The 68,925-nt window shown below is 47.9% G+C and overlaps 1 protein-coding gene and 1 non-coding gene across 2 annotated transcripts; both read left to right on the top strand.

The window, feature by feature from the left end:
• The first annotated feature begins 14,241 nt into the window (after positions 1-14,241).
• Positions 14,242-60,277, top strand: Il6r (interleukin 6 receptor). The gene is made up of 10 exons (XM_051198801.1): positions 14,242-14,408; positions 35,758-35,994; positions 36,955-37,078; positions 39,541-39,725; positions 40,070-40,236; positions 40,828-40,969; positions 51,980-52,014; positions 52,938-53,007; positions 53,910-54,009; positions 56,788-60,277. Exons 1-10 carry the CDS (start codon positions 14,324-14,326, stop codon positions 57,017-57,019), a joined length of 1,377 nt encoding a protein of 458 aa, XP_051054758.1. The 5' UTR covers positions 14,242-14,323; the 3' UTR covers positions 57,020-60,277.
• A 4,886-nt stretch (positions 60,278-65,163) lies between these two features.
• LOC127233152 (U6 spliceosomal RNA) lies at positions 65,164-65,268 on the top strand. The gene has a single exon (XR_007835455.1). It is a non-coding gene; the product is annotated as a U6 spliceosomal RNA (small nuclear RNA).
• Positions 65,269-68,925: the final 3,657 nt, after the last annotated feature.

The following is a 68,925-nucleotide window of genomic DNA, read 5'->3' as shown; positions in this document are numbered from 1 at the left end:
TGTGTGTGTGTGTGTGTGTGTGTGTAAGAAAGAGCTGGGTTTGGGGGAGATTGTACATTTGCAGTGTAGTTTGAGCTGGGTCCTAGGTTCCATCTCCAACACCACAAATACCGACAAAAATGTTTGTGGATAGCGGAAAGGGTCCCCTTGGGTTAGGGGTCCTTAAGTTTGCCGGCTGGATATGCTGTAGTCTTTCAGCCTTCCACTGGGGAAGGCTGGAGGCTTAAGCCATCTTGGGAATGATTCCCAGGCCTCAATAGGACAGCTATAACTGGGAAGGGATATGGACCAGGAGGCAGGCAGCTGGTTGTCCACCTGCAGCATGGTGGGAGGGGAGGCTGGAGGAGATAACATCTCCCGTTTGCTTGGGGCAGGGTGTCTCTTTCCATCCTTCGCTGCTTGTTTGTGGCACTGAGGCCCCTGCACAGCCTCAGCCCTGTTCAGAGGTTCCGGTTTCTCTGTAGCCCTCACAAACAGCTGTGCCTGACTCTTACTGTAGCTAGGTCAGCTACAGGCTGCAAAGACTGAGAGTGGGCACAGGCTATTTGGGCACAAAATCTCAGAGTATAGAGCAGCGCCTTGGGCTGGAGAGATGGCTCAGAGGTTAAGAGCACTGGCTGCCCTTCCAGAGGTCCTGAGTTCAATTCCCAGTGACCACAGGGTGGCTCACAACCATCTGTAATGAGATCTGGTGCCCTCTTCTGGCCTGCAGTCATACATGTAGGCAGAACACTGTACACATGATAAAAAACAAAACAAACAAAAAAACCCAGCGCCTTGGGTGGATGCTGGCTGAGGTGTGGGCAGAGATGGGATGCTGTAGCTCCATGCTAGAGTGCTCTTCTTTCTTTGCTCCCCCCAACCCCCCTCACCCCCGATTCTCTCATATATTACAATCCAAAGGACCACCGTTTCCCCTCCCTCCCACCGGTCTTCTACCACACCGCCCCTCTCCCCCAGGTCTACCCGTCTCTGTCCCCCTCAGAAAAGAGTAGGGACATAAACAAGGCATAGCATACTAAATAAGGCCAGGTACATACCATCATATCAAGACTGAACAGGGCAACCCAGTAGGAGGAGAGGGGTCCCCCAGCAGGCAAAAAGTCAAAGACAGCCCCCTTCCACTGTTGGGAGTCCTACAAGAACACTAAGCTACTCAGCCATAACATGAAGAGGACCTGATCTCTGTAAGCCTCCATGAGTCTCAATCAGTTGATTCTGTGGGTCATGTTAGTCTGGTGTCCCTGACCCCTCTGGTTCCTTAAATCTTTCCTCCCCCTCCTCCACAGCACTCCCAAGTTCTGTCAAATGTCTGGCTGTGGGACTCTGCATCTGCTTCTATCAGTTGCTAGATGAAGTCTCTCTGATGAGGATTTTGCTAGGCTCTGGTCCCAGAACACTGCAGACAGGACACACTATAGGCTGAAAGTTTTGTGGCCAGGTTGGTGTCCCAATCATGTCGGGTGGTGGTGGTACACGCCTTTAATTCTAGCACTCAGGAAGTAGAGGCAGGAGGATCTCTTTGAGTTTGAGGCCAGCCTGGTCTACAAAGCTACAAAAAACCAGAGGAGAAGGAGAAGAAGGAGGAGAAGATGAAGGAGGAGGAGGAAACGGAGCTCTTTGCTGGTGGGCACCCACTCTCAAATAACCAGATGGAGACTTCCTGTTAATTACGAAAGCTCAGCTGATAGCTTAGGCTTGTCCTAACAAGTCTTATAACTTAAATTAACCATTTCTTTTCATTTACTTTCTGCCTCATGGTTTTACCACCTCTCATCTCTGTATTGCTTATCCTAGAGACTCTGCCTTCTTTTTTCCAGCATTCTCTCTGCTCCCAAAATCCCAGCTACTGTCTGTTTAGCTTTTTATTAAACCAATCATAGTGACATATCTTCACACAGGGTAAAGGAATATTCCACAACTGAGCAGAATGACACAAGCCTTTAATCTCAGAACCCAGACTGTAGAAGCAGATGGATCTCTGTGTATTCAAGTGTAGACTGGTTTATATAGGGAGTTCCAGGAAAGCCAAGGGTTCGTAGTGAGACTATGCCTCAATAAATGAATAAATAAGCAAGTAAATAAAGAAAGTAAAGATGGACTAGAGAGAAAAGGCAGTAAGTGGAAAAGGCTGGGAATGAGCCTTGGGGTTTGAGTGGCCACATAAAAATTCCCCCAGAGGGGGAGGGATGCCTGACATTTCAAGCTGAATAGGAATTTCCAAAGTCTGAAACTTTTGCAGTAGCTTTCTGTTCCCACTTCCATTTCTGGCTGCCTTGGCCAAGGTTCTGCAGAGAAGCTTATCACCCTCTCTCTCCTCACCCCCGCCCCACACACACAAGTCCACAATGAATTGGCTTGTCCTATTTTGGAGGCCAAGCCCAGATATCTTTAGGGTGAATCAGCATACACAACACATGTATGTCATGGGAGGTGTCATCCCTGGCAGGCCCAGAGGCCTGAGCCATGAGAACAGACAGTCCCTCTTCAGTCTTAGGACCAGCAGGCTTGATACCCTAAAAGTGCTCATGGTCATTTCAAGGCAGCCATGGGTGAAGGAAGACTATCTCAGCTCTGAGGGGTATGGGCAAGAGCAATTCCTTCCTCCTTGGGAGAGGTGCAGCTTCCTGCCTTTCTGAGACCTTCCGTGGGTTGATGAGATACTTCCACAGCAGGGAGACCTGTCTCACTCTGTCTGTTGACTCACATGCACATCGCAGGCATACCATAGAAGCACTCAGAATAATGCCCAACCTACAACCTGGGAACCCTAGGACCCACTCAGATAGACACGAGGATCAAAGCATCACAGCCCTTTCTTGCTTGTGCTTAGCAGGAATTGGGAGCCTGTGTGCAACTTTGCCTGTTCCTTTCCAGCTGGTTTCCATCAGTGAAGTGCCATCAGGGGGAAGACTGGATGGAAAGCAAGAGGAAGAAGACAAGCTTTCCTCTTCTCTTCACTTGTGGTATTCTTGTGCTGGTGGTGCTGGTGGCAGGCAAGTGTGTCCTCAGCACAGGTTCCTCAGTGGCAATGACAGCATCACAGTGACTGTCTGGGGTCCAGGCCTGAAGGAATTATCCAAAAACCAGGTGTTTTGGGCCCTGCATTCCTGCTACAAGAGCAGGAATAAAGGCTCCTGATACTCCCATGACTTCATCAGAACTAACAACCGTGGAGGCTCCAGCAGCTTCGGTGGAGGGAGCATCATTGACCTGGGCTAGCACTGTTTCCTCTTCATCCTATGGTCTTTATGGTAACACTGGGACTTCATTACAGTTGTATCCCTTAAGTTGTCCCCCAGCAGATGCTAAAGACTCAATGCGTTTTTCTCTACATGGATACTCATGATACAGTTTAACAAGGGAAACCAAAGTAGGAACTCAAGGCAAGAACCTAGAGGTAGGTATTGAAGCAGAGAGCTGCTTACTGGCTTGTTTCCCATGGCTTCCTCAGCTGCCTCTCTGCGTAAAAATGGTAAGAAATCAACAGTGGTGGCAATGAAATAAACCTATTACAACAGCAGAGTGTAATAGAAGGAATGAAAGTGGCTTCTCATCCTTAAACCATGTATGTATGTATGTATGTATGTATGTATGTATGTATGTATGTGTGCATGCATTTAAGCATGTGTGCCTTTGCAGATCAGAGAACAACTAGTATTTTCCTTCTATCTAATGGGATCCAGTGATAGAACTCAGCCATCTGATAGGCCCAATGTGACTTCTCCTTGTACAACTGTCTCATGCCACTGTACTTACTCATCTTCTTGTGACTCCATCCCTACATGAGGAGACAAAGTGCCTGGAGAGACAGTGCCCCAAGGATGTTGCCTAAGCTTTGAACACTGGGCTTTCTGAGCATTAATAGTGCACAGTCAGGATACATTAGACATTAGGATGATTCTTGTTCAGGATGGGTATCAAGGGATGGAGAGATTCATATTATTTAAAATTTAAATATGGTGGTGGCGGTGGCGGCGGCAGCTCAAAGGAGGTCCTCTGAGTTCAAGGCCAGCCTGGTGTACAGAGTGAGTTCCAGGACAGCCAGGGCTATGCAGGAAACCCTGTGTCAAAAAACAAACAAAAAAGAATTATTTATTCTTGGAATTTCCCATTTAGTGTTTTTGAGCGAAGGCTAACTTCAGGCCACAGAAGTAAAGCTGTGAATGGTGGGTAGGGAAGTAGGACTTTTTTTTTTTTTTTTTTTTTTTTTTTTGGTGCTAGGGGATCAAACCAGACCCTCATATACACTAAACAAGCACTCTATCATTTTATTGTGCTCACAGTCTAGATTTCTTTCTTTCTTTTTTTTTAGGGTGGGGTAAGCAGAGCATCTTACAATTTGAGGAAATCTTGCTTTTGCCTCCCAATATGAGGATTACAGGTGGAAGCCGCTATACACATCTGGATTACCCTTTTGATTTTTTAAAAAAATGTATTCTTATTTTATGTATATGAATGTTTTGCATGGAGTTTTGGATGGTTGTAGCCACCAAGTGGGTGCTGAGAATTGAACCTGGGACCTCTGCAAGAGCAACAAGTGCTCTTAACCACTGAGTCATCTCTCTAGTCCCAAGGATTATTATTTTCTTGCTCATATTTCTTGACTTATGAAAATTAGATTTATCGGGCTAGCGAGATAACTCAGTTGGTAAGGACACTTGAGCCAAGCCAAACAAGTTGACTTTGATTCCCTAGCATTTACATGATAGAGGAGGGAGCCAACTTTTACAAGTTTCCCTCTTGCTTCCACACATAAGCCATTGTAGTAGAGTAATCTTTTTGTACACTGTGAAGATGTGTCTTTGTCAAGGCACCTTCTGGTTGGTTAATAAAGAGCTAAATGGCCAATAACTGGGCAGAAAGAGGTTAGGAGAGACTTCCAGGCAGAGAGAGAAGAAGAGGAGATGAATCCAGTTGCGAGAGAGACCAGAAGACACAGAGAGAAGACAGAAGTACAAGATGGAAGAGAGGTAAAAGGCCATGAGGCAAAATGTAGATTAATATAAACAGGTTAATTTAAGTTTTAAGAGCTAGTGGGACAAGCCCAAGTTATAGGTCAAGCTATCATAATTAGTAATAAGTCTCCTTGTCATTTTTTTTTAAAAGAGCTCTGGTGGTTTTATTAAAGGAAGGCTTTTCTGGTTTACTACTTCTCACCAGTCTAATAATATCAGAGCCACCTGGGTCATGATAGCCAGTGTGCATACTCTGTAGTATTTTCCACATGCTGTGCCCAATTCAAAGTTATTGGCACTGTAGTGATGGACATCGGTTTTAGCCAACATGGCATAGTATTCTATTTCAGATTTCCTCAAAGCCAGGCAATTGTTGGCCAGCATAACCAACTTGCTTTGCCCTGTCTAATTATCTTGAGAGTCTGTTTGTATCCCAGCACATACTTCCCACTTTTCATAACAAGCTGGAGCCCAGAGTTGATCAACTGGGGGGACTTTTTCATCTTCTTTGCAGCCACCATCTTCCTGCCTTAGGTGCGGGACAGCCCCCAACCAAGAGCAGCTGCCAAGATGGCTGGGGAGCGAGAAAGGCCTCCTTGGCATTTTTTTGTGAGCTGGTGGCCCAAAGAAAAATCTGTCTACAAGCCATGGCATGGTACAGATACACAATTACACCCCCCCCCCACACACACACAGAGAGAGAGAGAGAGAGAGAGAGATGGAGAGAAGGAAGGAGGGAGGGAGAAGGAGAGGGAACAGGAGAGCTATGTATAGGTTATATACAAATACTGCATCATTTTGGTATTACTGGGAATGGAACCTAGGGCCTCTCAAGGTGAGACAAATGCTTCACTGAGCAGAAACCCTGGCCCTTAAACTGCATGGCCCTTACACCCCTGGCTTTTACACCTCATGGCCCTTACACCCTGGTCCTGGGCCCAACACCTGGCTCCAGCACGCTGGCAGAATGAGAGTATTATTACATACCTAAAAAGAAAATTATCAGCACAGAGTTCTAGAAACACTGGAAGGGAAAAGGGAATGAAGATTTTTATTTATTGTGTGGGGTACATGTTGGGTAGGAGGATATACACCTCAGCATGTTATAATGAGGTCAAAGGACAACCTGTGGGAGTTGGTTCTTTCCTTCCACCATGTGGATCAAACTCAGGTCATCAGGTTTGGCAGCAAGTACCTTTATCCACCTCCTTGGTCCAAAAATAAGTATATTAAGCTAGGGGTGACATCCTTTCATAATCCCAGCACTTAAAAGACTAAGGCAAGAGGAATGCAGTAAGTTGGAGCCAACCTCAGCTATATAGTAAAATTGTCTCCAAAAACAAAAGGGAAAAAATAAAACAAATAATACTTTAATTATTTGTGAAAAGAAATTGTTCATTGAATGCAGTGGCCTGGCAATGCCAAAAAAAAAAAAAAAAAAAAAAAAAAAAAGAAAGAAAGAAAGAAAGAAAGAAAAAGAAAAGAAAAGAAAAAAGAAAAAAGCACCCTCCCACCCTCCTTTACTTCTTGTATTTTTGCTTGTAAACCTAGGCTTTAAGAGCTCAACCATCTCTCCTTTACTTATGTCTATTATCTGATACCTAAAATTGGTTATAACTCAGACTCATGATGTACTTAGAAGTACATTTGGACAGGGATTGACACAGGGTTTCTTTGTGTAGTCCTGGCTGTCTTGGAACTTGTTCTGTAGATCAAGGCCAGCCTTGAACACAGATCCACCTGCCTCTGCCTCTTGAGTGTTGGGATTAAAGGCATGTGCCACCATCACCCAGATCTAACTACATTCTTTTTTAACATAATATTTTTATTGGTTATTTGGAAATTTCAAATCATCACCCCAATCACTCATTTCCTGGTCCTCTCAGTTCCTCCCCTTGCCCTTGTGATTTCCTCCCAAAAACAAGGAGAAGAAAAAGTAAAGAAGAAGATGGAGAAGGAGGAGGAGAAGAGGAGAAGGAAGAAGAAGAAACTCCATAAGTCCAAATTGTGTTGCCCATGTGCTTGTAGAGAAGGAGGAGGAGAAGGAAGAGGAGGAAACAACTCCCTAAGTCCAAATTGTGTTGTCCATATATTCACTGGCACATAGTCAAACCCTTAAAAACTGAGTCTTTCTCCACTGAGACCCCTGCCGGAAGCACTCAATTATGGAGAGCTACATGTTAGTATCCTATCACAATGTTTAAGAGTTTTCTTCAATGGTTTCCTGTCTAGACTGTTACTTTTAGAAGGTGGGGTGAGGGTTGTCACAGAAGCCTCCTATGTTATGGAATATTACTTTAACTAGGCAAAAATGTGTTACATTTGTTTATGCTACATTTGTTTTAACTATGTAAAGATGTGTTACATTTGTTTTTGCTGCATTTGTTTAACTATGTAAGGATAAGCTGTTTCACCTTGCCTGCCTAAGGTACCTCATTGATCTAATAAAAAGCTGAACCACCAATAGCTAGACAGTAGAGGGATAGGTGGAGCTGGCAGGCAGAGAGAATAAGTAGGACGAAGATTCTAGGCTGGAGGAGAGAGAGAAGAGAACGAGGGAGAAAAAGAGAGAGACGCTTGGGGCCAGCCAGCCAGGCAGCCGGACAGAAAAAGCAGGAAAAGTAGGACACACAGAATGAAAGAAAGGTAAAAAGGCCCAGGGCAAAACACAGATGAAGAGAAACAGCTTAAATTAAGTTATAAGAGCTATCAAGAAATGAGCCTAAGCTAAGGCCGAGCATTCATAACTAATAATAAATCTCCATGTCATGATTTGGGAGCTGGTTGGTGTCCCAAAAGAAAGCCTGTTACACTTCAATGTCCTGCTTTCTCAACTGCGAGCCTGCAGTCATGGAAGCTACCCCAAAAGTAGCATCCCTGCTGGGTGGTGGCACAAACCTTTAATCCCAGGAAGAGATAGGTGGATCTCTGAGTTGGAGTCCAGCCTGGTCAATTCCAGGATGGCCAAGGCTGCACAGAGAAACTCTGTCTTGAAAAACAAAACAAAACAAACAACAACAACCAACAGAAGTCAGAAGAGATAAACTGACAGGCTCTGTCCAGCCTGCACTTGGCCTACATCCCATTTCTACCTGGAGACCAGAGATGGAGAGAGGAGGCCCAAGAGACAGCTCCCAACAGTGTATGTACTGTTGTGGCTATCTGGGGACAGAATCTCTTGTGAGCCTAGATTCCTCCCATATATTCTTACTGCTCTCCAGCCCTGCCTATCCTCTACTGCCCAACTACTGGTCATTCAGCTTTTTTACTAGACCAATCAGGTGTCTTAGGCAGGCAAGGCAACACATCTTTACATAAACAAATGTATCACATCTTCACATAGTGAAAGTAATATTTCACAAAAGACACAATGATTGTATCTTACAAGTCTGGACAGATTCCTCTGTCTGAAAGAGCAGGTTTGGAAAGTTTACTCATTTTCAGTTAATGAACACCTAGGGATTAACACTCAAGGACATTATCAGCATTTTGTATTCAGTGAGGTCTTTTTTAAGATTTATTTTTTATCATTTTTAGTGTGTGGGGGTGTATGTACATGAATAACTTCAGGTCCATATAGTCCAGAGGAGTCAGAGTCCCCTGGTAGGGTTACAGATGTCAGATACATGACATGGGTACTGAGAATAGAGCCCTGGCCCTCTGGAAGATCAACCACTGAGAATCATTTTTGTTTGTTTGTTTGTTTTTGTTTTTCCAAGACAGAGTTTCTCTGTGAAGCCCTGGCTGTCCTGGACCCTCTGTAGGCTAGGATGATCTCAAACTCAGAGATCTGCCTGCCTCTGCCTACCCAGTGCCAGGATTAAAGTTATACACCAAGGGCTGGAAAGATGACTCAGTGGTTAAGAGTACTGGCTGTTCTTCTAGATGACCTGGGTTCAATTCCTAGCATCCACATGGCAAATCATATCTGCTTGATTCTCCAGTTTCAGGAAATCTAACACCCTCACACAGACATACACAGGCAAAACACCAATGCACATAAGACAAAATAAAAAAAAAAAAAAAAAAAAAAACCACGGCTACCTTTTAAAACCATTTTTATTTTGAGGCAGGATCTCCCTGTGTAGTCCTGGCTTGCCTCACATATGATTTTATTTTTCTTTGATGTATTTGCCTGAACATATATCTACATACCACTTGCATGTCCAGTGCCCTCAGAACCCTATTCCTTTGGAGGTAGTTGGGTCCAGCAGTTACCAGCAGTTGTGTGACAACACCCCAAATGAATGCTGGACCAAACTCCTGGTTCCTCTTCAAGATCTCTACATGCTCTTAACTGCTCACTCGTCTGTCTAGTCCTTATTTTTTGAGACAGCATCTCTCACTGAATCTGAAGCACAGTGACTAATAGACCAGTGAGCTGTAGGAACCCTCTTGTTCCTTCTCTTCAGGGCTAGGGTTACAGGTGTGAGAACCATGTCTGGTGGTTTTTTTTTTTTTTAATTGTTTTTTAAGACAGAGTCTCACTGTGTAGCCAGACTATTTGGCACTTTACTTTTTTAAAATATTATTTATTTATTTATGGGCATTGGTATTTTGCTTGCATGTCTGTGTGAGGGTATCAGATCCCTTGTAACTAAAGTAACTAAAGTGAGGTAACGTGGTTGCTGGGAATTGAACCCTGGTCCTCTGGAAGAGCAGCCAGTGCTTTAACCACTGGGCCATCTCTCCAGCCCCCTATTTGGCACTTTATGAGGTTGGGACATCTAAATGCAAGTCTTCCTCCTTGAGCACAACTGAGCCAACTCCCCAGTCCATCTGTGTTTAATTTTAGTTGTGAAGCTTTTCTGCAGTTATAAAAACTTAATAGTCCAGGTCATTCAGCTACATGGTGAGACCCTATCTCAAACAAACAAACAAACAAACAAACAAACACAATAATAAAAATATCACACTCTGTAAGTATTATAGGAAGACCTTTATAACAACATAACCTTCTATAAGTACTATTGGGGGGCTTATAACTTCTTTTTGAGAAGCCCCATCCCTAGGGGTGACTTCAGATGACAATGGGACAACATGGGTCATGATTGCTGAGGATCCTGCAAGCCTCCATTGTGAGCTTGGGTCTCCTAGGTAGGCACTTGGAGCTCTGCTGGTCATGGGGTACAGCCCCAATGTTTGTCCACATTGTTCACAGAAGCTGTACCTCCTGTGCAGGAGAGGCTGGAGTGTCAGATGCAGGGGACAGATCTGTCAGCTAGCCTAACTTTACCACCTTCCTCAGAACCATCTGGTCCCCTCCACAGACCACAGGTGAACAGAGGATACAGAGTGAGTGTCACTACTTACTGGGATCAGGCCTGGAGGTCAGTGTGTGCTCTTACCAGAGCTAATACCAGTTCTGGAGGCAGCATTGAGAGATTTATTTTAAAAACAAAAAAGCTGGTGGGGTAGGGTGTGGCGATGCATACCTCTAAGGCCAGCACTAGGGAAGTAGAGGCAGGAGGATTGGGAAAAGCTCAAGGCCAGCCTCGGCTACATGAGAACCTGTTGCAAAATAAACAAATCAAAAACAACAAAACTAAAAACAAAACAACAACAACAAAACACTCAAGACAGCACACCCACCTCCAAAAGGTGGGCTCTCATATCTGTTGTCCATACTGTACCCCTTTGCCATCTTTAGCAAACAGTTCACCTTTGGGGGCCTCAGTTTCCTTGTTTAGAAAGCAAGAGAAGCAGAGTTCAGGACTACAAAAGGAGCTAATTTTAGCCAGGCCTGGGGTGAGCAACCTGAAATCCCACCACTGATTTGGTGGCGGCAGTAGGATTGCAAGTTTGAGCCTGCCCGGGCTACGTGATCAGGTTCTGCGGCTAAGAAGCTGGTTAACCTATTCAGGTCAAAGGTAAGAGAGGGCTTGCTTGCTGGTTGAGTCAGCCCAGACCTTCTCCCTCTAGGGGACATGGAAGGTAACTGCAGGGACGATATACAAGGGGCACTGAGTTTGGGGACTGGAAGAATTTACAAGTATTCCTAAAGCAGGTTCCCATGCCACTCTTTCCTCCCAGCCTGTGCAGTACCTTAGTGCCTACTGTGACAGGGTAGACAAGTGTCCCAAAGTTAGTCCTGGGTCTACTGAGACCTCCCTCAATGAGAGTCTTGGGCCAGACCTCTGGCTACAGTTGAAAGAGGTGAAATTACTTCACCTCTCTGAGCCTATTTGGCATGCAAGGATACTTCCTTGCCCTCAGGGCTGAGAATTTGAAAGGCAGTTGTGCTCTTGAGAAAATGTCCCAAGAGAGGTGCCCTGGCTCCAGTGTGAGGCTCTCTGCTCCTGTGCTGCAGGCACAGTGGCTTGTCTGAGTGCCCTGTACTCCAACCTCATCTGCCATTCCTTTTCTCTGCTTCCTGGCGGCCAGGTTTCTCCACGTCCAAGTTGGGACTTAGCTTGATGTTTCACTACACCAACAGGGACTCTCCTTGGGGTTGGCAGCCATGCAGGAGGAGCTGGGGTCGGAGGTTGGGAGATTGTTGGGGTTGTCAGCAAGACTGACACACACAAGATTTGTTTTCATCCCTCCTTACCAGTGTTTGTCCTAACAACCTGGAATGTTGGCTCACTAACTGAACTTCACTAAGTGTGGAGTTCACGTAGCTTTAGCGGAGGTAAGATCTGCTCAGAGCCCGGAGGAATCTCTTTTCTCATGTAAGACAAAGATCTCCAGTGTGTGGTGGGCCCTGCTCATCGAAAGGGTGCAGAGATGAGTTCTTCAGGGAGGCAGGGTGGTAAGTAAAGTCACATGGGGTTTGGGAGGGGCTCGGGGACTTGACATCTAGTTTAGCCCAGGGAAGAGACCATTTAATTTTCTAGAGAAAACAGCCAAGTCCAGGCTTGCCTCTTTTTTATTTTTATTTTTGTTCTTTTACTTGCTATGTAGCTCAGGTTGGCCTGGAACTTGGGACGATCCTCCCCCGACCCCACCCCAACACTGGAGATACATGTGTTCACAGCCATGCTTGGCTTTTTTTTTTTTTTTTTTTAATAGGGTCTTATCCAGCTTGGTCTTGACCTTGCCTAGTTTCCCCCTCGGCCTCTTGAATGCTAGGATTACAAGAATCCACCACCATGTCTGTCCAACATGTGTGTTAAGGCTGAGTAGGGTATAGGACAAAGGACAGGAGGGCCTGGCTAAAGGACACCTTGAACAAGGCAGGGAGATGAAAAACCATGAACATCGTTGTAGGAACTTAAGTACATGCATGGCTTTGGTGCAGGAAAGACGGTGGGGACGTGAAGGTGGTCTCACTATGTACCCCTGGATGACCTGGAACTCACCTCATAGACCAGACTGGCCTCAAACTTCCAGAGATCTGCCTGCCTCTGCCTCCCAAGTGTTGGGATTAAAGGCAGGAGCCATCATGCCTGGCCTTGAAGCACAGCACTAATGATTTGTATATTGTAAAATTTAATTTTACAAATCAGTAAATAAGGCTCAAAAAGATTCATGATCTGTGACTGTAGAATAGAGCCCCCTCTGCTCTACTCCCTACTCTCTCCCAGGGTCAAAACGGGGGTGGGGGGGAGCCTCTTGGGCACAGATGCCAGGCCATTCCTGAGATGCCTGCTTTTGCCTTCAACATTCTTTTATTACACTCTCCTATCTGAGCTGGCAGCCTTCCTGTTTCAGGCCAGCAACTTGTTGTCTCTCAGCAATTATTTTCAGGTCTCCATGTACCACAGAAAGGAAGAGGCCACCACAACGGGAGCCTGCTGGAAATTAATTTTATTTTTTTGAGATAGGGCGAGTCTCACTAGGCTTGCCTTGAACTCTGGATCTCCCTGCTTCAGTCTCCAGAGCGTTGTTGGGATTCCAGGCAGGTGTGTGCCACCACACCCACCTGCAACCCCATTTTAAGTAGCGGGAGAAAAGGATTGGTTGTTTTGTTTAAGACAGGGTCTCTCTGTGTAGACTGCTGCTCTGGCATTTGTTGTGTAGCCCAGGCTGGCCTCGAACTCACAGATAACCACTTGCCTCTGCTTCTCAAGTTCCTGGACCACCACAGGGAGGGGGCACCAAACCAGTCCCTTCGTCCTGGTCAGATTTGGTTCTGCCATTACTTAAGGGTGGTTCACGCGGGCAGTGATGGACACGTGGGTCTGACTGAGGCCTGCATGTTGGATGTTGTCCTGCCAGGTCATGTCTTATTTAGGGGTTCAGCCGAGACACAGCCGTTCCAGTTGCCCCATGAACTCTAACCAGTCTGAAGCCAAAATTGAAAGCACACATTATAATAGGCGGGTGCAGGGCCAGGGCCTCCCGTCTAAATCTTATTTCAGTGTTTTCTTTCCCTCATTTGCATGTGAAGCTGCCCCTATCTTCAAGCTCTGTGGGGAAGCTTGGTGGGTCCTGGTAAAAAACAGTTCCTTTCTATCCAGCCAAGTCACGAGGTAGCCAAGGCCCTCCTCGAGTACCCAAGCACTCCTCATTGAGTACTTGGGGTCCAGGTACTTAGACGGTGTCTCCAGGAATCTTCATCATGGGCTTAAAAAGCAACCAACCAACCAACCAAACAAACCCTCTATCTTCATAGGCTTAAAATACGAAAATCCAAAACCCCTCAACTCTAACAGGTTAGAAAACTGCGACGCCCGGATTCGGAATTGTAATCTTGAGGACGGCAGCCCAAGTCTCTCTGTTTCAGACCCCAAAGCACACACTGGCTGCTCCTGCAGCAGCCTTCAAAGGGAAACCTTTCTCTCAGATAGGTTTTGGATGCCTAAATCTTCTCTCAGACCAATTAAATAACAGCCTCTGGGGTCGATGCACACAGCGGGGTCTTTCCGAACTCCCGGGTTGATTCCTGTAAGCCCGGGTGTGTGTGTGTGGGTGCTGCCCTGTCCTCTACTTTAATGGCCAGAGACACTTAACCTCTTCCAAAATCGTGTTCAGGAAAGAAAAACCTGGGGCACGCACGGGGCGGAGGTGGGAACGCGCTAATTCCCCTTTGCACAGAGTCACAACCTGGGGAGGGGCCCTGGTGGGGGTCCCTCGCGGCTCAGGTGTGGCTTGGTTGCAGGAAGTTACCCCCTCCAGGGCCCGGAGCGCCGGGCGATTGCGCCATCCAACCCGACTTTCGTAACAGCGAGCCGGGGGCTGCCAAAAGGAGCTTCTGCACCGGTTCCTCAAATGTTTCGCTGTTGCCAGGACGGCCCGCTGCTCCGCGTCACGTGCAAGTGGGAAGTCGCGCTGACACTGAGCTGAGCCGCACTGGGGTGAGCACTCGCTCGCAGTCGGGAGCCGAGTGCGGAGCTGCTGAGCTCTGGGCTCCGGCGTTCCGTCTCCTCCAGGCCCCCGGCCCCGGCTGCGGAGCTGCCCCTCCGCCCAGCGCAGAAGGAAGCATGCTGGCCGTCGGCTGCGTGCTGCTGGCTGCCCTGCTGGCCGCGCCCGCGGTCGCGCTGGTCCTCGGGAGCTGCCGCGCGCTGGGTAAGAGGACTTGGAACGGGCAGGGGGATGTGACACTGGCTAGTTCTGTGGGCAGCGTTAGTCTCCGCGGGTACCAGAGTACCCGCCGGGGCTGACCCACCTGTGTCGACGCGGTGGTGGTTCGCGCGCCCCCTGCTGCGGCTAGCACCTTTGGCTGCCGGCTCCTGTTTGTCTGGGCAGTTGCCTAAAGTCTGAGTACAGGACTGTGTGTTTTCCCGAAACCTGACTCTGGTGTCTGGTTCCCAGTGATGTGTCTCACTCAATTGCATCCCGGGTCACTTTGAAGGAAGATACCCAGAGGGCGCGCCCTAGCGGAGTAGTAGTGCCCTCTGGAGAGACCTTTATGCCACTGGCTTCTTCTGCTTTAGCTGTGGCACCTCGCTTTGCTTTCCACAGTTCCACTGGGTGTCGTGTCGTGTCGTGTGCGATGGTAGTGACCTGATTGTGAGGATCTGACATCATGGGCTCTGAGTCACGGGTACTCCCGCCTCACATACTTTAGCCAGTACTAGCCCTGGCACGCAGAGTGCCAACACCCACCCCCACCCCAGTCCTTTGAGCCTGACAGTAAGGGATGTGGGACCTTTTAGAACTGTGCCTCCACCCCCACCCCACCCTGCCCCATCCCTTCCCGATAATTGGGTGGACCAGGCACCCGATTCTGTGCTTGCCTTCCATGCACTCTGCCTAGAGGGTCTAAGCCTCTCTGTGGGTTCTGGCTGCTGGTGTCTTCTGGAAGAACTGGGCAACTGCTTCTCTACTTGTCATTTTAGGGGCTGAGGACTTTGTGAGGGCAAGGAGAGTTAAGGAGAACTGGGGAGGTTTCCGCAATCCTGGTTGTAGAGGAGGCAGTGGCTGGAGAACACAGCGCTCTCGATCTCCGGCCTCCATCTCCTGAGTGCTGGGATTTGGGGCATTAGCCACTACCTTGCATTCTACACATTTGTTTGTTTTGTTTTTGAGTACTGTTATTTAAAGGCTGTGACACTGCCGCCGGGTTCTACATGTATTTAATCCTCTCCTGGATTTGAGAGGTCCAGAGAGGTGCGATGGGAAGCTGTCAGGCCCAGCTGTTGGATCCCCAGCCCTTCTACGTCTCAGCGTTCCCTACATCCCTGATACTTCTCATTGTTGAACTAGACCGGTGGTAGAGCTGAGGGCATTTGGGGCAAGCTGAGCATCACTCTCACCTGGTAGAATTCTGGGGCAGAGGGCACCGATGAAAGAGAAGCCACTTGGCTTCTCCTAAGTATCAGCGGGACTGAGGCCATCTCTTGTTGGGAGAGCAGGAGTGGGCCTCTCTGACTGTCTCAGCACCGCACCACCCACCCAGCACCGCACCACCATTTGCCTTTTGTTCCTAAGGAGTTGCAAGGCACTTTGGGGGAGTTCTGTTTTCCTGTGGTTCAGAAAGGACTCCCAAGGGTGGGGGTGTCTTCTGACCTGAACAGCCTTTAGAAGGCAGAACTGGAAGTCTGGGGAGGAAGTGAAAGCCCTTCCAGCTCAGAAGGAAAATGCAGAGAAGTACAAGTCCCCAGCCCATCTCCCACACCCACACTTGCACAGCCACAAACTAGAGAGTGGCAGAGAGTGACAATCAAGAAGCAAGCATCAAACAGGAAGTGTGGAGCAAATGACTGTGAGATGTTTGGCTTCAGAGAAGAGAGGCCAGCTGGAGCAGGCTCACAGGGGAAACCCATCAGTGGTATTCTTAAAGTCTGCTCTGCCAGGGCTTGCTAGGACTCCTCTGGTGTCCTTGCCACCTAGGTAAGGTCCTGGACCAGCTGGGATTGAGACTTCTGCTAGGTCAAACATTCTAGGTGCTGCTGGCTGAGGACAGCCTGGATATGGGTGGGTTCAGTTCCCCTTTCCTTCTGCAAGGCAGGAAAATACACACAGCAGCATAGAGGCCAAAGTATTTAAATCTGCACTCCACTTCTGAATTCTCTTTGGGGCAACCTCTTTCTGTCCATCAAACCCACCTGCATTCCTAGTCTCATCTTGAATTAGTGTTTTTTCTGAAGGATACTTTTTTGCCTAGTAACAGACTTTGGCTAGGAAGGATGTCATTTTTATAAAAGTGACTTTTTTTTTTTTTTTTTTTTTTTTTTGGTATTTTGAGACAGGGTTTCTTTGTACAACCCTGGCTGTCCTGGAACTCACTCTGTAGATCAGGCTAGCCCTGAATTCAGATATCCACCTGCCTTTGTCCCTGCTTCTTGGGTGTTGGGATCAAAGTCATCCCAACCAAAAAGGACAATTCTTGACCCCTGACCATTCATTGAACTTGTATGAGAGTATCAGAGAGAAAGTTCTAGACTTTTAAAAATCAAATTGTTATTTGTGACTCTTGGGCACTGCCAGGGTTGAGGACATTTGCCTAAATGGTGAAGAACTGAGTAAAAGCCCTCCCTTCCTCCCCCATCAGGCTCCCTGTTACCAGAAGCCTCTCCCCTCTTGGGCTCTCCCCCTTGTTTATTCATTGCAACACACATTTATGGATTCCCTGTAAAGCCCTTGGGGACTGTGTGAGATCAGTCATGCAGACTCCACCCTAAAAAGATCCTGACCATGGCCAAGAGCAAATCCTAAAGAGAGAGATGCTTCAGTCTCTTTGACTTGAACACTGGGTACCAACTCTCCAGGAGGCAACTAGACAGAGGAACCATCTCAGATGAGGACCTGAAGGCAGCCTGTCTGTTCTCTACCTCATCCGACCTTCATCAGACTGTGTAGGCGCGAGTGTGTGTCGGGGGCTTGCTGGGTTACATAAACAGAGTAACCTCAGAGCTCCTGGCTGTAAATACATGTTCCCTCCCTCTGCAAGCCTTTCATTTGTCCCTGCAGGCCTGAGGGTCACAAATCCAGTCACGCCATTGAATCAAGGGCTAAAGCTGTGTCAGATGAGCCATTGGTAACTATTAAAATTTATACTAATAGAACAAGTAAAATGGGCAGGTAAGAATGCTCAGTAGGTAAAGAAGAGTGCTCCCAGCATCCACGTGGTGGTTCATATTTATCTGTAACTCCAGTTCCAAGTGATCCAATGCCCTATTCTGATCTTCTGGAGGTACCAGGAATGTACATGGTGTGAATACATACACATGGGCAAAACATCATACATGTAAAATAAATCTTAAAAACAATGAAAAAAAAATGACTTGGAAGGTTGGGTGTGTTGTGGTGAATGCAGAGGCTAGGCCAGCGTGGTCTACACGGTGAGACCCTGTCTCAAAATGGCTTACAAACTTGGCCTGCAGGTTCTGCATCCTAACAACCCATATTGAAGGAACATGAGAGGAAAAAAAAAAAAAAAAAAAAACCAAAAAAACCAAAAAAACAAAACAAAAAAACTGTCCGGGATATGCACAGACTTTTTTCTCTCATTCTTTAAAGAGTATATGATGCCAACTGTTGCCCTGACATTCTGACATTTACCTTTATTTGGCAACGTGAGTGCTCAAGAGATGGTGGGAAGGTAAGAGGATGTGCCAGGCTATCCACAATGACTGCATCATTTTGACTGGGGTCGGGAGCATCCTCATGCTTTGGTACTCTAGGGGGTTCCTGAAACCAGTGGCAGTCCTGAGGGTACACGCTGCATCACGGGTGGCTGTGAGGATTAAATGGGCTAAGTAAAGTTCTAGACAGAGTGACCAGAATAGTCTCTGGTGCAGAGTGAGTGCTCAGATGTGTGTGGCTAAGGATCCATTTAGTCTTAAATCATAGCTTGAATTCCTACTGTGTTGCAGGAACCATGATAAGAAGTGAGATGTAGCAGTGAACAAAACTGGTTTACTGAAGCAGCCTTCTAGCAGAGTGACAATGGGATAAAAGTGTGGCAGTGACTAATGTGGAGGGTAGAAGTGCAGGGCGACTCTGGTGCTGTGCGGGCATGCTAGGTAGGTATAGGGTGGAATTCAGAACTGGTGCTCTAGGGAGGGAGGGTCTCCCCAAGAACCTATCTGAGTGAATATCTAAAGGAAGTAGGAAGATACTTAGAGACTGCATGCCCTCCCCCCACAGCCCCAGAAACCAAGATCTGGGGTCTTGAGTCCAGCCTTGATTTTTATTTTATTCATGTATTTATTTTGCCTGCATGTATGTCCTGTGTTCCACTTGCATGCATGCTGTTCAAAGAGGACAGAAGGGAGCACTGGAGCTTCTGGAACTGGAGTTGCAGATGGTTGTAGGAGCCACCATGTGGTCCTGGGGATAAAATCCCGGTTGCTCTGGAAGAACTGGCTCTTTTTTTTTTTTTTTTTTTTTTTTTTTTTAGGTTTTTCGAGACAAGGTTTCTCTTTGTAACAGCCTTGGCTGTCCTTGAATTCATTTTGTAGACCAGGCTAGCCTCAAACTCACAGAAATCCTCCTGCCTCTGCCTCTCAAGTGCTAGGGCTAAAGCTGTGGACTTGGGAGGAACTCTTAGCCAGCTTTGATGTTTTAGCTAACTCCAGCAGCTCTACTTGCTGTCCCTTGCCAGCTCTGCCTGGTGACTTTTAGCTACTGTGCTCCTGAGGTCCCGAATCCAGGCTGTCTCTTGTACCTGTTCTCTCCTTACCTTCTTCCAGAAAAATCATTACTTGGTCTTCCCTTTCTGTGGTGGTTACTGTGGCACTGAGTGTCAACTTCATTCAAACCTTGCGTAACAGTGCCACTTTAGATGAGTGAGGCACCAGCCAGCTCCTGCTGTTGGGTGAGTGATCACAGTCACTCTGGGGCACATAGACCCTGGGATGTCTATAGGTCAGCCAGGAAAGGATGCTGAACCAGGTCTGGTTGTACACATTTGCCATCACAGTACTCAGGAGATAGAGGCAGAAGTTCAAGGCTGGTGTAGGCTACATGGGACCCCAGGAGGTGGGTTGGGGGTGAGGTGATTGGGATCTAGAGAATGACTATGAATCCTGAGAAGGAGTCAGCAACATGGGAATGAAACCTGAACTTGAGGGTCACCTACAGGCAGATACCCTCACCCCCTTTCTTCCTGAAACATGGTCTGTCTGTGTATCCCCCTCAAACTGTTCTCAAACTCACAGAGATATGCCTCTGCCTCCTGAGTGCCGAGATTACATGTGGCCAGATTTTATTCTAAATTTTTAGAATTGCCCAGCTCAGCCTGAATGACGATGGAAAGAAAATGCCCCAGGAGTCTGGGCTGGAGGGCAAGGCTAGGGAAGCCTGAGCACATGAGGCCCCTGAACAGGACAGTAACAAGAAGGGTTGGTGTCCTGGGAACCCGGGACAGTGTGCCAATGAGCAGAGTACTCATTGTCCAATACTCCTGAAAAGCTATCCAGGCTCAACAGTGGATTTAACAGCATGTAGAAGGACACTGGTGGTGACTTTGGCCTGTGGAGCTTGTAGGAATGGTGGGAGCCAAAGACTAGCAAAGACACAGCAGGGCCAGTTCCCAGATAACCACTCAGAGGCTCAATATGACTTATAAATGCTTGGCTGATGGCTCAGGCTTATTATTATTTAGTTCTTACACTTAAATTAACCCTTAATTTTTATCTATGCTTTGCCATGTGGTTCATAGCTTATTACCTTATTTTTTACATGTCTTGCTTCCTCGGTGGCTGGCTGACATCTGTCTCTTTTGACTCTGCCCTCCTCCTCCCTGTATTTCCACTTGGATTTCTCTCCCAGCCTTATTCTGCCTGGCTGTAGGTCAAATCAACTTTATTTATCAACCAGTGAAAGCAACACATATTCACAGCATACAGAAAGAGCATCCCACAGCAGGTTACAGATGTGTGCCACCTAAACAGTTTATTTACCTATTATCCTTGAATATTTCATTTTATGAAAATAGCCACTTTATTTGCCCATCTCCTTGCTCATTTAGGGCAAACATTCTACCAATTGAGCTACATCCCCATACTCATTCTCTTTTGGTGGAGACTTTACCACATCCCACCTTGCTGTTGCAGACAGAGCTGTGGGGATAACTTTGACATCCCTACTACTGCAGGATAAAGTCCTCCAGGGGGACTGATGGGTCAAATGCCATGAGCTTTGTAATTTGAGAGAGGAGAAATGACAATTTATACTCCAGCAAAATATGAGCATGTCTATGTCTGCACACCTACCAGCACACTATTAAAGTGGCCCCAGCCAGGAATGGTGGCAAACACCTTTAAACCCAGTGCTCAGGAAGCAGAGGCAGGTGGATCTCTGTAATTTTGAGGTCAGCCTGGTCCACAGAGTGAATTCTAAGCCAGCAGGACTATATAGAGGTCCTATCTCAACAAAACAAAACAACATCAACAAAACAAAATAAACAAACCAAAAAAAATGGTCTCTGCAAAGAACAGTATATCTGTGTGGAGTTAATTTGCATACTTCTCTGAATGAGGCTGGATGGGTGTTTCTCTATGCGACAGGCATTTCATAATTCATTTGTATAACCTGCCTGTTTATACTGTTCATTTTTCACTGGGCTGTCAATTTTTCTTGTATTGTTTACGGAAGTTCTTACTATAAAAAAGAAGTAGGTCTCATACAAGAGGTAAATAGTTTTCTAGTTTGTCTTTCACTGTTTTGATAGCAAAGGTCCTCCCCGCCCCCATATTTGTTTTGCTTTGTTTCATTTTGTTTTTGAGACAGGTCTTGCTATGTAGCTCAGGCTGGCTTCAAACCCCCAAACCTCCTAGCTCAGCCTCCCGTGTACTGGAATTATAGGAATGGCCACCATTCTCAGCAATATTTCCTTTTTTTAAGCTACAGCTGAATTTGTATGACCTCTGACTTTTGTGTGATATTTAGTGAGGTTTTTATGCCAATGTCATTTTAAAAGATCCTTCTTTTTCCTTTTAATTTTATGAGTTTAAAATTTAAAAAAGCCGGGCAGTGGAGGCGTGAGCACTGGGGAGGCAGAGACAGGTGGATCTCAATTGGAAAATAAAAAATGACATCTATGCTTTTAGCACTTGGGAAACAGTATCATTGGGAGTTCAAAGCCAGTCAAGTTACAGTGTGAGGCCCACCCTCCAAACCTAGCTAATGTATATATTTTGAAGGGACTGGAGAGATGGCTCAGTGGCCATCTCTCAGCTAAGAGAACATAATGCTCTTTCAGAGGACCCATGATGGATGGCTCACAGATGCCTGTAGTGCCAACTCCAGGGGATCTGACCAATGTCCTCTTCTTGAGTCTGTGGGCACCTGCACTCATGAGCACACATGTACACACACACACACACACACACACACACACACACACACACAAATAAGCAATTTAAAAAAAAATCTTTTAAAAAAATTTAGAGCTGTTGAGATGGTTCAGTGGGTAAAGGTGCCAGAGACACAGCCTGGGGACTTGAGTTTGATCCCAGTGCCCATATAAAGGTGGAAGGAGAGAACCAGTTTCACAAAGTTGACCTCTGACCTCCACACATGTGCTACAGCATTCACACACCCCATGGTAGGTATCTCTCACACATATAATAAATAAGTACATTTAAAAATAATTTGCATGTTTGGCCAGGTATGGTGACACACACCTTTAATCCCAGCACTCAGGAGGCTGGGTGAGCTATATAGTGAATTCTCCACAGCCAGGGCTGTATAGAGAGACTGTCTCAAAACAAAACAAAATTTATAAATATTGGATTCATTTTTAATTAATCAAGGAATGAGATATGAGGTTTGCCCTTTTTTCCAGTTGCAACCTGATATTCCTTTATTGTTTATTGATTATGCCATTTTCCTCCATGGATTTTAATTAGTTAATTGCAGTACAGGGGATTCAGCTTTGTGAATGCCAGGCAAGTGCTCTCTCTACACTGAGATACATTTCTCCTCTCCATCCCTCCCTCCCTCCCTCCCTCTTTGCCTACCTGTCTCTATTCCTCCCTCTCCGTCCCTCCCTGTCTGCCTCCCTCCCTGCCTCTCTCCCTACAGCCCTACCTGCCTCCATCCTTCCCTCTCCCTCCCTCCCTCCCTGTCTGCCTCCCTCCCTCCCTGCCTCCCTCCTTGCCTCTCTCTCTCTCTCTCTCTCTCTCTCTCTTTCTCTCTTTCTCTCTCACTCTCTCTCACTCTCTTAAGACAGGCTCTCATGTAGTAGCCCAGGCTGACCTGGAATTCAATGTGTGCCTTTAACCACTTTCACAGTATGCCATTCAGTAGTGCATAGTAACACACCCCCCTCCCTGCTGGCATTTGAACCCAGAGATTTGAACATCTGGAGCTTGCTGGGCAAGCGATCTACAATTGAGCTATATCTTCAGTCCTAGCTTTTATTTCTATGCTTCCTAGTCACTTCCATAGCTTAGGTCTCTATTCACGTGACACTACCACACTATTTTAATTATTAAACCTCTATAATGTGCTATAAATTCGGCAGGACTAATCTTACTCTCATTTTTTTTTCTTTTTTAAAATTTTCCTGGCTTTCCTTACTTGTTTACTTTTCCATTTGAACTTTAGAATCAATTTGCCCATTTAACTACCTACCTCTACCTACCCCCACAAGGTCTCATGTAGCCCTAGCTGGCCACAAACTGTAGAGCCAAGTACGGGGGACACATGACTATGATCTCAACACTCAGGAGATGAGGACAGAGGATCGGGGCTTTAAGGTCATCTTTAGCTGCATAACAAGGCCAACCATGAAATCTTATCTCAGAAAAACAGAAGTCTAAACAGACAGAAAGAACTTACTTTGTAGACCAGGCTATCTGTGTTCTTTTGTTTGTACCTTTGCTGGGTTTACAGAATATGTGTCACCACATTCCATTTTTTTATTAGTATAAACTTTAGAGATCAAGGAGCATTGCTGTTCCGTAATTCGATGTTCTTGTTTTGCAAGAGCCACTTGGGTTTATTCATAAAGAGGCTGAGCTGGGGCCCCAGAGCTGAACACCTGGATTCCACCAAGAACAGATGTCCCACCGACCTGAACTGCTTCCTTTCTGGTGATAGGGAGTGGGCGTGTGCACATAAACAAACTCATGGCACAGAGAGTGAGGGACAGCATGCAGTGGGGACGTGGAAATCTTATGCAGCTCTGTGGTGGCAGTGTATTAGGTCCCTGGAAGAGTGCAGGCAGCAGAAATCTAACTTCCCCTTGGATCTTCACAAACACAGTGTACACACAGAACTGGTGAGAAACCAGATACAACTGTAGGGGGAGGCACACTTTTTTTTAGGACAGGAACTCACACTGTATTCCATGCTGGTCTGGAACTCACTGCAATCCTCCTGCTTCAGTCTCCCAAGTGCTGCAATTGTAAGAAGGAGCCACTGCCCCTTTATTGTTGTTTAGGTGTGTGTGTTACTGTGTGTGCACATGTGTAGGCAGAGATATATACAGTTGTGCCTGTGAAAGATAGAATGCTGTGTGTCTTTCCTTGATGATTTTGCACGTTGTTATTATTATTTTTAATTATTTTGGTTTTTTGAGACAGTATTTCTCTATGTAGCCCTGGCTGTCCTGTAGACCAGGTTGGCCTCGAATTCAGAGATCCGCTTGCCTCTGCCTTCCAAGTGCTGGGATTAAAGGTGTGCCCATCTTGCTGGCTTTTTGTGTAGGTTCTAGAGATCCAAACTCATGTCCTTATGCCAGCATTTTACTGACTGAGTGATCTTCCTGACCCTAAGGCTTTTTCTTGTGACACGATCCTCCTCTCCTACATACCAATACTGTTCTTTATTGAAGACCTACAGCTGGGTGGCCTTTTGTTTCCTTGTCTTTTCATGAAATGGCAGCAAGAGAGGAATCAGCTCAGAGGTGACTGTGGAGTTGGGCACTGAGCTGTGCCTCCTCCATCCCTCTAGCATCTTGGGGAAACAACAACAGGCTCTAAGTCAGCAGACAAAAGGAGCTGGGCAGGAAGAAGATATCTTCAGATCAAGGGAGGTCACGGTTAGCAGCACCCTTCTGCCAGTCACCACGCTCCAAAACAGGGATAACTCCCATGTTTGGAGGCTGGTTGATGGAGCTCAACTGGGCCTACAGAGGCAGGGTAGAAGAGGGGCCAGGGAGGGATGGTGATTTGTTGCACTTCCTTTTGGGGCCTCCAGTTCCCAAATAATGATATAGAGACTTCATATTAATTATAAAAGCTTGCCTTATCTTAGACTCATTCTCAATTAAATTCATTTATAACTTCAATTAACCTGTCTCTATTAATCTGTATTCTGCCATGTGGCTTGTTAACTCTTCTCCATAATGTACATCCATCTTCTTATGGGTCTTGCTAGAGAATCCACCTCTTTTCATCCCAGAGTTCCTGTCTCCCCGGACATCCTACCTATCTAGTCTCTCCTGCTTAGCTATTGATTGTTGCAGTTCTTTATTAAAACAATCCAGTGCCTTAGGCAGGCAAGGTAAAATAGCAACACATCTTCATACAACATGGTGAGGATATTTTATCTGTGACTTTGCCTGTATTTCTTCCCAAATAGGCTCCATCTGGCAGCCCACTAGAGTCTCTGGAAAGCCCTCTAGCAGGTTCTCATCCTTGATGCCCCCAACTGTCCCCAGCATAGTGTGTGGTGCTCAGTGTCTACCTTAGCTATCACCACCTTCTTTTTTTTAAAAAAAATATTTTTATTTTCTGTATATGAGTATTCTGCATGTATCCCTGCAGGCCAGAAAAGGGTATCAGATCCTGTTATGCATGGCTATGAGCCACCATGTGGTTGCTGGGAATGGAACTCAGGACCTTTGGAGGAGCAGCCAGTGCTCTTAACCTCCATCACCACCTTCTGCTTTTGCTTGACCATTATCCTTCCTAACCTTGGGCCCAGGGTCTTTCAGAGCCTCACAGAAATCCACAGTCTCTGTGTCTCACTCTTGTAACTCTATCCTGTATGTTACAAGTTTTTTGTTTTTTGACAGCCCCATGCTGTGTATAATCTGAACTGGACTGAGTGTTAGTGTCAGGACTGCTGTGTGTTGTCCATGGGGCCCTGGAGGTGAGGGGAGCCTCCTGACTCCCAGGGAGCTTCTTGGAGATGATGGGAGTCAAGAAGCCCTTCAGAAGAAATTGCCCCATGAACAGAGAGATGGTTCCCCTTCAAGGGCACGCCTATCTCTTTCTGACCTCTCAGCTCTAGAGCTTGACTTCCTCCTAGCTAAAGGGATGGGTGTGGGAGCTGGGGGAGGGAAGGGTTGGTAGATTTACCTTGAGACAGCTTTAGGGAGATACATAAGGTTCCTCCTTACCCCTCTCTCCCCACCTTCCAGATATATGAAAACCCTTCCTGGTCAGGCCCTAAAACCAAATTGTCAGAATGGAAAGAACTATTTTTATGTTTTACTGCTAAGAAGGGTGATAATGTGGGGTTGGACACGTACCCAGAGCTGGGAGCCGTGTCCAAGCTGTGAAACTATAGTTTTAGCCACACTGGGATTTCTGGGTGTGGTTCTCTCTGGGCAAGCATCGGGAGTGAATCCCAAGAACGTCCTTAGGTTTTTGAGCAGCTCCTGTTCAGCACCTCCTCACAGTGGCTTTCTAGACCAGAGGGGAATCAGTGCCAGGGCCTCCTGGCCTCTAATTTCTTCATCCCTTAATACGGGAAGGATTGCTCTACTCAGTTATCTTTCCTCTAATTAGCTCATAATCTTGGAGAGATAACCTGCCAGACCTTCCTGGCCTGGGGCCTTGCGACTTTCTCTGGGGAAGCCAGGGAGGAGCTGGTGCTTTTGTTTTGGAGCTGGTCACACCATGGGTCTCTGAATCAGTACCCAGAGTTACTTTTCTGTGGGACCACAGAAGCTTCTGGAGATCACAGGCCTTTCTCCCATGGGTGTACGGTCCACTGGGTAGGTGGGGGGAAGCCTAGCCAAGGTAAATACTGACTCTGCCAAATACAAGGCAAATACAAGCAGGTACAAGGAGTACAGGCCCATTAGTGGGCTGCAGGCTGGGACCCTGCCAGGAACAATGCATTCATTTGAGAAGCATTTGGGAGCTGGCTCAGAACAGGGGGCTGGCGAGAGCTATGACACAGAGCCTGAAGTATTATCTGGCTGTGACCTGTAGGTCATAAGGGGCCTATCATAGCATGTCACAGAGAAGTAAAGAGGCCCAGGTGTGGGACAAATAGGGAGGGTGGGAGGTCCAGAGGTAGAAGGGGAAGCATTGTACAATCGATGTTAGGACAGGGCAGAGAAAGAGAACCCCCAGGATCCACTAGGTGTGGTGCACTGAAGAGAAAGCTCCTCCCGGTCACCTGTCTTCTTCAGAACTCAGGCCTCCACAGACTCTGAAGCTGGTAAGGTGTGAGAGCTGGCAGGGGAGAGGAAATTAGATCAAGGAAACAGGCGTGTGTGTGTGTGTGTGTGTGTGTGTGTGTGTGTGTGTGTGTGTGTGTGTCTTAAGTACCAGCACACCAGAAGATGGGTGGTGGGTTCTAGCCCTTATGTGAAAAATGCAAGGATAGACTGAGAACACTGGGGTTGCCTAACCTCATGGGACCCAAGTTTGCATTTGCTTCTGCTTGAACTTAAGTTGGCCACAGACTCTTGGCATCCCTCCACACCTACTAAGCCTCCACACCTACTAAGCCTCCACACCTACCTCCTTTTTTTTTCTGTTGTGCTGACTCTTTTGCTTTTTTTGTTTTTATTGAAAAAAATGTTTTCCTACAATATATTCTGATCATGCTTTTCCTCTTTCCTAGCCAACCACTTTCAGATCCTCCCTACCCACCCAACTCCCTTTCTTTCTCTCCCTCCTTAAAAAACAACCAAAACAAAACATAACCCCACACACTCAAAATCTCAAAAACATAAAACCAAACCAAAAATCGCAAACAAAACTACATGAGGCAGAAAGTCTACAGGAATACGTGGAGCCCATCTTGTGTAGCGTCTACAGTTGGCTGTGGGCCTATTGGGAAGTGAGGCTAGTATACCCAATGGGACTCCTGGAGGAGACTAATTTTTCCTTTGCAAGAGGCTACCAATTGCAGCTAGGTCTTGGTGAGAGGTGGGAGCCCTGTCCACTTTCCCCTGTCAGCACTGGGAGCCCTCAGGCTTGACCTCGAAGTCTCTGTGCCTGCTGCCCCTGTTGTGTGAGTTCACACGTGCATCAGTCTGGTTGTATCCGGACTGTGCCGTTTCCTTGGAGTTATCTTTCACCTTTGGCTTTTACGATCTCTTCACTTCCTTTTCCACATAGCTCTCCCGAGCCCCGAGGGGGAGGGGTTTCATGAAGACATACCGTTTAGGACTAAGTGCTCCCAAGCCTCTGGCTGTCTGCACTGTCCAGTTGCACACCTGCCTCCTTTCAGATGGAGGCTTTAGTGCCTGCAGAAGACTTTCAGTGTTGTGCCCCACGACCCAACAGGCTGGAGGCCCCTCTGGGCTGCCTGGAGTGGGCCAGTGGGATGGGATTAGCAGACACACGTTAAGCCTGTGTTCTCCATGACAGGCCAGCAGTTGGTTCACCGCTTACATAAACTGGGCCAGGAAGCTGAACTTGTTTTTGTTGGCAAGAGCAGCAGTAGCTTCGGCAGAAGTTGAGAAATATGTCAGCTTGTGCATACTTCTCTCTGGCTATTGACATTTGCAAGTTTACATGAGGAGGGAAGGGGAGCAGGGGCATCAGCAACAGCAGAACTCTAGCTTTCTGGAACCAGACGTTAGGTCATAATGGAGGACAGCTGCAAAGTCCTCAGTAGAGAGGGGTCTGGGTGGTGGTAAGGCTAGTGCCTCAGAGAGTGAGCTAATGGAGGCCACACAGGAAGAGAAGCAAGGAAAGGAGGGGGAATTTCCCTCCCTTAGAGCTGTCCAGGGAAAGGAAAAGAATAATTCTGAGGTCCCTTAGGATGGCCTGGCCATCAACCATCTCCCCACCCATAACCATCCACACAAAAAGTGTATGTTTCAAGTTGGGCATTGCCCATGGGAACAGAGCTGCTTCCTGGCCTCTAGACTTCAGGAGGGGCTCTTGGGGACCTCTAAACCACAGTCTGAACTCTCATTGCTCAGACAAGGTAACTGGGTCCTGCTGAGGGTACCGACCCTGCCTCATGATGGGTATTCATGGGTAAGGCCAGGCGCTCATGCTTATAACTTCAGCCTCTTGAAGCCTGAGGCAGGAGGATCACTATCACTTTGAGAGCAGCAGCTTAGTTTTTATAATGAATACTAGGTCAGCCAGAGCCACATAACAAGAACCTGTTTCAAAAATGAACAAGGCCATGCAAGGCACGATGGAAGCCTGACCCCAATCAGCCAACCAGCAATTAAGCTTATGGTTAGATCAGATACTAAGTGTGCCCGAGAAGCAAGGACACACTTGGGAGATTGGCAGGGCAGTCTGCCTTCTTTTCTGATTCTAGTCCCAATTTCTGGGAGCCTGGGATGAAGAATCCTTTTCTGCATGTAACACGCCTGGAAGGACCAGGAAGATTTACAATCTTTGGTTGTCCTTCCTTTCTCCTGCCTGTGATGCTTATGATGCACTAGGGTATGGGGAGCTGGTTTCTTCTCAAGCCTCTGCCTCCTAAATGCTGGGATTAAAGGCCTGTGTATCACTGTGGGGCACTTGCCTGGCTAAGGCTCTCACTTTTTTTTTTTTTTTTCTCGAGACAGGGTTTCTCTGTAGCTTTCGAGGCTGTCCTGGAACTTTCTCTGTAGACCTGGCTGGCCTCGAACTCACAGAGATCCACCTGCACTTCTTAAATGTGCTGTTCCTTTTCTTACGAACTGGTCCTCTGCAGTCTGCCTGTTAAACCCCCAGTGATTTCTCAAGGCCTTCCAAGTTTCTCTTTGCCCTTTAGAACAAACAACTTCTCTGTCCTCTGCTCCGGGCATCAGGAACATTTTATTTCAGGGTGGCCAGGATTCTGGGTAGATAGTGGGGTGAACATAGGTCGGAGCAGATGTTCGGTAGCTGTCAGTGCGCTCTCCGAAGGGAACCTGTGGCCTTGCTTCTTATGCTGCACAGGATTTTTTGAATTCTTCAGGAGGAGACAGGAACGAGCTTGCTGCATGACTCCCGAGCTGAGCCATTGCTCAAGGGCAGAAATGTGCTCTTTGCTGAATTTCATTCTATGTAGCAGCGGCCACACCCCATGCTGCCTGCTGGGTTTGGGGGGGGCAATCTCGCAGGAAGGGTGTTTCCTGAGTACCTACCTACCCACCTGATTCCCTGCTGTGCTTCCTCCAGTGGGGCCTACTGAGGCGGAATCCTGGCTACCTTCACAGGATGAGATGTCCAGAGGGAGAAAATAGAGGCCGAACCCAAAGATGGTTCCTTGTTTTCCTTTGGGAATCAAACCTGCTGGGAAGGGTGGGCTTGGGGTGCACCCTGACAAAGAGCTACAAGGAGCACTGATTCAGCTGGGTCAGGAGGCAGAGCAGTGTGGGTGGGGGTCAGGCTACCCCTTTGGACTGGCATGAGGCTCTTTTGCTTTGGTCTTTCAGTGAGAGCGTCTTTTGATCATTAGGCATGACATGCTTCTGAGAGCAAAGGTAACGGAATTTTGCACGGTCCCAGAAGAGATTCGTTTTGAAGCAGGGTTGACTGTCACCACTGACAAATGCATTTTTGAATTAATTATTCCTGACTTAAGAAAAGCAAAAGCCATCAACTCAGTTTTAACGATCTAGAAGACCATTGGCCAAGTTCCTCCGCAGAGGAAGTGGCCATTGTGTTGCTCCTTACAGCTCTGCTTTTGTGGAAGAGAAAGTAAAGATTGGGGGGTGGGGAGGAATGGGAGGGTGTTTCCCAAGTTGCCTGACTATATTAGCCATTGTTTGCAAGTGCAGTAAGTGAACAGTCCTCACCATTATTCGGGCTGGTCACCAAATGTGCAAAGGTTTCTATTGGGAGGGAAAGGGATAGGGAAATGGCCAAAGGCACATTTTTCCTGGAACTGACAAGGGCAGAAACAGAAGAGAGCTCCCTCTCTTCATACTCATTTTGGGGCTGCAGCACTTCCTGGCTGGTCCCCAGTACAGGGCCTGCCCACTGTGCCTCAGGGATTCCCCTTGGACCACTGGGTCATCCACCATTGGTCCTTCTGGGAGTGCGGTGTGGACACCCTGTCGGTGAGAGTCCTGTCTCAGACAAGCATGTAGCAAGCACCTGTTGTGTTCACTGGACCTCACAGTCTTGTAGCTATGCTGTGTGGTGGTGACCTGTGCATGCTATTAGGAACACTTGCTAAGGGGGACGTGTTCTGAGAAATGATGGTTTTGTTGATGGGCAGATACAGTAGAATTGCCCAATCCTAGATATTATACATCAATCATTTGACATAGCCTCTTGATATTATCAAGAGATGCAGTAAGTAGATGTGTATCCTGCCAGCATAACGTGGCATACTGTTTTACAGTGAAGTTTTATTGTATTAAAATGTGTGCATACATTTGTGTGCATATGCTTGTGGGGGGTCAAAGGGTAGCATCGGGTGTCTTCTTTAGTCATGTTCCACCTTATTTATTTATTTTTCAACTAAAAAAAAAAAAAATCACATCTAAAGCTGTGCAGTGATGGCGCACACCTTTAATCCCAGCACCCTGGGGGCAGAGGCAGCCAGGTCTCTGTGAGTTCAAGGCCAGCCTGGTCTACAGAGTGAGTTCCAGGACAGCCAGTCTCAAAAAATATAACAACAACAACAACAAAATCATGTCTGTTATTTAGTGTGGGGTGCACATATTCCATGGCATGAACATGGAGGTCAGAGGACAACTTTCAGGAGTTGGTTCTCTCCCTCTGCCACGTGGAGAGGGATTCTGGGGATCAAACTCAGGTTTTCAACCTTTCCCAGCAGAGGCATCTCATTGGCTTTCATTACCTTATTTTTTGAGACAGGGTGTCTCACTGAATCTGGAGCTTGCCAATTCAGCCCCAGCTCGTTTGTGTGTGTGTGTGTGTGTGTGTGTGTGTGTGTGTGTGTGTGAGAGAGAGAGAGAGAGAGAGAGAGAGACAGAGAGAGAGAGAGAGAGTCCTATCCTGCCATCTTGGATCCAGGGATTAAACTCAGGTTTTCAGGACACTGTGCAAGCCTTTCTACCCACTGAGCCCTCACAGTGGCCTGCTGTTTCTGTTTTATTGAGATAGCATGGCCTCCTTCAGCAGTATCCATGGGAGAGCAGGATCTGGAACTCCTGAGCCCCCTACCTCTACCTGTAAGACACTTGGATTACAGATGCTGTGGAGTTTGAATGAGAATGACTCCATAGGCTCATGTGTTTGAGTACACACACAGTCTTCAATTAGTGGCACTGTTTGTGAAGGATTGGGTCACACACACACACACACACACACACACACACACACACACACACTCCTACAGTTTGACCTCGTTGAAGGAGGTGTGGCTTTGTTAGAGGAAACATGTCACTGGGGCTTTGAGGTTTCAAAAGCCCACACCCGGTACAGTCCCACCTCCGCCCCAATCAGGATGTGAAGCTCCCAGCCACCACTCCAGAGCTCTGCCTGTCTGCTTTCCCATATGATGGTAATGGTTTAACTCTCTGAAACTGTAAGCAAGTCCCCAATTAAATGCCTTGGTCATGGCATCTCTTCACAGCAATAGAGCAGTGAATAGAACAAGACAGAAAGAAGTGTAGCTCTGTCTATGGCTAAAACTTAAAAAAGGAAAGCGCACTTAGCCAGGAGGTGGTGGTGCATGTCTTTAATCCCAGCACTGTGTGTGTGTGTGTGTGTGTGTGTGTGTGTGTGTGTGTGTGTGCTGGGGGTGAACAGGAGGGGGATCTCTGTGAATTCAAGGCCAACCTGGCCTACAGAGCAAATTCCAGGACAGGTTCTAAAGCTACACAGAGAAACCCTGTGTCAAAAAAATGCTTTCTTTAGGAGCTGGGGAGGTGAGTCAGTGGTTAAGAGCACTGGCTATTCTTCCAGAGGACCTGAGTTCAATTCCCAGCAACCACATGACAGCTCACAACTGTCTGTAACTCCAGTTCCAGGGATTCGACACCCTCATACAGACATACATGCATGCAAAAACACCAATGCACATGAAATAGAAATAATAAGATTAAAAGCATAAAGTAAACACGCATAACCCTGTCACTCAGGGTTATGCGCTCCCCTTGTCTGCCTCGGTGGGTAGGGTCACACACAACACTGCAAACTTGTGCACATCCTGCTGTGGTATGACCTCAGGATGGCTGCATGCTGGCCGTGGACTGCACTAATTCTCCCATGGAGCCTCACTCTCTATGTGCCCAAGACTAGTTCAGGACAGTAGCATGCGAAAACGCCAAAGACAGCACGAGCTGCCCATGGTTGCTGGACTTTGGTGAGAACTTCCGGGCCTTGTAAGGCTGCCCTGTGAATTCTGATATTGGCTTTTCAGCTGGCAGAGAGGGCCGTTGCCAGGGTTGCAATGGAGTCACCTGCCAACAGAGTTTTCGTTCGTCAGCATTTTTATCTAAGCGCCTACATTTTCAAAATAAATGCTAGTTTACCCTTGTGTCTGCTTTGCCCAGTGGAAAATTGCTGTGGGCGCTGTGAGAACTACCCCACAGAGGCTGCACTTCCCACAGGTGGAGCTGGTTCCCAGGCATGCCCCTCCCCACACCCAATGCTAGAACTTTGGGTGCTGGTTGCCAGAGGGAAGGCTTTCTTACTCACTGTGAACTAGAGAAGTCTAGGGACCCTCCTCAAACTCATCAGACTACAAGGCGACAAGCTGCTATTTTCTTTAAATCTAGTCTAACTTTATCTTACTGAGACAAGCTCTGAGGCTTTGAAACCCAGGCTGTCCTGGAACTCACAGAGACCACTTTGCGTCTACTAAGATTAAAGGTTAAGCCGGGTGGTATGGCCCAGGCCTTTAATCCCAGCACTCTGGAGACAGAGGCAGGTGGATCTCTGAGTCCCAGGACAGCCAGGGAAACAAAGAGAAAAACCCTGTCTCAAAAGCCAGAAGAAGGGAGGGAGGAGGAGGAAGAAGAAAATTATTACTAATATTAAAGGTGTTCTCCACACCTATTTCTTTAAAATAATTTATTTTATCTTTATTTATACGGAAATGTCTATATAAGCGTGCGCATGTGTATGGGGGAGGGAGGGGTTCCTCTGAGACCACTTAGACTTGTGGGCAGTTCTGAGCTGCCCCTTGTGGGTGCTGGGAGAACTTGGGCCCTCACAAGAGCAGTAATCACTCTTAACCACTGAGCCACATCTCCAGCCCCTGCCATTTAAAACCCCGTTACACAAAGACCAAGAGTCTGGAGGTAAAGAGAAAAAAACTGAGTGACCACCATTCTGGCTATTCTGGTGCTGTACCTACCGCGCCATCCTCCAGGTGTTAAGTGGGAAGGAGGCGTGAAGGACATCTGTGTAGGCAGGCAGAAGGCCTGCTTCTCTGATGCAGGGAAACTGAGCATGCCCAGTGGCTGCTGGGGACGGTAGGTTCCCCTGGCTTGGCAGTCACTGTCTATTTGTGTGTCTTTGAGGGCCACTGAGGGTGGGTGGGAGAAAGAACAGGCCAGGAAAGAAATCTTTGGAGGTCAAAGAAAGAAGCCTGAGTTTATCCTCAGGATCAGGAACGCATGTGGGGACATGAGGTCAGGCGCTCGCGCAGCAGCCGGCTTTTCTGAATCCTTGGCCAGACAGATGTACTGCTGCCCCGTGCTGATGTGAAGTTAGATGTTTGATTTGAAGAGTCACATTGCCTACCTGAAAAGGCCCGGCTCCCTAAACTCTGCTTCTCTAGCCAGTGGGGTTAATTTATACAAGGCAGCTGGCCCGTTTTTACCTTAGATTGCGTGAGTCCTGTGAGAGATGAGGGGACTGAGACTCCTGGGCTGGCCTTAAACTTTTGGTGGCCTTCCTGCCACAGGCTCCCAAATGTGGGGTTTGCAGACATGAATCAGTGCCTGCCTCACTCAGTGTTCTTGAATCTTAAATCCCTTTTTTCCTTGAGGGTAGCCCATGACTTTTATTTTTTTCAGGGGATGAAGAATATGTTGTTAGTTTTTACTTCCCAACTTGGTTCCTAGAATAAAAACAGCTGTGCCCAGATGCTTACAAGAAGGTGGGTGTTTGGAGTCCTGGTTGGAGCAGGGAGAGTCTAAAGCCTTGGCTCTTTTCTCCTTGCTGATTGTAATTCTCTATGCTGGTCACCACCTATAAAATGGGCCCGTGTGCACCCTGTGACACGGACACTTACTTGTGCATGCTGGGTTCCTCCTTGACAACATGGCATTCATCCCTAGGTGAATTCATTTGTTCACTTGTGCATTTTGCCAATTGCAAAAGGGTCACTGCCGTGTGCCAGACACCATTCTAGACACTGAGATAAAGTAGGGTGCTTGTTTTTGTGGTGCCTGAAATCCCCCCTTTTTTTAAGTTAGGGAGTGGTTTTTATTTATTTATTGTGTGTGTGGGGTTTCTTTCTTTGTTTGTTTGTTTTGGAGACAGGATTTCGCTGTGTAGTCCTGGCTGACCTGTCGTTATGCCAGGCTGGCCTTGAACTCAGAGATCTGCCTCCCTCTGCCTCTTGAGTGCTAGGATTAAAAGCAGGCAACTCTGCTGCTTGACTTATGTTTATTTAATAATAAAAGATAAATAATAATGTTATTCTCTGTGTGTGTGTGTCTGTGTGTGCCATAGCACACTTGTGCTCAGAAACAACTCTTGGGAGTTGGTTCTCTTTGTCCAACTCAGGTCCTCGAGCTTTCATGGGAAGCATTTTTACCTGTGAGCTGTCTTGTTGGCTGTGTGGTAAAGTCTTTCAGTAAAGACAGATTTAGACTTGGTTGTGTGACTCTGTGTGTTGGTGACATAATAGGGAAGTTGACACAAATGTAGGCCTAGATCCAGCTTTGGATAGGGTGTGGAGGCTGAGGCCTGCTGTGGGGATGACATGAGGGAAGGAAAGGGGAATATCAGGACCCAGGCAGATCATAACAGACAGAGGGAGGCTCTGAACCTCCCCAGGGTCCAGGAACAGGTGGATGGCACCCTGGGCCTATGGAACATCCCGATCTTCATTCTGTGGCCAGAGTCAGGTCCTTGTTGGTTTGTTTTCTTTCTTTTTTAAGGCAATGTGGCTTTGGCAGACTCAGAACTTGCTATGTAGACCAATTTGACCTCAGCCTTGAACTCACAGAGATCTGCCTGCCTCTATCTCTCAAGTGGTGGGATCAAAGGCATGAGCTGCCACACTCTCCTTAAAGGGTTTTCTAATCAAGGGAGCTAGGTGGCTGGATCATGGCTTGAGAAGGTGCACTCTAGCAGACAGCTGGTTTGGTCTGGGAGGCTTCTGGAGGCCAGGCAGATACGATGTAGGCTGGACTAAAGGAGGACTCCAGAGGTGTTACCATGGAGGCCTTTGACTTCTCCAAATCACAAGCAAAGTCCCATTTTCAGGCTGCTGTGGCTCACTCTGTGATTTTCTTCTCCAGAGGTGGCAAATGATACGGTGACTAGCCTGCCCGGGGCCACCGTCACCCTGATCTGTCCTGGGAAGGAAGCAGAAGGCAATGTCACCATTCAGTGGGTGTACTCGGGCTCGCAACAAAGACGGTGGATTACCACGGGGAACACACTGCTTCTGCCGGCTGTGCAGTTCAACGACACCGGGAACTATTTATGCTTCCTGGATAACCACCTGGTTGGGACTGTGCCCTTGCTGGTGGATGGTGAGTTGTGTCCTCAGTGTCCTTGGGATTGGCTCCTAGGGCAGCTCCTATGTCCTTAAACATGTCCCTGCATGCCAGAGCAGTTCCCCCAATTTATCCTTTAAGTTTGTTGGGTTTTGGCTCAAGAGTTCTGCCAGTGAGAGGAGGCCATGTCGCTGGTGGTAGAAGCTGTCTGGCTGAGCGGCAGATTTAACAGCACCGAACTTACAGTCAGGTATCCTGGCATAACTCGGGCCACATCCCTCAGATTCCTCTGGCAGAGTGAAGTGAACTTTATCGTGTTTGTGTAGAGTGCTGCAAAGATTGTCTGAGCGTGAAAGAAACTCTCAGATGCCATACCCCAAGGGTTATCAGGTTAAGGGGTCCCTCAGCTCCAATGAAGACTGCAGGGACCATGCTTTGTGTGTAAGCCCTACTCTCAGCTGCGTTCTTCCTTGCACCTCATGGAGTCCTTCCCGTGCTCCTGTTATGTCAAAATCAGTTAATTTCAGTGAGCAAACAGAAGAGAGGAGGACCGAGTCTGTGTGAGGACACCAAGGGAGCTTAGTTTTGCATCATCTTTTCAACCCTTTAGAGCTGCGGTTCTCAACCTCCCTAATGCTGTGGCCCTTTAACACACGACCCTTGTGTTGCGGTGACCCCCAGCCATAAGATTACTCCGTTGCTACTTCATAACTGTAGTTTTGTTACTGTTATGAGTTGTAATGTACATATTTTTGGAAGAGGATTGTCAGAGGGGGTCACAACCCACTGCTTTAGACAGAAGCTAAAGAGGTGTTGATGCCTCTCTTCCCTTGCTGGGGATCTGCTGGCCAGCTGTGTCATTCCACCTGCGGCTCCATGCTCCATGCTGAACCAAGTAGTCCCCTCAGTCCCCTCTGCTGAGAAGAGTGATGTACGTAGCACATGTGCCCAGGGAGCCTTGCACGCACCCCTCCATCTTGATGAACTCTCTTGCAGTTCCTCCAGAGGAGCCTAAGCTCTCCTGCTTCCGGAAGAACCCTCTTGTAAGTGCTACTTGTGAGTGGCATCCGAGCAGCACCCCCTCTCCAACCACCAAGGCTGTGCTGTTTGTGAAGAAAATGTAAGTGATGGGCAGCGCTGAGTGTTCAGGGTTAGTCGATGCTCATTGAGGCCCCAGAACTGGGGGGCAGGGTTGGAGGTCTGGACGGGGCCATTTTTTTCCTTTTTATGTTTACTTTACTTTGTGCATATGAATGCCTTGCCTATGTGCATGTATGTGTACCACACGCATGCCTATCAGATCCCTTGTAACTGGGGTTATGGATGGTTGTGAGCCACCATGTGGGAGCTAGGAGTTGAATCCAGGGTCCCCTGGAAGAGCAACAAGTGCCTTTAACCACTGATCCCTCTCTCCAACCCCAGGATCAATGTTTTATCAGTAGAAAGTTTTTCCAAGTCTGTCACATGACCTGTGTAAGGCCTTTTCTTTGATCCACAGTTACTCCAAATATTTAAAAAATAAATAAGTAAAAAGAGTTTCTTTGGCATAAAGGAACTGAGCCCTATGCTGGACTTGGTGCTAATTCAGTTTAAACTCAACAGCTGTGGGAAATGGGTGCTGGGGTTCAATGAAATTAATTTGCTTAGGGTCATCTAGCTAGTTAGTGGTTCTAGGTGGTCAGGAAGAGAACCTAATCCCAGGATGGGCCCAATTTCCATCAAGGTCCAAAGGTCTGGGGTGTTTCCCTAAAGAAAGTGCAAATGGCCCAGGGTGGGGTGGTGGGCTGGAAGGATCTTATCAAAGCCTTGACTCTGTGAGCATTGTTAAGGCAGGAAACAGGGAGTGCTCATGGGTGGTGGTGGTGAGGTACTACCCATCCAGGAATGAAGTGGGGACTGGGGTGGCTTCAGCCAGGGAGGTGGAGGAAGTGGAGCAAACTGTAGTCTCCATCCCCGAGCCAAGTGTATTAAGCCCAGATATTTGTAATTAAGTTTGAGTGGTCAGAGTATGGTGGTCCTCCTTGTTGGTTCTTTTTGTGGGCTCAGTTACCATCGGTCAACCACAGCCCCAGAATATTAAGTGGAGAATTCCAGAAGCAAACACACACATGTTTTAAGTTGTGTCACTCTCAGCATCCTTATGAAATCCCACGCTGTCCTTCCTGCCCAGGCTACTTGTGCTATTGCACGGAACTCTTAGTCACCTGGTGGTCCGTGCTCGCAAGCCTGGCTCCAGCAAGGGCAGAAAACATGAAAAGCGCAGGTTCATCCGGCAGTGAGGTACTACCGCTGGGCGTTAGAAGCACACGGTGTACCAGGGTATGGCCTGGTACTCTGAGGTCTCAGGTGTCTTGCTGAAGGGTCTGGTAAACACCCCCTGCACATGTGGGAGAATTTCCATATTGCAAAGCCAGTGTGGTGGTCAGCAAGGGTTAAGCTCAAGGTTCAACCTGAGTCTGAAGTTGGTTACTTGTTTTCCAGTGGCAGGGAAAGTGGAAGTGGGAAGGGTCTCAGGCTTCCAGGTCAGGCGGGATGGTATCTGATTTCCCTTGACCATCTTCAACCTTCAGAATCCTTTCCTATTTTACCCTCACCTTTCTATTCCTCCTTATATTCGAGCTTTGGTAATGTGTGAACATATCCAAAGCCTGCTGTATCACCTGAGGGCTGGTCTTTTGAGTGCTACGACAGGGAAGGACTTTTCTTATTCATTTCTGCATCCTTTATAGTGTGAAGGACAAGACCCAGGAAGGAATTCAGAGGTCATGACACACTGACAAGAGAGAGACCAGAGGGGCCTTCTCCTCTGCTCCTCCTGCGTTGGCTGGGGTCTAGACCCTGTCAGATAGATAGGTATTAATGGCATTAGCATCTCCATTTTCTAGGGAGAAAAACAAACACTGGGTTGAGAAACTTGCTTAGAAATTAATAGGACTGGACATCAGCTGATTTGAAGCCTGGAAGCTAGACATCAATTCCCAAGCTTTCAATCCCTAGGCCACACTTACTTCTCTTGAAAAAACAGAAATTGCCGAGCGTTGGTGGCACACACTTTTAGTCCCAGCACTCCGGGAGGCAGAGGCAGAACTCTCTGTGAGTTCAAGGCCAGCCTGGTCTACAGAGCTAGTTCCAGGACAGGCTCCAAAGCAATACAGAGAAACCCTGTCTTTTAAAACAAACAAACAACAACAAAAAAGAATTAGGAATATTCTGCTAGGGGGACCGAGGTGGATTCCATGGTGGGAGAGCGACAAACTTGCTAGGCAGACAGAGCTTAAGTGAGAAGCTTTATTAGAAAGGGAAGGGAGAAGGGAGAGAGGAGGGGAAAGAGAAGAGGGAGGTAGGAAAAGTCCTATCCGGCCCCTCAGAGGAGCAGCAGGGAAAGAGATTGGAAGTAGGTGGAGTTTTTCTTTTAAAGGGTCCTTTCCTTTGCATTTGGTGCAGACTCCTAGTGACATAGCAGCCGTAGGACCCTGGGCTGACCAGGGTACTGCCTGAGTGCATTCTGTCAGGTACCAGGGGCCAGGCGGCATAATGCCCAAATCCTTACAGTGTGTTCCCTTCTTCTGTTGTGTCGCACAGCAACAAAAGCAACAAGAAGAGTAACTTCCAGTCGCCCTGCCAGTATTCTCAGAAACTCAAAAGCTTCTCCTGCCAGGTGGAAATCCTAGAGGGTGACAGAACTTATTACGTAGTGTCACTGTGTGTCTCCAACAGCGTGGGAAGCAAGTCCAGCAGCAACGTTGCGTTTCAGAGTTTGAACGTGGGTAAGCAAGTCCCAGCCCACTGCTGCTTCTGTCTCTTGCCGGCATGCTCCTGGTTTACCCCTGGGAGAGGCAGGAATATGTGCGGATGGGTCTTTTGAGGCATTGCTGACAAGTGGATGGGGGTCTTCTCAAGATGAACATGGATAGGGGTGCTGAGGGGTGATCCAGTGAATGAGTTCTCGCCTAGCAGCTGCAAGGCCCTGAGTTCCATTCCTACTAACTAGATGAGATTTAAACATTTCTGGGGCGTGGCGTGTGCCTGAGGGTGGGGGTCTGCAGAGCCTTGGAGGGTCACTTCTATACCATGCTTGGTGCTGCATAGAAGCCATGTTTCCTCTCCACAGTGCAGCCTGACCCACCTATGAATCTTGTGGTGTCGGCCATACCTGGAAAGCCTCGCTGGCTCAATGTCAGCTGGCAAGACCCCAAGTCCTGGGACTCAACTTACTACATGTTGATGTTTGAACTTCGATACCGACCTGTATGGTCAAAGTCATTCACAGTGTGGCTGGTAAGTCATTTCTTTTCTTTTCTTTTTCTTTTTTTTTTTTTTTTTTTTTTTTTTTTTTTTTTTTTTGGAGACAAAGTTTCACCTGGTAGTATCCTTGAACTCCTGACAATGCTCCTGCCTTAACCTCTTAAGTTCCTAAGTGCTATAATTACTAAAGTGAGCCTCCTTGCCCAGATCAAGGCTATTTCCAAACAGAAAAATGCCCCCTAGACCCTTGAGGGAAGCAGGAAGTGGGTTCTGGGTCTAGCTTTGTACCTTTCCACTTGTCATAGTCTTGGGTGAGCCACTTAATTTTAGGGGTCTTGGCTGTGTCTTTATAAAGTGAGACTAATAATGACAGGCCAGACCCCTTCTGACCTGCCTGCTTGTGGAAACAACAGCGCGGGCTCTGTGTAAAGCAAGAGCTGCAGCTTGCAGGCTTCTGTAACCCAGTGGTTTAAGCCCATATGGCTGAGGACAGCTCCATCTCTCTCAGCCTCCTGTGCGGTGTGAGCCCATCTTCCAGGTGGAGAACAGGGTGGTCAAGGGTGCCCTCTCCCTGTAGCACTTCCCCAGCAGGGCCACTGGCCCTCACCATGTCTCTATCCTCAGCTCCCGGTGGTCCAGCATCAATGCATCATCCGTGATGCCTTGCGAGGAGTGGAGCACGTGGTGCAGCTCCGTGGAAAGGAGGAGTTTGGGATTGGCCAGTGGAGCGAGTGGTCCCCAGAGGTCACGGGCACTCCTTGGATAGGTACCTGGGTCTATGTGGAGGGAGGTTGGGACACATTTCAGCTTATGAGTATATCAGCAGTCTAGTACTATATGGCAAGCCATGCTAAATCAATCCCCTCTTCATGTCATTTCATTGAAAGAACTTACATTTCATTTCTAGAACTTACTATATAGTCAAGAAAAACTTGAATTTCTGATTCTCTGGCCTCCATCTCCCAAGCACTGGGTCACTCCGTGTGCAACAATTCCATACTCTATTTGCCCAAGTCTGTAAGGTTGTCTATGTGTCTTACAAGAATCACTAATGCTGCTGCTCTCAGACCTGGAGGGTCAAGGTCTAGCTGCACTCATATGCTTGGTGGAATTCACTGGAGTCTGGGCCCTTTTCTCCTTACACGTCTTCCTTCCTTCTAGTAGGTGAGCCTCAACTGGGGGCAGCAGGGGTGCAGGAGGATGGGAGGATCTCCAAAGAATTATAGGTGTGGTTAATTGACTGATGATATTTATCTTTAGGAAGTGATAAAGTGGTAATGTTTTGGGGGAATTATTGAAATCTCCCAAAGCATGTATGTGAGTCACCTCTCACTGCTAATGACAAAAGTCTAAACAAGTCAGCTTAAGGGGAAAAAGATTCTTTAGACTCGGGGTTTCAGAAGACTGGGCCGGTTGGCTTGTTCCATTGCTTTGAGTCTGAGGTGGAACAGATCCCAGCTGCCAACCTCTGGGCATGGAAGCCCAAAGCAGTAGAAACAGGCTAGGACAAGATGTGCTCTTCGAGGGTATACCCAGTAACCTGCTTCCTCCAATTAGGCCCTACCTCCCAGTCTGTCAAATTATGATTCCAAATCAGGTGTGATGGTACACCCCTTTAATCCCAGCACTCAGGGGGCAGAGGCAGGTGGATCTCTGACTTTGAGGCTAGCCTGATCTACAGAGTGAGTTCTAGGACAGCTTGAGCTACACAGTGAGAGACTGTCTTGAACAACAACAACAACAATAATTATTTGAAGAGAGGTTAAGTCAGAGGCGAAGCCTACAGCATGCAGGTGTCGGGTATATTTCATGCTTCTGATAAAACAAATTCCAGAAAGATATAAAGATAATAAGTTCAGCAGTTTGTTTTGCTTCAGGGCTCAATAGGTAACCCAAGGTGGCCTCACTCAGCCTTAACCTCCCAATTTGAAAGATTACAGGCATGTGCCACTACTTCCATCTTCTGAAATTTTCATCAAGTGTCCAGGGGAAAGAGGTACTCACAGACTCATGACTCTGCCCATCCACTGATACCCGCCTTCCTGGACTAGTTCCATTTGGAGAGCATCTACTTCTGCTAATGTCCTTCTTAACTCAAGACCTGGGACTTAACTTCTCTTTTTTGCTTCCTGATAAAACCCATTTGAGATGCCATCTACTGGTACCTTGCTGTGAAGAAGGCAGGAATCTCCCTTACCATAACGAGAGAGAGAGATCACTCTGCTCTTACGTGGATGCCTCCAGCCTCCTGGAGATACAGCGTCCATCACTCCTGGTAGCAGGGCATCTCATTGTCTTCAGCATTTACTCTAGAGCAGCGTCCAGGCTCACGCTAGAGTTACATCTCCCCAGTCCTATAGCATACTTGAACCAAGCTAGTCATGCTTACATTTTAGCTAGAAAACTTTTATCTTCAATTTCGATGATTAGCAATTTCCCATCCACGGCCCCCACCCTACTACCATTGTCAACAATCCCTTACTCACCATCTCACCTTGTTAAAAAGAATTAGGTTCAATCTCTCTTCCCTTCAAAAGACCTGCTCCTATACCATTTGCCATAGCTCCTTTTGAACAAAGCTTGCTTACCCACCCCCCAAGACAGGGTTTCTCTGTGTAACAGCCCTGGCTGTCCAGGAATTTACTCTGTAGACCAGGCTGGCCTCAAACTCAGATCCACCTGCCTCTGCTTCCCAAATGCTGGTGGCTAATAACCACCTGTAACATCAGCACCCTCTTCTGGCTTCTGTACAGCATGGACACAAACACACACAGGCATACACGCACATTTATCAACAACATTGACCCCTATTGTTTTCTTTGCCGTGCTGGGAGACCCAGGGTTTTACATCTAACACCAATTTACATCCCCAGCCCAGTGCAAACACGGTTTCTTCAAAAATATTTTTGGCTAGGAGTGATAGAGGCAGAAGCACTCTGTGAGTTCAAGGTCAGCCTGATCTACATAGTGAGAGCCTGTTTCAAAACAAACAACTGCAACAAAAACCCACAATTATTTTTCATTCTGGTACAATGTGCATGACATAAAATTTACTTTAAAAACTTTTGCAGATTTCTGAGGTAGGGCCTCATTATGTAGTCTAGGCTGCCCTGAACTCCTTTTATATAGCTTCCCGAGTACTAGGATTACAGGCACCACCACCCCTTGTTATTATAACCGTGTGTGTGTGTGTGTGTGTGTGTGTGTGTGTGTGTGTGTGTGTGTATGTGTGTGCAGGCCAGAGGTCAACCTGCTGTGTTGTTCCTTGTGTACTATTCCTCCTCATTTTTTGTTACACTCTTTCTCATTGACCCGGTGCTTGCTGAGTGGGTTAGGCTGTTTGAGCAGAGAGCCCCCGGGATGCTCCTGGCCCCATCTCCCTAACCCCCGGAGCTGAGATCACACAGCCATGCTTCCACACCTGTTTTGTTTTTTTCTGATGTGGTTTCTGGGGGATTGAATTCAGGCTCTCAGGCTTGCAAGGCCAGCCCTGATTTTAACTATTGTTAGTAGTAAGTACATTCATAATGTCGACCACCATTCTCCACCACCCATCTCTAGACCCTTTGCGTCTTGCAGAATTGGAATCCCATGCCCTTAAAGAGTCACTTCCTATTCCCCTCCCTCTTCCCTGGCTCCTGGCAATGTGCATTCTACTTTCTGTTTCTGAATTTGTTTTAAACACTTCAAGTAAGTGGGGTTGTACGGAAACCTTTGTGTCTGACTTTTCTCACTCAGCGCTGTGCCTTCAAGGTCCATTCAAGCTGTGGCGTGGGCCAGCATTTCCTTCCTGGTGGAGACTGGGGAGAGCGAGCATCTTGCTGTACACAAACATCATGCCACATTTCTCAGAATTTGATGGTAGACGCTTGAGCTGCCTCTGCCTCTTGGTTGGTGACGCTGCTGGCTACTGGAATTTTGTTCTTCTGTGTATGTATGCAGAAGACTGTCAGTGGGGCTGCTTACTGTGTTGCACAGCAACTCTGGTTTTAATGTTTAAGGGATGGTCACACAGCTTTCTGTAGTGGCTGTTCCACTTGAGGTTACTTGAGCGTTCACAAAGGTTTCTGCACTCCTTTTGAGACAGGGTATAACTGTTTTGGACACCAGGCTGGCTTCAGCTCATAGAGGTCCACCTCTATGGGATTAAAAACCTTCCATTTTCCCCTCAGTTTATTAATACTAGTGTTCTATCCATATAAATCTCTGTCTCTTTCTTGTGTTCTCGTGTGTGTGTGTGTGTGTGTGTGTGTGTGTGTGTGTGTGTGTGTGTGTGTGTTTCCCGGGCTGACCTCAAGTCTTCTTGTCTCAGCCACTTTTGTAGCTAGAACTACAAGTGTCTACCCTGTCCATTTTTCTTTAGTAGTTGCCGTTCTAATTTGTTTTGCTGAGGCAGGGCCTACAAGCACGCATCACCACACTCCACTCCACTATTTGTCTCCTTTGGAGGTGGAAAGGTCTTTCTTATGTCAGCCCAGCATTGTCCTGGATGACCCCACTCTGCCCTTGGGAGTAACCACAGGAAGCCTCCCCGTGCTCTCTGAACTCTCCTGCGGTTCCTGGAGGACCTGCATCTGCTTGGGCTGCTCCCACTTTTAGCCTGTTGACTGTCTGGGATGGGATCCTCACCTGTTCGGTCTCTCAGCCTTGAATCTCTGGAAGGTGGCGTCCAGGGGTATGTCAGTGGTGAAGACCACCTGGATAGCAGGTCCAGGCTTGGACTTTACAGCTGAGGACTCCATGCACAAGTGACCATGTGCCTCCTCACACAAGCCAGAGAGTGAGCTCAGGTCCTGGGCAGCGTGGTGGGGAGGCAGTCTAACCTGGCAGTAGGTCTTAAGAGGGAAGCCTCTTCGGTCCTGCCCAGGGGCACAGCAGAGGGACTGGGATGCTTCTCAGGCAAGAGGGGTTAGGCTGGAAAATGGCAGTTGGTTTTTGAAATGAGACAGAGACTGGAGCGGGAGGTGAGGCCCACTCATGGTGCATACAGCTCCTTGGCTGCTGGGCTGCACTGATGCATTAGATACTATATTTTGGTGGCTTCCTGACCGCTAGGGCCTTTAGTTCTCCAGCTCCCAACAAAAAGAAGCTCCCTGCCCCCCTTACAGCCTAGGTAGGGGTGATGACTGAAGACACAGAAGTCATAGGAGGCATGTTGCACATGGGGATCAGGTTGGGTGTTCTTGTCAAAGGTGATTAACATCTTGGGGCCTTAGCCTTGTCCTCTGTGAAGTAGAGATGGTACTTCAGGAGCTTCTGAGTCCAGTGTACAAACAGTCTTCAGAGAAGGAGTGTGGGAAGCATGGATGGGGTTAGCAAGGTGGGGTGGGCTGGGCTGGGCGGTGTCAAAGGTGATCCCAGTGCAGTGGGTGTTGGGTGGGGAGGGAGGGGCTTGGACACCTCAAAGGTGCTCTCCTGGGTGCCACCCTTAGCCTACTGAGTCAGAATCTGGAGGGGTAAAGGAAGTGGGTAGTTAAAAAAAAATCTTTCGTGGTGATTTACTGTGGGGTGGGTGATAGAAGAGCATGGGCTCACAGGTCTGTTACGAGGCTGGGTGGTCGCTGTGGGGCAGGCCCTCTCAGGCTGTGGGAGAGGAGTGAGAGGAAAGGGCTTGGGAGCTTGAGAGTTCAGGTGCTACACCCTGGGGTTGTGGACCCAGCACTGCTTTCTGTGTAGGGAGGGGGCAGTCTTAGCCTCACACTGTTTTGGCCACTGCCATCAGCCCCTGGAGCAGTGACTCTTAGAGATGAGGCTGGAGCCCTTAGTGCAGGGAGCGGAGATTCCCGGTGGACAGGGCAGCTCGGAGCTCCCAGAGGGGAGGTGGAAACGCCCCAGGACTGGTTCCCTGGGGCCCATTTTCAAATGAATGTGAGCCAGGAAAGCAGTTAGGGAGCTGGCTGTGGCCTGGGGTCACTTGGAAGGTTGAGACGGGGATCAGGAGTTGGAAGCCATGCATAAAACAGTGCTTCAAGAATATTCTTTTAGCTGCCTGTCATAGTCCCCAAAAAGGGAAACCACGCAGACTAGAGGTTTGTGCTTCAAGGCATGCGGAGACACTTCTTAGTCTATAAGCCCACTGCCCAGTTTCCCTGCATTAGGAAACAAAATTGGACAAAGGAAAATGGGGAAGGGGAGTCTAAATGCACACCACATCCAGTTCCTGTGATCATCTGTCAATTTATAGAAAGCCATGATTTAAAGGGTGGAGCAGGACCATAAATTACCCAGGAGACAGGCAATGGAACACTAGTACCTGGCCTTGTCTCCTCCATTGCCTCTGTCTGGGCTGAGGACAGTGGGGTCTTAAACATGCTCCAGTTTGAAAGAGGAATGGATCAGGAGGTTTGTGGGGTATAAAGTCCACCCCAACCCCCAGTCAGGGTTTCTCTGTAGCTTTGGAGGCTGTCCTGGAACTCACTCTGTAGACCAGGCTGGTCCTGGAACTCAGAGATCTGCCTGCCTCTGCCTCCCTAGTGCTGGGATTAAAGGCCTGTGCCACCAACGCCTGTTGGGATATAAGAATCTTAAGAATCTGCACTCATTGAGGCCTGGCAGAATTCTTTGTCCCTCTGATAGATGAAGAGTGGAAGTTTTTGTATCTTCCCTCTCTCCCTCCCACCTTCCCGTCGTAGTTTGGTTTCTGTTGCTGTCTTGAAACACTAACCAGAACCAATTTGAGAGGGGGAAAGAAAGGGCTCCTTTTTTTTTCTCCCCCCCTTGGCTTCCCTTCCATGTCACAGTCCATCATCAAGGGAGTCAGGGTGGGAACACTGAGACAGGAACCACAGCAGAGGCCGTGCAGGACTGCTGTTCTGTATCTAATGTTTTTGCTCTTTTGGTTCTTGGGGGCCAGCTCCCAAATAAACCACTCAGGGAGACTCATTCTTACTTATGAATGCCTGGCCTTAGCGTGGCTTGTTTCTTGCCACTTTTTCTTAACTTAAATTACCCCACCTATCTTGGGCTTTTTCTTTCTCTGTTCCTGTATGCCTTTTCTCCCTTCTTACTCCATGTGTGGCTGTGTGGTTGGGTGCCTGGCCCCTGAAGTCCCTCCTCCTGTCTCTCTCATTCCCTGGCCCTCTTCTCTCCCAGATTTCCCCCTGCATATTTATCCTCTCTGCCTGCCAGCCCTGCCTAATTCTCTCTCCTTCCTCACTATTGGTCATTCAGCTTGTTATTAGACTCTTAATTATACCAATCAGATGTTTAGACAGGCAAAGTGACACAGCTTCACAGAGTTAAACAAATGCAGCGAGCGTGAACAAAAGTCACACACCTTAAAATAATAATCTCCAACTCTGCTCCCTGGCTCGCTCTCCATGGCTTGCTCAGCCTGCTTTCTGGCCACCTGCCCAGCCCCTCCACATCAATTATTAATCAATAAAGTGTCCCACAGACCTGATGAAGGCATTGTCTCAGTCTGGGTTCCCTTTTCCCAGATGACATTACTTGTGGCTTGCCTCAAGTTAACAAATGTATAACTTTTTGTAGATAAAAACCTCCCTGTGTAGCCCAGGCTGGCCTGAAACTTGCTAGGTAGTTAAGGTCAGCCTTGAACTCTTTGAGACCCTCCTGCCTCAATGTCATATTTATCAATTTACTTATTGTACCCTGGGGTGGTGGTGTCAAAAAACAATTTGTGAGTATTGGCTCTCTCCTTCCTCTTTGTGTATTCTGGGAATCGAACTCCAGCCTATCAGACTTGGTGACAAGCACTCTTATCCACTAGGTCGGTCATCTTGCCTGCTGGCCTCAGCCTCTGGAGTGCTGGGATTCCAGGCACAGGCCACCATACCTGGCTTTGTGTCCTTTCTTTGGAGGTCAGCATCAGTTCTGACTCCTGCATGCCTGTTAAACACACTAATTTTTCAGGTATAAGGGATGGATGGCTGTAGGAAAGAAATCTGGCGGTACCTCCTCTCCTGCTGGGGGCTTCAGCAGGAGGCCACAGTAACTGTCAGGGCTGTGGGTGCCCCAGGAATATGCGTCCCCATGGTCCTTCGGCGGAAGGTGATTTTGTTCCTCTGCACAGAGCCCTCAGTGGGACTCTGCAGGTTGAAGGGCTCCGGGCCGCCGGGCTGCAGCCCCTGAGAGGCCCCGCCCCGCCCCGCCCCGCCCCGCCCCGCCCCGCCCCGCTCTCAGGGCGCCCTCCCCCACTTTTTCCCTTTTGCCTTTTCTGCCCTTTCTTCAAACCTTCGTTGTTTGGTTCCTCAGCGGTTCCCGCTGCATCGCCTGCACCTGGCACATAGTACTCACTGGGAGTCAGATGGTCTGTCTCGGCTCTGATAGCTGGCTCTGTCCCTTGCAAGTACGACTTTGGGGAAGTACCTAACTGAGCCCCAGTTTGGTTATTTGTCAATTAGGAGTACTGACACCTGCCTAAAAAAAAAAAAAAAAAAAAAAAAAAAAAACCCAAACCTGGCACCTGGCTTCCAGAGCCTGGAGGCTTCAGTGACTGGAAAGTGGCCTTACAAGCAGGCTGTGAGCTGGCTTTCACCCGGAAGGACTCTGAGACCTATGTCCCATTCCTCCCCAGTGAGAGGATTAGAGGAGTGTCCCCCAGGTCAGTGCCACCCCATGCAGTGCTGAGGGTCAAACTGAGTTATCTTCAGATCCAAAGTGAATATTTTTAAACGTTTAGAAAATGTTCATTATTGGAGGCAGACAGATTTGGTTTAATTGCCACTTTGGGAGCTGAGGGGATGCTTGTGGAGAGAAACAAGGGGACCGTCCTTTCTGCTGGCTGCCAGCCTAGCTCCAGATTCAGTGAGAGACCCTGTCTCTTCTGGCCTCCACACACTTGCATGGGTGCATCAGTGTGCGTGTACACACACACACACACACACACACACACACACACACACAGAGAGAGAGAGAGAGAGAGGAATAAATATACAAAATTAATAGCTCTGCTACTTTTTACTAACTTTGAGAAAGTTATCTTGCCTGTTCCCCCATCTTTAAATTTTTATAAAATGTATTTTTTCCAGTATGCGGTGTGTATGTGAGGGTAGGCATGCTTGCCAAGGTACATAACATACTTAGAGGTCAGGGGACAGCTTCCAGGAATTGATTCTCTCCTTCCCCCTAAGCTCTATGGATGGAATTTGAGTCTTCTGGCTTTGTATGACTGAGGCTTTTACTGAGCCGTCTTGCTGGTGCACTCCATACATCACTGTTTTAAAAGTTTATGTGATGTATATGGGTGTTTTGCCTGTGTGTGTGTGTGTGTATACCACATTGGTGCCTGGTGCTAACGGAGGTCAGAAAAATGAATTGGATCCTCTGGGCCTGGATTTACAGCTGATTTGGGACTGTGTCTGGTTGCTGGGAACTGAATCCAGGTTCTCTGCAAGAACAGCAAGGGCTCTTAACTACTGAGCCGCCTCTCCAGCCCATTCCCCATCTTTAAAGATCCCAGCCAGGTGTGCTGAGTCACATCTGCAATCAAGCGCTTAAGAGGCTGAAACAAGAGGATTGCTGTGAGTTCCAGGCCAGCCTCAGCTTCAGACTGAGACCCTGTCTCAAAGATCAAAACCATAGCAAAAACACCTGGCATGGCATCCTACTGGCAATCAGTGTCAGCCTGGGTTACACAGTGAGTTCTAGGACAGTTGTGCTAAAATGTGAGACTTTGTTTCAAAACCAAACAACAACAAGGGGGGGGGCATGAGGAGAAACAGCGCAACAGTTCATACCTGTAATCCCAGCACTCCAGAAAATTGAATTCAAGGTCAAAGGTCAGCCTGGTCTATCTACATAGTAAGTTCCAAGCCATTGCAGGTGGTTTAGAAATCACAAAACAGGTTTGCACACCCTGGGGGGATTCGATGAGGCCAGGGTTCTGAGGCCCATTAAGGGTGGATGGGCCCTGAAAGGCTTCATGTGATATTGAACTTAACTGGATCTGGGGGCCCTCTGGGCTGAATGGCCATCAGTGGTTGGGCATTGCTGCCCTCTTGGTTTTAGCTATTGGTTCTGTTCTTTTTGTTGTTGTTTTTTTCCAGACAGTATTTCTCTGTGTAGTCCTTGCTGTCCTGGAACTCACTTTGTAGGTCAGGCTGGCCTCGAACTCAGAAATCTGCCTCCCAAGTGCTGAGATTATAGGCATGCGACACTACTGCCCGGTGTCTGAACTGTTCGTGTCAGGCTCAGCTGGGAGGAGCATAAAGGTATGAGATGCTGAGTCCTTGCCACAATTTGAGGTTCATTTCTGAGTTAACTTGCTGTGTGAACTTAGACAAATTGCTTTCCCTCTCTGGGCCCATTTCCTTTTTCATACAGTGAAGCGGGTGGGTGGGTCTTTTTTCAACACCTCCGGTGTTGCTGTGTGGTTTTCTCTCCTTCTGCAGATGGCATAGCCCATTGAAAATCCTCTCCCAAGCAGAAACAGACTCACCCTATCTATCCTCCACCCCTTAGCTAGCCATTTGTTTATCTACTCCTGGGTCTGGGATACTTAATGTCTTACACTTGGTGGTATTTTTAACTTCTTAGTGGAAAACTGATGAGATGACAAGAAAATCTGAGTCATCTACCCCCATTGCCTGTCCCGGGTCAGAGCCAGTTCCCTCGGGCCCCAGCTTAGCTTTGATTCTGGGCCTCTTCTTACTTCATCCGTTTCTGTGGAAAGCAGTTCCCAGGAGGGAGTGGCCTCTGCCACAGCTGTCCCCGCCCCTCTTTATCACGGTGTCCTTTGCCCATCCCAGGCATGAGTCACTGATCCTTCATATAGTCTATTGCAAAAAGGATAGTTTAAGCAATTACTGTTAATAGTGCTTATATCTTGTGATATGTATCCTTTACATGAGTTTTAGAAACTTTGAATCAAAGCAAATGTCTTTTTCCTATACATTATATCTTTAACATTTTCCTAAACTATACACTTTGAAGTTTTATTTTTAAAGATCACCTCATCTTTTTTCATTTTTGTTTTATGTCTATGGGTATTGTACTTACACCTCTGCCTGTTCACATGTGTGCAATGCCTATAGACAACAGTTGGATGAACTTCAGGTGGATTGGAGTTACAGAGGGTTGTGAGCTAACATGTAGGTGCTGGAAATCAAACCTGGGTCCTCTGGAAGAGCAGCTGGTGCTCTTAACCACTGCATCATCTCTCTAGCCTCCTGGAAGTTTTATTTTGTGTTTTGTTTTTAAGTCCAGGTTGGCCTGGGATGCTCTGTGTAGACCAGGCTGGCTTTGATTTCCCAAAGTCTAGGCTTACAGGCTGAAGTTTTATTTTCAGTGGATGCAGAATAACCACATTTACGTCTCATGTGGTGATTTGATATGCATTTACATTGTGGAGCTGAAAACATTAGTCTACTATCTTATGTGCCCGTGTCCCAATAGACAGAGCTAGTCCTCTAGCGTAGGAGAGCTTCTTATTCTCAGCATTCTGCTTTGAAAAAATAACATTGTATAGCCCAGCAGCAACCAGGCACTAGGCCTTTGATCTCGGCACTAGGGAAGTAGAGGCAGGTGGATCTCTGTGAGTTTCAGGTCAGCCTGGTCTACCAGGCGAGTTCCAGGACAGCAGCGGCTATGCAGATAAACCCTGTCCTGTCTGGAAAAACCCCAAACCAACCAACCAACCAACCGAAACACCCATTTTGGATTATATTTTTATTTCTGAGACAGGATCTCCTTCCTCCTCAGGCTCCCCGGTGTTAGGACTCAGATGCGTCCCCACCGGCTCATTCTGTTTCTCTGTGTTGATCTGACTGGGTTCCAGGGTCCATGAGTTACTAACACAGCCCTTCTTTCTACGCAGAGCCCAGGAGCACTCCCACAGGGAACCCCACGCAGGTGAGTTTGCCTGTGGAAAGGGTCAGGACATGTGCTGCTCCCCCCCCACCCCACTCCCACCCCTGAATCTGGTTTCAGCACCAGTTGGGTCTTCTAGAGTGTGGCTGTGGGCAGGTTCCTTGTCCCTCGACACTGTAAAGCTCCATCTGCCTGATGTTTTACTGAGCTGTTTGGACACCACTGACAGCTTGGTCTGAGACCAGATTCAATTTATCCATGGCTTCCCCTGTGGCAGCCTGGTATCATGAAGTATTGAAAAGAGGATTATGTCTGAAGCTGCTTAACAAATTCCTTTACTAATCCAATTTCCCACCCAACTCTATCTCCTCGAGTGGTCCTTAATTCCCTCAATACTAAACTGGAAGCTTTGTTCCTTTGCTTCCCCAAACCTCAGAGAAGGAGGCAGAGATTTGGGCCTCACATGCAGGCTTCACAGGGCTGTCCCTATAAGGGATGTCTTCAGGGGGCTGTCCTTGTGGGGCTTTTTGGTGTCTTCACTGGCAGAGGCAATTGAGTTCTCACCTCTTAGACCAGGGAGCTCCAGGCAGGTCCTGGAGCTGGCACCAGTTGAGCACTGGACACCTCCTCCACTGTGTGAATAAAATCTCAAAATTGGATCCAGAAGCCAAACTTAAGCCTATGTAGACTCAGGGATCTGCCTATCACCTAGCTGGCCAATGAGACGTGGAGTTGGGAGGAGGTTACCACCTGGCAACAGGCCTCTGCTTTGTTTACTGAACATATCCTCTGCACCTTTGCCAGAGACATGGGTGGAAAGAACTCTTCACCTGGCTAGGGAAAGTGAATGCACAAACACACTAGTGACAGGGTGACAGGTTTGGGGGGCAGAAAGGAGGTGTGGTGGCTTTGCAGAAGTGTGTAGGAATGTGGAGCAGACTGATGATGTGGGCCATCTCTCCTAGGTCCCCGATGAAGACTACGACAATGAGGAGAATCTGTACAGACATTCTGTAAAAGCGACAAGCATGCCTGGTAAGCACTACTGTCTTGGTGTTCCTCTGGCCGCAGAAAGCGCTCTCTCACTGGGACACCTAGCAGAGGGTCAAAGGCAACAGCAGTCCTCACAGCCTTAGGTAACTCGTTGCAGTTCAGTGCTGACCCCAGGGCCTTGAGCATGCTAGGCAGACCTTTACCCGTGAGCTGCACCACCAGCTCATCTTCCATTACTTCATATGCTCATTTGATGTCGTCTGCTGAGATCCAGTGAGGCCCCTGAGAATGGTGGGCCTGACCAGTTAGCTAACTTGCGGTCGCTGCAGACTGAACCGGAGGACCCGTGGAAGGAGACCTGTGTTTAGGTAGACACTGGCGTTGTTTGCACAGTTGCACTAGCCCAGCCAAGAGTGTGACCTCTCATTTGATTCATAAAGGTTTCTAGGGACTGCGCAGCAAAGGGGCTCAGCAAAGGGAGACAGGACATTTTGGGCAGGAAGGGACAGGTGGAGAGCCCTGCAGGAGTAGGGACATGGTGTGTCTGGAGCTTGAATGTCAAGCTGGGGACAGACACCCCAGTGGAGAAACTGCTCCCGAATACTTGCCGAAAGTCCTTGAGTCTCAGTGACCCAGTCCTAGTGGATCGATCTACCCATGGAGTCTCAGAGCCTCTGTCTCTCAAGTGCCCTCTGCCAGGTTTGGGCACCAGGAAAGCTACTCTGAGAGTTGGCTGCCAGCCGAGGATCAGCCCCATATCCCCTGTGAGTGGTGCACCGGAGTCTGCACAGCAATTCTTCAGAGCTGGCTCTGGCCAGCAAGCAGGCAGTTTTGTGTGGCATCTGCTTCTAGTACCCGCTGACTGACTTTCTTTTCCCTCCTCCCTTCCCTCCCTCCTACCCTGTTCTTCCCCCCTTCCTTCCCTCTATGCCCCCCTCCCACAGCCTCAGCGCAAGCACCCTCCTCCATATCACTGCCCACGTTCCTGGTAGCCGGAGGAAGCCTGATGTTTGGGTTGCTTCTGTGTGTCTTCATCGTCGTGAGGTGAGATGGTCCGGGGCTCCGTGCTATGCTTTGTGTCTTAGCTTTCATCTGCTTGCGTGGCCATCACACACGACACATACTGCACCTACAGCTACTCTGAGTCCTGGGTCGGGTGCTGCAGGAGGCAGGGGGCAGGACAGCCACTGTCTAGTGAGGAAGCCGGTCCTTTGACAAGGAAGCCCCGTGGTAAGGAGGACCAGGAGGGCCTTTGGGAGAGAGTTCTCTCTCTTCTGAGGACCTCACGGTGGCCCTGAAACCAGCTTGACAACACAGCAAAAGACATCAGGCTGTGCACAGCCCAAGACTGTTCTTGTTTTGATCCTTCCCTTCTTTCCTTATTTTCAGTATTAATCAAATCCAGGGATAGGCAGGAACTCTGACATTGAGCTGTACCCCTGGCCTCAAACTGATTTTCCAGTAAAGTAGTGAACCAACTAACTGTCCAATGATTGTGCAGAAGACAAGGGTTTGAGTAGGTTGGGACAGCTTTATACTTTGGGGCCAAACAGGAGTGTATCAGCACTCGATGCCTCGCCATAGGCACAAACTCAGGTGTTCTGCTTCTAATTCTACATTCCTCTGTGTGTGTGTGTGTGTGTGTGTGTGTGTGTGTGTGTGTGTGTGTGTATGTGTGTGTGGTCTACTGTTACTTGCCACAATATATATATATATATATATATATACTCTTAAATTCTGGGCTCAGTAGTTAAGAACACTTAGTGTTCTTGTATAGGACCCGAGTCGATTCTCAGTACCTGTACTGGCTGGGTGACTTACAGTACCTGTAACTCTATCCATAGACCTACACACAGAAACATACATATATAATTAAATTATAAAAAGCCCTCTGAATCCTACCTTTTAAAAAATAATTTCACATTCTCTGTATTTTCACTTTTTTTTTTAAGGTAGGGTTTTCTGTAGTCCTGGCTGCCCTGGAACTCATTTTGTAGACCAGGCTGCCCTCAAACTCACTGAGATCTGCCTATCTCTGCCTCCCCAGTGCTGGAATTTAAGGCACGCACCACCACATTCAGCCTAGTTTGACATTCTTTGTAAACCTCATATTCATTAGCAATAAGCTTTTCCTGTACAGACATAAGCCCAGGTGAACTGTTGTCAGGGATTGGAAGATGTTTTGCGTTTATCAACAGCACTGTGATGGATATCTTTGTGCTTAAAGTTCTCCCATGTTTATATCATCGTCTCAGTCACTGTTCTGTTGCTGTGAAGAAACACCATGACCATGGCAGCTCCTAGAGAAGAAAGCATTGAATTGGGGGCTTGTTTACAGTTCCAGAGGCTTAGTCCACAGAGAGACAGAGAGAGAGAGAGAGAGAGAGAGAGAGAGAGAGAGAGAGAGAGAGAGAGAGAGAGAGAGAGAGAGAAACAGACTGAGCCTAGCTGGCTTGGGTTTTTAAAACCTTACCCCACCCCCCCAGTGACACGATTCCTCCAATAAGGACACCTTAATCCTTCTAATCCCTTCAGATAGTGCCACCCCCTGTTGACTAAGCATTTAAATATATGAGTCTGGGGGGGCGGATTCTTATTCAAACCACCACAGTCATTTTTAGGGTATTTTCTGAGAACAGGAATTCTTGGGTCTGGGGTTCTGAGTGCTTTGCAGTCCATTGTAGCAGTGTGTCCTCTCACAGGGAGAATTCCACTCAGCCCCTGGGCACATTCCCCTTCCTGCCTTGCTAAGCTCTCTTCCTGCTTCGAAGGAACATTCTAAGGATTGTTTGTGCTGTTTGGCTAGTAGGCCAAGAGCCAAGAGCAGATTCAGAGCCAGCCATCAATCATTTATCATAACAAGAACTAGAATAATCTGCCAATACAAAAAGCCCGAGAAAATGCCCAAATTTTGTTTTGACATTGGGTTCCCTCCTCCCTCACAGCCCTTCCTTGGATAATTGGCATGGGATGGAATTGAGGAGGGGGTCACCTTACTCCCCCTTTGGGGGTCCATACACAGCAGGTCAGCCATGGACAGCTGTAGGGAAGGTCAAAGGGAGAAGAGGAGGCCCTGATCCAGCTCTCCTAGCAAGGGGCCCCTTGGGAAATAGCCCCTCCCCAACACCTTTGCAGATCTGTATCTGTAGCTCAGCTCTCTGTGTTGTCAGCCGACTTTTTCATGGTTGCTGAGCCTGGCCTCGGGCCCAGACAGCATGCCGAGGAGGCTGTGATCAGAGTGAGGCCTATCTCCTTCCTGCTCACCATTGACTTTCCTGTCAGATGAGTCAACACGTGCCCAGTGGTGCCCTCCTCGGAGCTTTCATTCTCTCCACTGTGGGTGGGGTGGGTGGGGTGGGTGGGGGGTATGGAGACCCAAGGATGGGAGTGCCGACAGCCTAGGACAGGGACCGCACAGCCTGTTTTCTGCTATTCATTGCAGGCTGTGAATGTTCTGCCTCTTGCCAGCCTTAGTTGGACCAAATTCCATTTTCCTTCCCCACTGAGAGAACATTTTTCTCTTTTTTTACGTGAATGATAGAGATATGATGTGTACCTCGCGGGCAGCCTCTGGCACAGTGCCGGGTGACTTTTGGAGTGCATAAAGCAACAGTCACATTTCTTTCCCTTTGTACATGGGCCGGTGAGGTGTGGTCTTGGTTTTGAGCCTCACCAGCTCCTCAGGCTGTTGGAGACCTCTGGTAATGAGACAGAAGTAAGCTGAGCCTGGGCACACCCAGCAACCAGGGCAGCCACCTGCTGCGACGTTGGTGTGGGAGGAAGCTCACGTCTGTGTGTTTGTTTTTGTATGTTTCTATAAAGGCTCAAGAAGACATGGAAGTCCCAGGCTGGGAAGGAAAGCAAGACGAATTCTCTCCCGCCATATTCCTTGGGACAGCTGAAGCGGAACTTTGTACTGGTTCCTCTCCTTCCCTCAGCAGGGTCCCACAACAGCTCTAGGCCCGACAGCACCTTAAGGCACAGCTGCCTGGGTGTCAGGGACCCACAGAGCCCTTATGACACCAGCAACAGAGACTTCTTATTCCCCAGATAACCATCTGGATGGTACCTGGCAGCTGGCATGGTTTCAGATCGGCACACATGCTCCTCACTGCCATTCCAGTTCACCTGGGTCGGGGGTGGGGGTGGGGGGCTATAGCTTCCCTTTCCAACAAGAGCCTTGCAGAAGGTTCAGAGTAGGTGAAGATTGGTTTACTGCATATGCTCCTAAGGAAGGGCTTGTGAGGGACACAGGCCACCACAAAGGGACCTGTGACAACTCTGGATAGAGTTACCTTCTACACACTGATAGCCTTCAGGATAGCCCCAAGTAGGGGTGCCAAAAGTTGCACCAATTTCCTAGCTCTGGCTCACTGCCCCAACCGACCTTGCAGCTTGAACTCTTAAAATCCCAGTACCTTTGACATTCTTTTTTCCTGGGCCTCTGAGGCTGAGGAGGAAGCTGGTTCCCACTTTCCTTCTCATGCCTGGAGAGCCACTGGGAAAGCAGCTAGAAGTCCCGGTTGTGGTGACTGATATCTCAAGGCCTGATGGTTTTAGGCGAAATGGCAATTTCTCATAAGTATTTTTCAAATGTGAATGATAACCCTAGGCACTGCTGCCTGCAGAAGTTTTATTTTCTTCTTTGATCTCAGGACTTCAAGAGGAGCAGGATGGAAGTAGGCAAGGGCAGGGGTCCACTGTCCCTGTTGTAGTTGAGGGGACACAGCCCCTGAAAACACGTTTTTCTGTTCCCTCCCACCCTCCCAGGGGAGGGATGGTGTTAGCGAGGACCTCTGCCACGGCAGAGAGTATAACTACTTTACTCCAGCCTTGCCCATATTGGCTTCAACTGGACCTGAGTGATGTTCATGTGAAAGGAAAACTGAATTAGCAAGAATGCATTTTCATTTAGCTGTTTACAAAGCTGTTGCCTGAGCCAGGTGGTGGTGGTGATGATGCACACCTTTAATCCCAGCACTCAAGAGGCAGAGGCAGGCAGATCTCTGTGAGTTCAAGCCCAGCCTAGTCCACCGAGTTCCAGGACAGGCTCCAAAGCTACACCGAGAAACTCTGTCTGGAAAAACCAACCAACCAACCAAAAAGGAAACTTGCCTCTCTAGCACTCACTGTGTGCTGGCTGGCGTAAGAACCACTGGGGGAGGGGGCGGGCACAGTAACGTTTAGCACAGAAGCCAAGTCAAGTGAAAATCGAGAAAAATGACTGTTTTTCTGTAACACAAAAGACTTTGGTTTCGTTCTGTATCTTGTTTTTTGTCTTAAAAAGTATAAAAATAGTCTGTGCTCAGCTTCAGGGAGTGAATGCTCGCCAGGCTTAGGAAGGGAGGGTGTCCGCTTCCTGTACACCTCACTGGCACGTTGGCCTTCCTCACTTTACAGACTTTTCAGTCCCCAGAGAAGCACTGGACACCTCAGTCGCTTTCCCCTGGGGCTTTGAGAATTCAGTGGTGTTAGTGGTCTCCAGGGAGGCCACAGAGTGTCATTAATCCCCACATTTACCCAATCCCAACACTTCCCTAGTAGCTTACTTTTTGGAAAATGCTACCACCACTGGACAGGAGGTGGAGCTGGAAGCTATCAGAAGCTATCCTGCTGTCTGCCCACAGCTCCACGGTGCCCTGTCTTAAGCAGGTGGTTATTTTCTTTCCAGGCTTTGTATGTTTCAGAGCCTGTTGCTGTCTTAGAAAAAAGGTTTGTAAGTTGACAAGAAACCAGGCAGGTATTCATGGCCTTTTTTTTTTTTTTTCTTTTTTTCTTTCCTTCTTTGTTAAGTTTCTGGGACTCACGAGTAGCAAAAATGCTGTGAAAGTGTTCTGCAGGTGACAGGTGACTGTGCCTAGCACAATTAATTGTTCAGTTCTTCACATGGCTTTGCCTACATGCCGGTTACCACAGCCAGGCAGGGCAAGCCAGTGGAAGATTGAAATCCAGATAGCTCATTATCTCTGAACGCTAAATAGCTTTGATCTCCAAGTTGTTATTGCTTTCACTATTATTATGACAGGATAACCCCCCCCCCCCCATATCAAAGGATGCATTTTCCTTTTGACTTTTAATAAGCTAATGTCAATGACATCTGTTTCCTCTGATCCCCAGCTTTGCTCAGGGCACACAGGGAGAGGCCCCCTGCTGCTTCTGGCCTCAAATCTGTGATTGCTGAATGTGTCTCCATCCTTGGGTCATTCTGACTGGAGTTTCTACAGCCCACAGGCAGTGTCGTCACTCCCTGCACACCTGCAGTTAGCAAACGGGCAGCCAGATGTGGGGGGTTTAGACAGATGGTTTAAACACAACCTTTACTGCACAGCAGGGAAAATAGAGCGCTTACTGGCTGCTCAAGTTCTAAAGTGATCTTTGGTTCTTATGGCATTAGCAAATAGCTTGAAAACATTTCAAGGGAGTAGCATTGGCTGTGCACCTGAGACATCTGGCGACAGAATGCTTTTCTCTCTGTGGGCATTGTCTTTGCAGCTTCCCGACTGGCTGTATGCTAACATTGAGTCTTTGCCACATCCCTGATGTCTTGGGAGAAAGGAAACGGGTGTGGGGTGTACTGCTGGAATTAGGTTGGAGCCAGTGTGGAGCAGAGCCCAGCAGGATGGGCCAGGGTTGGCCATGCTATGCAGATATAAGGAATGCTTGGCTTGCCTAGGTCCCCCCACCCACTCACCCAATCTAGCAGTTCCTAGTAGGCTGACCCAGCTGGGGAGGGTTCCCACATTCAACTGCAGGTGAAGAAACCTATCTTCATTTGGAGAGACAAGTCATCCCAAGAACCTTTTCCATGCTACAGCCCACAGTGAAGCTGTGGCTGGAGGAGGCAGGCTAGCTAACTCAGGTCCTAGGGCTGGTGCTGGGGATAGCCTGCCAAAGGTCATTCCACCTATTAGTCCCAGTGTGGTTGTGTGCCAATTCCAGGGAGTTTCTATGACAACCTTAATGCTTATTAGGAGCACTGTCAGTTTTGTGAACATATGCTCAGATGGAGAGCTGGTTTGCAGGGAAAGGGCTGGTACAGTGTGTAGCAAGCTGGAATGGACAGACTTTCTTGGCTAGAGTCATATCCGTTAAGCAGAATACCTCAACGCTACATGTTTTTGTTTTTGAGACAATGTTTTTAAGGTTTTTACCCCTTTGTTATTTGCAAGCAGATACCTAAGCTGTTTTTGCAAGCATATACTATGTTTTTCAAAGTTTTATAATATGTTTTTTTCATCGCTGTTTTGGGGAACCACTGTTTGCTTTAAAGTGAAAACTGTAACTGTTTAAAATAAATACTTCCTAAACTGCACTTGATGTGTTTTTGCTTTGGGAACATTTTCACTATAAGGAAAACCTCATGGAATTAATGGGGAGTACAGAGTGAGGAAGGCTAAATAATTAAGTAGGACTATTTTTGAGGGGGCATCGTGGCTCACTCCTATAATCCTGACACTAGGAAAGCATAGGCAGGGTGATCTCTCCAAATTTGAAGCCAGTGAGACCATGTTTCACTTAACACTCACACACAGAGTAACAATTTCACAAAAGGCTTCATTCAGTTAATAAAAGTTTTCACCCAACCAAGCCCTGGGGTTTCCGGAAGGAGGCTCATGTGTCTGCCGTGTTCACAACAATCTGAATTAAGAGAGGTAAGGCCCACTACTTAGTCACTTACTGGACCGTGGAGGTGGCAGCGGCATCCTGAGAGCCACCCTGAACACTTGGTTATCAGATGGCTGAGTCTGTCCCCGACTTGAAAGGCTCTTGAAGAAGACAGACCCAGTCATCTCTGTGTTCGAAACTGAAAAGCGGCCATGATGCTTGTGGGTGAGAATAGGCTGGGGGAAGGGAAGCTCCGGGCCAAGGCCTCAGCTCAGACAATCCTGGAGTGGGTAGCACTGTTCCCACCTGGACCCTGGAAAGGCCCCTCGGCAGCCTTTCTTCCCTTGAGACTCCATGTGTCCCCTGGAGTGGCCAGGCTGCTGTGGGTAGTGGGGAAAGCCAGGAGCTCTGCACTCTCCAGAAGAGGGGGTGGGGTGGACACGGGACAATGGGGCGGGGGCGGGGGTTTGCTTCGGAAGAGGGAGACAGATGGCGATTCTCGGAGACAGAAGGTGCAGTTGCTGGAAGTCTCTGCTGTGAAGCATTCTTTTTATTTTTGAAGGCAGATCAGTGGGAAGGTGCAGGTCCCACGGCAGGGGCCACGCGTTTTTGGGGGGCACTGAGCTGTGTGAGGACTAAGTGGGATGGGGCAGGGCAGAGCCCCGGGGCCCTGGGTGAAAACGCAGAACTGAAGAAATTGGTTCTGGGAGTGTGGCCCAGTTGGTAGACTGCATCCCAGCACGCACATGACTTTGACACGTTGGTAGTGATGGTACAAAGCTGCATAGACATCTTACTGTGGGGAGGAGGTCATAAGATCACAAAATGCTCACACCACTGGTCGAGAAAATACCAAGATCAGTAAAGCTTTCCAGTGTCCTTGAGGGAATATCCAAAGCTAGCCCGGACTTAATGCAGTAAAACTGTCTCAAAAATAAATAAAAATAAAATCTAGCAGGACACTTACATTCCGGTGTGGATTTTGAAGTTCTGGGTTGCCCAATAAGGTTTTTGTTTCATTTTCCTCCTGAGGTTCTAAGGCTCAAACCTAGGGCTCGAGCATGCTAGCTAGCTAAGTGCTCTCCCACAGTGTCTCATCGATAACCCTTCGGTTTTTAAGTGATGGAGACATTGAATCAGGGCACACAGGAGCCTGTGGCCAGTAAGCAATGAAGGAAATGCAAACCGGAGGAGGAAAGCTACCTGCCCTCCCTCAACACATGTATTTAGCAGAACACAATTGTGTCTCTGCAACAGGCTGTTAGAGTCCTGTTCTCAAAGTTTGGAAGATCTGATGTGTGTCTCAGAAAGTTACATGAACTTTCTGGGATGATGATGGGCTGGAGAGTGATATAAACCCTAGGCTTCCACCATGAGCTTGGGGTTGGAGGTGGGGTGGGGGATCCATAGTGCCAGTTCCAGACTGGTGTATGGCAGTGGGTGGTTCCCTGGGTGGATCTAGCTTATGAGGGCAAGGCTGATTTCACCCTCAGAATTCCAATAGCAGGGATATCACCGCCTGAGCGTCTCCACAGATGGGTGGCCAGCTCGACGGTCTCTGTGCTGGCCCCCAGAGCTGAGGTAAGATTCTGAAGCACTGATACTGTGGGTGTGAATGAGCTATGCAAGCATTGTCTTGGGGAGCTAAGCTGTGTGCCCTTTTACAAATGCTCATCCCAAAGGGACTGGCTGACATTCCCACCCCAGCAGAGGCCCAGAGTCAGACCTGAGATTCTCACCTGAGTATCTACCTACTCTCTACTACCTGGCAAACTGCTGTGGCCTGGGGGAGGGGCTAGAGTACATGGGGAATCCATATTTACATATATACATATTGGGTGGAAACCCTCATTGGTGTGCAGTAAGCCTTTCCAGGTGTAGCTGGTTGGGGGCCGCATGTCCACATCCCTTTAAGTACCCTTCCCCTAGGCTTGGTAGGGAAGCCCAATAATTAGCTGGTCCCCAGAGTGAACTTCACCAGACTCCTGCGGCCTTGGTTTGGGTTTGTGGTTGGAACCCTGAGAGGAGGGGCAGACACTGCTTTACGCTCTCCTAAGGAAGGGATTTTAGCAACAGTAGTTATTGCATCATCTGCCCCGTTGGTTATCAAGAAGTCTACAGATCCTTTTCAGTAGAGCCGATATACCAGAATCCATTCCTAAGGGTTGGAGGTGTAGTCCAATAGTAGAAATCATTCCCAGTACACCCAAGCCCTGGTTCTATTCCAAGTCTCCTAAAATATACATAAAGCTACCTAATAATATGGCTGCCATACACCAATTCCTCTCGGTGTTGTTTATAAGCAGCTACTCTGCCTCGGCCTGGGGATGCTTCCAGGTAAACCCTTCACACACTTCAAGGTGGGGCCACAGAGGCTCGCTCATTCAGGTAAAGAGTGGTCCAGGATACACAGGCTGGTTAGGAGGCGGAGTTAGACCCAAAACTTAGGTCTTTTCCTCCCCAAGGCTCAGGTCCCATAGCTGTTGGTGACCTTGATGGGCCTCTTCTGCAGGCCATACGCATTCCTATCTGCATCGCGCACTCCAGCAAGTCCCCAGCTCCTTGTTTGGCATGTCATGTTCCCGTGTAAGATGAGGCCAACAGCTGAGCCAAACGCAAGTCTGGTCCCACAGGCAAAGGTGTGTGGCCCGGGTACTTTCAGGGGTGACACTGAAGAAGGCAGAGCGAGAGATGGCGGAGAGGAGGGACAGAAATCACCCCTTAAACTTAATGCTGGTCACAGAGAGGAAGGGGCAGAATCAGGGCTCCCTTTCAACTCTGGACTTGAGTCATCAGATTGCTCCTTGCTAGCTGCTTATTTTGTACACACTTTATGGACTTAAAAAAAAAAACAAAAAACCTTCAATTCCACTCTGGATCGCAGGGCTCCGTCATATGGAGCCACAGAAAGACCAGCAGCCTAAGAGGCCAACCTGAGCATCTGAGTTGGATCTCACCCAAGCCACAGAAGACAGAAGTTTTGATTCTGAAAATTTCTAGGAATTTCTCTAAGTTCTGTTCCCAGCTCTCCTGGCCACTTTGGGGACCTGCATATTTGTGGTGGACACACACACACACACACACACACACACACACACACACAAATAAAATGCATTAAATCTGGATCAGGAAAGGTGGCTCAGTGGTTAGGAGCACCAGCCACTCTTGCTGAAGGTTGAAGTCAATGGAAAACCCAGAAACCTCGGAAATGTTCACATGGGCACTCAGAATAAAATCACAGCAGTTTCTGAGAAACGTCTCTTAGTTACTTGAAATCCCTTACTGAGAAGGCCTGCTTAAGGGGAAGAGTCTTCTCCATGGGCTTCCTGTGGGTGTGTCTCACAGGAGGACTTATAAACCTGGGTTCTCTTAGATCTCACAAGATGAAAGCCACTCAGCGGCCCTAGGAGGCTTTTGTTTTAGTTTTTCCGAGACAGTCTTGCGAGGTAGCCCAGGCTGGCCTCCTGCTCACAGTTCTTCCCCCTCGGCCTGCCCTCTTCGGGTGTTACACCCGGCCAGTTTTAAGAAAAACAAGCTCTTGGCTTTAAGGGCTTTCAGGTCACTAGCTTACTTCTATCCCAGGAGGTTCCCCATCCCCTTTAAATGTCTATTTCTGTTTCTAGCCAACTATGCCTGGTGCAGACCTTTGGTGTCCTTTGAACTCTGATACACAGTCTGGGACTAAGCATGCTCTCTCTCTCTCTCTCTCTCTCTCTCTCTCTCTCTCTCTCTCTCTCTCTCTCTCTGATTCTGGCTAAAGCCTAAATATAGCTTTCCCTGACATGCTGGGCTTCTCACTGGTCCTCTGACCTCCATGCTAATTCCTCTTCCTGGCAGCAGCTGGGATTTTCAGCCTTCCTGCGTTTTTTTTTTTTTTTTGAGATAGCGTCTTAGATATCCCAGGCTGGCCTCCAATTAGGTGGGTAGCTCAGAACGGCCCTGAGCCCCTGATCCTCCTGCTCCTTCCTCCTCTTCTCTACGGCTGGCAATGTCCTGAGGGCCGGGGTGGGGACACACCTCTCCAGCCAGGCTATTTCTGGCAGCTGTAGGAGCTGGTGGCTGCTGTGCAGTTCTTGTAGACACCTGCCTGGAACCTGAACTGCATCCAGCAAAGCCTCCGGGATGTCAAAGAGGGGGTGTGCTTTCTTTCTCCCTTTGTGTGTATTCCGCATCAACATCTTCCACGAGCACTTTGTGTTTACAATGAAAGAAACTTCTCAGTAAGTAGCTATAATATCATCTCTTTGGTTTTGTTTCTGTTTTTTGCTTTGTTTTGTTTTTTGGTTTCTTGAGGAGGGTCCCCCTCTATTATGTAGCCCTGGCTCTCCTGGAACTCACTCTGTAGACCAGGCTGACCTTGAACTCCCAGAGATCCACCGCCTCTACCTCCCGAGTGTGGGGATAAAGGCGTGCGCCCCTTGCCCCTCGTTTTCATAGGTTGCACTGTGGATGAACAGTGTCTATTAAAGCGCGGTACAGCAGTGCACACTTGTGGTTCTGGCTCCTTGGGCAGCTGACGCAAAGAGAGAACTTGAACCCAGGAGCTCAAGGCTAATCTGGGCAACATAGCCAGACTCAGAATGTAACAGTAAAGTACCCACGTAGGCAGCACATATTCTAAAATAGGAACAGTACAGAGAAAGCTAGCATGGCCCCTGCCCAAGGATGACATGCAAATGTAAAACCATTTGTATTTCTAAAAACTGACCTCCCAAAGAAACCCAGCAAAGGAACAAAGCTGTTGGAGCCAACATCTCCTAAAGGCAGTAGTCTTGGAGGGGATGGTAGGTATGGGGTGGCCAGCTCTACCCACTAATAAAACTTGATATTCTGTTTTTTAAAGGATGAGGGTTGTAGAAACAATGTTAAGCTGGAAACTCAGTTTAAGATAATCCAAAATGAACACCCCTTTGTTAGCTCCCTCTCTCAATTTTATTTATGTACACTTTTTTGAAATAGGGTCTCACCGTGTAGCACAAGACTGGCCATCAACTTGTTCTGTAGACCAGGCTGTGGGTTAGTCTTCAGTGGGGGTTTTTTCTTGTCACTGGATCATTCCTTGATAACTCAACTGGGTTTCATTTGCAAGTGAAGTAATGTATCTTCTAACACAGCATTCCCGTTTATTTGCGACCATACATCAGAAGGCGAGGGGAATCATTGAAAAGTCATGTAGGAAGCGTCTTGAGTCAAGGATGACTCCACCATGACTCACAGTGTGGGGAAAGAAACCGGTGTCACTTGTGGAGTCAGACTAGAGCACATCACTGTAACCCTACACTGACTGTCAGAGCCTCGGCAGTCTTCAGGGTTTCACAACTGTCTGGGGCCATGGATAGAAAGAGACTGCCTGTGCCCAGGAAGTCACCTGTCAGCCCCAGCCCAGCTTTGTCCTAGAGTCTGCAGGGAAACAGTCCAGAGCTGTGGTTGAACACGGAGGGCGAGCCCCTAGATTGGACCCTATGGGGCTGCCTCTCCCTTTTCTCTCTGTGTTCTGGCTGCCTTGGGGACACCTAGAGAACCTTTGGCCTATGCCTTTACTACTGGGCTCAGGCTTTGTATTTGCTTGAATGTATGAACGCAGTGCCTGCAGAGGTGTAGGGTCCCCTGGAACTGTGGGTGCTGGGAAGGGAATCCTCCACTAGAGCAGCAAGTGCTCTTAAGCATGAGCATCCCTGCAGTCTTCCCTACTGATTCAGAGGTGGCAGGTTCTGTAGGCTGGCTATGCCGGAAAGCAGAGGTGGCAACTAAAAGTCACACATGGCTGGGCATAGTGGCACACACCAGCAATCCCAGGACTGGCAAGGTAGAGGTAGGGGACCTCAAGCTTGAAGCAGCCTGTGCTACATACAACAAACCTGTCTAGACAACAACCAAGCAACCCCTGGGTTTGAGCAGAACTAGGCCCTATTACTATGTGATGACACAGATTTGTTGCTATTGATCATTCTGGGCTTCCGGTCCCTATTTGACAAATGAGGCTCACACCTGGCTTCCTGACTTGTACAGACTTGCTATGTATATAGTCTGTCAGGTACCTAGCCCATCTCACTACTTACACATTGCCCATTCACAGGGTCAGAGTGCAACATTCAGCACCCAAGCCTGAATTTTGAAAATGTTACTTTGATTCTCTAGATGAGGCAGAGGGAACAGCATGTAAACATCCTTTTAAAAAAATTTAAAAAAAAATAGGTACTTATACCACCATGTAGCAAATCACAAATGCTCAGCGGAAGGTAAAAATCGGATGCTAGATTGCTCAATAGTTGAGAGTAACTGCTGTTCTCAAAGAGGACCAGATGCCAACTCTCAGCACCATAAGCAACCGCCTATAACTCTGGCTTCAGGGGATCGGAAACCCTCTTGGTCGCTAGCAGATATTGCACATACCCATACAAATGAAATAATTGGGACTGGAGAGATGGCTCAGGAGCTACAAGCATGCATGCATGCATTGGCTAACAACTGCCTGTAACTCTTGTTCTAAGGCATCCGATGCCTCTGTCCTCTGCAGGCAGGTGCATGTACCAACCACCCCTCTTCACATAATTACAAATGAAATAACTACTTAAAGATAAAATAGAACTCATGTGAACAATACTGGGCTGAACAGTGTAGAGCCCTAGGACCTTAAATGACTATTTCACATTTCTAAATGTACAGTGGTGGTTTCCAGCCATGACTGTGTGTGTAAATTACCTGGTTTTTTTTTTTTCAAAAGTAGTAAGGAAATTTTATCTGGAGTAAAGTAGTTAAGATAGTATAGAACAGTGGTTCTCAACCTTCCTAATGCTGCGACCCTTTAATACAGTTCCTCATGTTGTGGTGACCAATAACCATAAAATAATCTTCATTGTTACTTCATTACTTAGTTTTCCTACTTTTGTAATTACGAATCATAAATATCTGTGTTTTCTGATGGTCTTAAGCAACCCCTGTAAAGGGATCATTCTATCCCAAATGGGTCGTGACTCATGGGTTGAGAACCACTGGTGTAGCTTATAGAGGGATACACTATCAAGGCTGGCAGTGAGCCCCATGTGTAAGAGTTCCCAGACATCCCCATTTTTTGAGACAAGGTAGCCCAGGCTGGTCTTGAACTCTAACAAAAGATGACTTCAAACTCCTGGTCCTCCTGCCTCCACCTCCCAAGTGCTGGGGCTCTAGCCATGTGCCACCATGCCCCACACATACATTTAAGATATACATATTTTTTTTCCTAGCTTCATAAATGAGTTTTAACTGTGAAATCCCACAATTGGGAATCAGTGGTTGTATCAGTAAAACAGGTGCACACACACACACACACACACACACACACACAACACACACACACACACACAACACACACAACACACACACACACACACACACACACACACACACACAGAGCCTAATTCTGAAGCTCAGAGGAGAACAAAGGGATATGCACGGGAAGACATCTAAGCCGCCAAGGAAAACTGCACAGCTACGTGACTTCCCCCGGGGGGGAAAGCAGTGGGGCAGGACTCTAAAATGGAAGGGAGGGACCCTTGAACTGTTGCCTGTCAGGTGGTTGGTACACTCCAGCATCAGCAGTTTCACAGAGGCTCCAGGTAGGTGTCTGCACAGGAAGTACCTTTCATGTAGGGAGGTGATTGTCAAAACAAATGAACTTATGGGGGTAGCTCAGTGGCAGAGGCTTACTGCACAAAACCCATCATCACAACATAACACAACCAACCAACCAGCCAACCACAACACAACACAACACAGCCAACCAACCACAACAGCACACAACACAACCAATCAACCACAACACAACACAACCAACCAACCAACCAAACAAACAACACAAACAACCAACCAAACAAACAACACAAACAACCAACCACAACACAACACAACCAACCAACCAACCACAACACAACAAACCAAGAAACCACAACACAATACACAACACAACACAACAAACCAAGCAACCACAAAACAACACACAACACAACACAACCAACCAACCAAACACAACACAACACAACCAACCACAACACAAACAACCAACCACAACACAAACAACCAACCAATCAAACACAACACAACACAAACAACCAACCAATCAAACACAACACAACACAGATAACCACAACACAATACAAACAAACAAACAACCACAACACAACACAACCAGCCGACCACTAACTGAATAGAGCTAAATGACTGTTTTTCCCGGCAAAGCATTTATTGAAAGTAACATTCAGAATAAACCATCTTCTGGAAGGCACACAGCTACACTGGCCCATTCAAGAGAGCCAACAATTTATAAGATACAATACGGATTGCCAAGGCACCTGCATTACAATCTCTTAAATATTT

This window comes from Phodopus roborovskii, unplaced genomic scaffold (genome assembly GCF_943737965.1).
Source record: "Phodopus roborovskii unplaced genomic scaffold, PHOROB, whole genome shotgun sequence".
In the NCBI taxonomy this organism is placed as follows: Eukaryota; Metazoa; Chordata; class Mammalia; order Rodentia; family Cricetidae; genus Phodopus; species Phodopus roborovskii.
This window is presented reverse-complemented; position numbering and strand designations above follow the sequence as displayed.

Coding starts and splice junctions, on each gene's coding strand:
- Il6r (XM_051198801.1), top strand. CDS start 14,324: ATGCTGGCCGTCGGCTGCGTGCTGCTGGCTGCCCTGCTGGCCGCGCCC. Junction 14,409..35,757: donor CGGGAGCTGCCGCGCGCTGG/GTAAGAGGACTT, acceptor TTTCTTCTCCAG/AGGTGGCAAATGATACGGTG. Junction 52,015..52,937: donor CCACAGGGAACCCCACGCAG/GTGAGTTTGCCT, acceptor CATCTCTCCTAG/GTCCCCGATGAAGACTACGA.